This window comes from Pseudorca crassidens, chromosome 3 (genome assembly GCF_039906515.1).
Source record: "Pseudorca crassidens isolate mPseCra1 chromosome 3, mPseCra1.hap1, whole genome shotgun sequence".
NCBI classification, from domain to species: domain Eukaryota; kingdom Metazoa; phylum Chordata; class Mammalia; order Artiodactyla; family Delphinidae; genus Pseudorca; species Pseudorca crassidens.
The window spans coordinates 157,874,645-157,939,104 of NC_090298.1; the positions used below are offsets into that span (position 1 = coordinate 157,874,645).

The 64,460-nt window shown below is 40.1% G+C and overlaps 1 long non-coding RNA gene and 1 pseudogene across 1 annotated transcript in view; both read left to right on the top strand.

Annotated features, from left to right (window-relative positions):
- The window catches only part of LOC137220903 (uncharacterized), a 10,063-nt gene extending 1,603 nt beyond the window's left edge, over nucleotides 1-8,460 (top strand). The window contains exons 2-3 of the long non-coding RNA XR_010941842.1: nucleotides 88-155; nucleotides 8,344-8,460. This is a non-coding gene — a long non-coding RNA (uncharacterized lncRNA). The remainder of the gene's footprint in view (nucleotides 1-87; nucleotides 156-8,343) is intronic.
- Nucleotides 8,461-27,585: 19,125 nt separating this feature from the next.
- Nucleotides 27,586-40,928, top strand: LOC137222165 (UDP-N-acetylglucosamine--peptide N-acetylglucosaminyltransferase 110 kDa subunit pseudogene; annotated as a pseudogene).
- Nucleotides 40,929-64,460: the final 23,532 nt, after the last annotated feature.

Sequence of the window (64,460 nt, forward strand, 5' to 3'; positions counted from 1 at the left end):
CTCCGCACTGGCAACCATTAGTTTGTTCTCTATATCGGTGACTCTCCTTCTTTTTTGTTATATTTGTTCAATTGTTGTATGTTTTAGATTGCATTTATAGGTGATATCCTACAGTGTTTCAGAGTTCAAAAGACTCTCACGACAGAAGCCAAAAGGTAAGAGCCGTTTTACATTGATAAAAAGCATTTTAACTATGTAGAAGCAGAAAATGAAAAGAAAGAACTTTGCATTACATTTAATAACAGCTTAGGGAGATCTTTGTGGTATATTAGTGAACTTATTTGTGGAAATTTAGCCATGTACATTGTGTTGGAGAGGCACCAAGAGTTCAAGAACTCTCACAATTTGAGTACACAATTGCCTTACTTGTAGGCATGGTGGCAGCCATTTACATAACAATGATTTGGAGGATGTTGTGTTAGTCAGCTCTTGCTGTGATAATGCTTTGGAACAAATCGTCCCAAAACTCAGTTCCATAAAAAAGAATTTATTTTTCTTGGACCTATTGGCAAGCTGCAGTGGCTCTCTTTTAGACCTCTAGATGGCTGGTTTTGCTCCGTGTTTTGGGTCAGTTTGAGGTCTGTAACACACATCTTCCTCTGGAGCCCAACTGTGAGGCCACAGCTCCCAGGCCCTGTCTTCTCACAAAGTTCACTGAACCATAAGAGGTGAGCCCAACTGCACAAGCCCATTTAAGGCCTCTGCTGCTCATTGAAGGCCATCATGTCTGCTCACACTTCATTGGCCAAAATATGTCACAGATCTAAGCTGTATTTAGAATATGTGTATTTGTTTAAAGTTGGGTGCCCTCACAGAAGAATATTGCATTTTGGACAGTGTTACCTTAGCATTTTCATTGGCATTTGCAAACGTGATAAACGCCGTGTGCACTTTTTCACCTTTGAGAACTTTCTGAAATTGTGGGACCATTTCTATTGGAAAAGAGGAAGGTACACTTTAGAACTCAACTCTAGTTATGGCATTGTTGGGAGAAGAATTAATGAGATAAGCTCAATACAAGTGAAAGATTTGGGATCACATATTCATCATTAACATTAGCATTCTACAGAACATTCCTGGAGAATTGTGATGCTTGCTTTATGTGATTTCTATCCTAAATCATTAGAATTTGACCAAGACACTTCAGTGAAACAAACATCATTCAGCACATCGCATTTTAGTTTTTCCTACCATGCCACAACTTATCGTCAATACTTCACCATAACTCAGAAAGAGAAAAAGAAACTGAGTGAGTTCATTGTTAGCAGATGGGCTTCACAAGCAATACTACTGGAAGTTCTCAAATGATAGCAGACAGTAACTCAAGCCATAAAAACGAAACAAAGAATGTTGACTAGAGCAGTTGTGTAGGGAATTATAAAAGATACTGTAATTTCAAATTTCTTCTCCTTCCTTCTCTTAACTAATTTAAAAAGTAAGTGCCTAAACAATATGACTATATTTGGATTGTTCTCTATATAACATAAAAAAATATCATATATTTGATGATATGGCACAATGAAGGCAGTGAGAACAAAGCTGTGTTAGAATAAAAATGACAGTAGATCATAAGCTGAATCCGCAGGAAGAAAGGAAGAGAACCAGAAATGGTAAATAGATTAACCCGACAAAATCAAAAATATTTATTTGCTCAACTTTCTTCTCTAAGCTCTTTGAAAAAATAAGCTTGTGAGAAGTAATTATTATAATAATATGTTAAGTATGTAACATATATAAATGTAATAAAAACAAAAAAGATGGGAAAGCATACAGCTCTATAAAAGTACAATTTCTGTTTCTATCTGGAATGAACCTAGTAAAAATCTGAAGAGATTCTGAGATGTATTACATAAGCCCTAGTGCAGCCATTACTCAGACAATGTGGTTAAAAATCATTAAAGGAATTACATGTTACAGTAGAAAATATCTACTTACTGTAAAAGGAAAATGGAGGAACAACAACAGTAACAAAAAAGCAAAAACATGAGACATGTAGAAAACCAAAGGTAAAATGATAGACATATATAAATCCTACCATATCAATAATAAAAATTAAATGTAAATGAATTAATCAGTACAATCAAAAGGCAGATATTGTCGAACTGGGTATTAAAAAATGTTTTCCATAGGAGACACTGCTTGGATTCAAAAGTCTAATGTGTACAAAGTAAAAGGATGAAAAAATATATATCATGCAAATAGCAACCGTAAGCATTGCTGAAGTGGCTATGCTAATACCAGAAAAAATAGACTTTAAAACAAACAAAAAAGTTAGTAGATATGAAAAGGGACGTTTTATGATAAAGAAAGGGAAGATACAAAAATCTTTAACATATTTGCCCTGAATAAGGTAAAACCAAAATACACGAAGAAGAAAATACCAAAATCCATGAAGAATTGAAGGAAGAAATAGATAATTGCACAACATTAGGTAGAGGCTTCAGTACTCCACAGTCAATAATGGATAGAACAGTTAGGCAGAAGATCAACAACACTATAGAAGACTTGGACAAGACTATGAATTAACAAGACCTAATAAATGTTTACAGAACACTCAACCAAACAGTAAAATACTCATCCTGCTCAACTACATGTGAAACGTTTTCCAGCATAGATGACATGCTAGGCTGTAAGAGAAGAGATTGAAACCCACATACATTGCTGGTGGGAATGTAAAATGGTGCGGCCATTTTACAAAACAGCTTGAGAGTTCCTGCAAGTGTTAAACATAGAGTTACCCTATGACCCAGCAGTTCCACTACTAAATATATACCTAAGAGAAATAAAAACTTATGTCTGCTCGAAAGCCTGTACGTGAATGTTCATAGAAGCATATTTCTAAAAACAAAAGGTAGAAATAATTCAGATGACAACTGGATAAATGAATAAACAAAATGTGGAATATCCATACAATAGAATAGCATTCAGCTATAGAAAGGAATGATCTACTGATCCATTTTACAACATGGATGAACCATGAAAGCATTATGTAAAGTAAAAGCAGCCACTCACAAAAGATCACATATTGTACGGTCCCATTTATATGAAATGCCCAGAATAGCAAATCTGTAGAGACAGGAAGTAGATGAGTGGTTGCCTAGGGCTGAGAGGGCTGAGGAGATTGAAAAAAGCTTGTTAATGTGTAATGGGTTTTTTGTGGGGGGACAGAAATCTACAATTGGATTGTTGTGATGCTTACACACGTCTTTTAGTGGTTACACTGAGAACTACTGAATTGTATACATTAAAGTGTTGAAATTATGGTATGTAAATTACATCCCAATAAAGCTGTTTAAATTATGATAATTTTATATTTATAAATTTGAAAATTCATCGAAAATGACAAATTCTTTAAAAATGCAAGCTAACAAGACTAACTCAAGAAAGAAAACATATCTCAAAAACCTATATCTACTGCAAAAGTTGTTTGTATAATTAAGTACCTTTACAGAAAATGCTTTCCAGGGATAAATGGCTTTCCAAGTAAATTCTTCCAAATATTTAGGGAAGAAATATTGGTAATCTTACATAAAAATGTTCCAGGAAACAGAAAAGTATATATTGCTCAAAATATTTATAAGGCCAACATAAGCTTCAGATCAAAACTAAAAAGAATATTACAAGAATAGAATCACAGGCCAGTTTCTCTTTTGAACATGCATGCAAAATGTGTAAACAGAAGCACAAACTGTATCCATGGTATGTAAAACAATCATATATCACAATCAAAGTAGCTTTAGTGTAGTAATGCAAGGTTGGTTTAATGTTCAAACATGAAACTGATCCCAGGAATTAATTAGAGTGGGAAAAAAAGTCATTTAAAACAGAAGTCTTGGGACTTCCCTGGTGGTCCAGTGGTTAGAACTTGGCGCTTTCACTGCTGGGGCCCTGGGGTCCAATTCCCGGTCAGGGAACTAAGATCCTGCAAACCATGAGGCAGGTATCCCCCCCGCCAAAAAAAAAGGAAAAAAAGAAGACAACCAGGAGAAGCACAAGATCGAATAAACGTAACAGATAACACCTTATGAAAAGTAGGTGAAGATTATGGAATATTCTAAAATTTTAAAACAAAAAGAAACATTTAAAGATTCAAGAGGATGTGACAAATATTGTACATAGGCAAAAAATAAAATAAAATAAAATATACGGATGATGGGAGCCCAAAAATCCAGATGCCCATGTCCTGTCTCTGAAGATTCTCATTCAATGGGTTATGGATTTCCTCTATGTTTAAAAGCCTACAGGTGTTATAAAGCAGAAACTAACACACCATTGTAAAGCAATTATACTCCAATAAAGGTGTTAAAACACAACCAAACAAACCTACAGGTGATTCTGATATGATTCACAGACCATGTAAAGCTTCTGCTTTACAGGAAATAATACCAGATTATTTTGTTATTTTATAGTTATAGTAACAGGTTGTGCTATTGACCGGTAAGTCTGATGTCAAAATGCACTCCCCACTAGGGATATAAAAGGAACTAATAGTCTGTACGGCTGCTTGGTGGCAGCATGCATGTATTGCAAGGGCAATTATTGTAGGAATCCAAATGAGTGGAACATTTTAGAATTGGAAGACTACATACAGATCATCTAGTCAAGCTTCCAACTATTATAGTTGTGAAAACTAAGGCCCATATAAAAGAAATGATTTATCTCCAAAGAGCGTTAGTGAAAGAGTATGAAATTAAAAATATCTCTGAACTTTTAATTTAGTGCTGTTTTTATTAATCTCATGTATTAGCTTAAACTTCAGTGTGACAGATTTGGGATTGAATTCTTGCTCAGATTTACTGATTGCGTGCCTTTTAGTAAGTTACTAAAACACTTTTTAAAAAAAAATAGATTTATTTATTTATTTATTTTTGGCTGCGTTGTCTCTTCCTTGCTATGCGCGGGCTTTGTCTAGTTGCGGTGAGCGGGGGCTACTCTTTGTTACGGTGCGCGGGCTTCTCATTGTGGTGGCTTCTCTTTGTTGCTCAACACGGGGTCTAGGTGTGTGGGCTTCAGTAGTTGTGGTTCACGGGCTCTAGAGTGCAGGCTCAGTAGTTGTGGCACATGCTCTTAGTTGCTCCGTGGCATGTGGGAGCTTCCCGGACCAGTGCTCAAACCCGCGTCCCCTGCACTGGCAGGCAGATTCTTAACCACTGCACCACCAGGGAAGCCCTACTAAAACACTTTTAACTTCGCTTCTCACATATGTAAAATGGTGAGCCTTGGCTGATACAGAATATGAGATAACCTAGCACTGTTCTTAACACATACACGTAGTTAACATTTTTTGGCTCTCATCCCTCTTAAACAGCCTCTATCCTCTTAACAATGAAAGTGTGTTTCAGCTAGCAAAGCACCCCAGAGCTGACCACATTCTGGCAAGAGATATAGGATTCTTTTTCTTGCTGGTGGTTCTTTATACCTGATATTTGAACTGCACTGAAACATGAACATCTCTTGTTTATGCTGTATTAATGGATTGATGAATTTGATAGATGAATTTTAAAAAGTAATATGCAGGGAAAAAAAGTAATATGCAGGAATTGAGCTGCCTTACTCTCAAGAAATATAATTCGATAGTGGTGGCTAAAACGATAAACAGTGTTTGGACAGGGAGTCCATATTGGATGTGAACTACCTGTACTCCCATTCGTCTATTAAGAATAAATAGAATCCTTTCAAAATCTGTTTTAAAGTGCAGTTATTTCCTTCGGACTCCTTTAAGTTACCTGCAAGAAAAAGACAATCTCCTGAATCCTTGCTTAAAAGGCTTTTAATATAAAGCAGATAATTTTTTGCAACATTTCCCAAACTTTTCATTATCAAATTGGCTGAGGCTTCTCAACGATTATCATTTCACAACAATATCTCCCTTTTCACCTTTTTTAAAAGAGTTGGCCTCGTAGATGTGCCCTTAAAACAGAGCTTCACTCTCAACTTATTTTAAATTTTGTATTCAAACAGTATGAAGAAAACAGGATCAGGGAATTCAGCCATAAAAGTGAATGGATTACTGATACATGCTACATCATGGATGCAACTAAGTGAAAGAAGTCAGGCGCGAAAGGCTCTATATTGTATGGTTCCATTTATATGAAATGTCCAGCAGTGGCAAATCCATACACACGGAAAATATTATACATTAGTGGTTTCCAGGGGTTTGGAAGAGAGGGAAATAGGGAATGACTCCTCAAAATGGGTGTATGTTTCCTCTTGGGGTGATGAAGATGTTTTGTAGTTGGACAGTGGTGATAGTTGCACAACATTGTGACAGTAGTAAATTCCACTGAATGGTACAGTGAATTGTAAAATGATCAAAATGGTGAATTTTGTGTTATGTTCATTTTACTACAATAAAAAGGAGAAAGAATTAGGGAAAGACTTAGAGTTTGGGAAACTAAGGTGAACTGGTTAAGAAAAAGACAGCTCTGCTGTTCAGTGTTCTCTCAGCTCTCCCAGTGCATTAATCCTCAGCAAAAAGTAGCCTGAACTTGTCGATGATAGTCATTCAACACAGTCCAGGGAAAAGTAAATAAAATAAAACCCAACTCTTCTTCTTTAGCACATCTATGAAAGGTTAACTTGCTGCTCAGCCACGTGGACATTCATGAAATCGTTTCACTTTCGGTGTCCTCTACTTCAGTACTTTACTCACAGCTCATTCACACATGTAGGCAACAGCATTCCTTAATTGGATGGAATCTGCAGTGCTGGTTGTGATCGGTCTCATGAAAAGAAAAGGGAAGGAGGAAAAAGCCTCCACATTGACTTGGTGGTCTTGACGAAATGGATGCAGAAGACAGCTTGAGTGTCAAACTGGAAACTTATTTTCCTTTTCCTTTTCTTTTTATCTTTCCTATCAGGTCTTCTGCCCACTTCCCACCCCCTTCTCTCAAACAGGAAAGACACTAATTAGCTGCTTTTTTGTGTTTTTGGTAAAACACCTATTGTTTTGCGTTTCTTGTTGTTCGGTGAACATTATTGTTTTTACGGCCAAATGAGCTTCAGTGGTTGATGTAGGGGGTCTCTTGGGAACTTAACGTTTTCCAGTTTAAGTGGAAAAGCTTTTTTGTTTGAATTGGCTTTTACTGGGTGCTTCAAGGTTTGCTCTTGGCTCTTTGAAGGGAGACTGAATAGCACTGTGTTTCCATTGAGGTTCCAATGAAGAAAGGATCTTATGTCCTGGGCACTTTTTGTTGATTTTGCTGTGTGTCCTCTCTAATAGCCAGAGGCAGATTCCAGGAAAATGACATATAAATGAATATAAGTAATCTAATATTTTTACAATTTGCTTTGGCCATACTCCTGGTCTTATTCTACTTGTAGCAGATGGCTTTAAAGAGCATTAGCTATGTATATATTAAAAATAATATAAATATACCAATATTAAATATTATATTGATGTATAAATGTAATATACTAATATTTATATTAGTGTATAACAATTATGTATTATAGTAATATATATTTTTGCCTAGCATATATTATATACAAAATATATGAGTAATGAAATGTATTTCTATGGTTAATATGTTCATAATATTAATGATATATCCTGTAATATTGATTATAAAACAATTATATCATAATATATAAATATATAATTATTATTATCTGATATAATACACTATAGTTAATATATTCTATATAACACAATATATAATGTATTAGTATAATTGTATCATATAATATAAATATAATACATATATAAAACTATATATCTTTTAGTTATACATTACACATACGAGTATGTATAGCTATTTATAATTTTATTTACATAGGAATCTGGTCATCATAACAATTGATGTAAAAATATGCAATATTTTCAATCAAATGGGCCTTAACCTCACTACCTACACATAACTACTTTTAAAATCTTGAACCCTGTCTAACTCATGCTTCCATATCTCTCAACCCGCTTTTCTACACATGCACGTAGACACACATTTATACACGATATATATGTATACTACCAGTTTTCAGTTCAATGTATATAAATATATAATATATAATGATATTCCTGTGTATGTATACAAATATAAATCAAAGGTATGTGTATAGGTATGTATTTCATATGTTTATATAAATATATCATACAAATACTGTATGTGTATATAAATACATGACTGTATACATACATACACAGAAATACACTTATTTAAACAAAAGGGACCTAAATAAACATAGTTCTCTAAGAATAAAAGGTTATGTCTCACTCGTTCAGTAACAGTTTATAGTTTTCTACTGTATGTGCTTCTATAATTGTTATGAACATTTCCCATTTTTGTTGAATGTTAAGTTGTTTTAATTTTTTGTTTTTTGTTTGTTTGTTTGTTTGGTACGTAGGCCTCTCACTGTTGTGGCCTCTCCCGTTGCGGAGCACAGGCTCCGGACGCACAGGCTCAGCGGCTATGGCTCACGGGCCCAGCCACTCCACGGCATGTGGGACCTTCCCGGACCGGGCCACGAACCCATGTCCCCTGCATCGGCAGGCGGACTCTCAACCACTGCGCCACCAGGTAAGCCCAGTTTTTTGCCATTATTAATGAAGTTCTGAAGAATACGGTGGGCAAGATTACTTGAAAAACTCTCCTAAAAGAAAAGGGTTAGGTATGCTAGGTTAAATGTACACAACTTATTTTTAAGTGCGTGGTTGATTTTGGAAGTGTGCCATCGAAATTTCCAGGACCCATGAAGGAAGGGTGGTCCATGTGTGAGAGTTATAGCTCTATTAAGAGTGGATTGAAGATCTTGATAGCTTAGAACAGAAGCTGGAAATCCTGTTTTTATGGAGCCAAATGGCAAATATTTTAGGCTTTGTAGACCAAAGAGGCAAAATTGAGGATATTATTTAGGTACTTAGGTAACCATTTAAAATGTTACCAGTTAAAACGTGAAAATTATTCATAGCTCATAGGCCATAAAAAATAGGCAGCTGTCTGGATTTGGAATACAGGCCATAGTTGAATGACACACCTGGTATAGAGACTTGTTTTTAAATGACCATGACCACATGGGAGGCAGGAGGTAAGACTCCATCCCTACTAGATGGGAAGTTAGAACTAAAGCTATCTATCCCTGGCTTCACGTTTAATGAAACGGTGTGCCAGGAGAAAAACATATCTGCTGGCAAAGGGAGACTAAGACCAAATTCTCTTGGCCTCTGCTCTGGGTAGGAAACAGGTAGGAAATCTTGAGAATTCTGAACCGCAGATCTGTGTTCACAGTGTTTGGGTTGCAAATTTATTTGCGGTCTTGCAAACAGAAGCTAAGAAATGAACTTAAAATGCTCCCAAATCGGTGGTATTGCAAACACAAAACTAAACCCTTTCTGGAGAGGTAGACCTTCAACACAGGCCTATAGCGTTCCCACAGATAAAGTTTAGCTAACCGTGAGCTCATGATCTAAATTTACACAATAATGAAGAAATCAGCTACAAGTGGAGAGAATCAGCAAAAACAATCAATAGCAGAATTAGATTCGCAAGGCCATCCATCAGATGTTGGAATAATCAGGTGCCAGGCAGAAAATATACATAAAACTAGAACTGAAACATGGAGCAAGGATGTTTTAAAAGACTGGGTAGGATCTTTCAAACATTTTTAAAGTACATGTCATTGATAAAGCTAAAAACTCGAAGGTCGTGTAATACAGCAGATTAATCGTGGAGAAGAGTGAAATTATGCTGTTTTTAAAAATATGGCAGATCAGATTTCCTGCCTAATTACATAAGTTGATTTATCTTAAAAAATACACAGTATTTTAAAGACTTACTGGCTGTAAAATAAGTTAAGGGTATTTCAAAGGGCTTCTCTGCAAAGAGAAGTGAGAAGTAACAAAACACAGAAAGTCGAGGGGAAAAAATGTCAATATATACATGGCTATAGGGTGAACTAAGCCTTAGGCCAGCAACTATGAGGAGGAGCTGACCCTTAGATACGTACAACTAAGCTGGAACCTTCAAAAAGTTCAACTATTTATAAGTCAAAAGATTTATTAAAATTAATAACCAAGTGTTTTAATTGACATCAGAAGAGTAAAACAATAAACCCTGAGAACATAGAAAAATAGACAATAAAGATATGAGCAGAACTTAATAAAACAGAAAAAAGTATAAAATTGAGGTGATTTAGTAAGTCAAAAGAATATTCTTTGAAAAGATTTAAAAAAACAAACTTTGATTAAGCAAAACAAAAACGTAAGTAAACAATATACAGAAAGAATCAGGACAATGTTATAGCAGAGAGTACAAACAGAGAATATATGAAATGCCAGTAAATTTGAACATTTCTGTAAAGTGGACAATTTCCTAGCTCCTAAAGTTTACCAAAACTGACACAAGAGGAAATTTGTAGCTGGAGTTCTTGCACCAGTAAAGGAATTAAGTCAATAGTTTACAAGCTTTCACCAAGAAAATACCAGACCCGGCCAGATCATTTGGGAGGTGAATTCTATCCAACTTCTGTTAAACAGATAACATCAATATTAACAAAGAAAAACTTCTAGGGAGTAGCAAAGGAAGAATGCTCCTTTATTCATCTTATGAAGTCTATATAATCCTAATACTGAAAATAGATTAGGACTGTAAGGAAAAAGAAATTTACAGGTCAAATTTACTTGTAAATATAAAAGGAAAAATTTTAAACTATGATATTAGCTACCCAAGTTCACTAGAGTAAGAAAAAGCACGAGCAAGTTAGGTCATCCAATGTAGTTTAATGTCAAGAATATATATCAATAGATTGAAATCACCACATTTTATTTCTTTCATGTGTCTCTTTAAAAAATTGGTAAGTACTTATATTTATCTCTCTTGTACTAGGCACTGTGCCAAGTCACTTACATATTTACTCCTTTAAACCTTTTATCATCCCTGGGGGAAAGTTCTATTTTGCTTGCATTTCTTAGCTAAGACTCTAACCCCCAGGAAAGTAAAGCAACATTTGTAAGTTTTTGTGGATGGTCAGTGACGGGACCAGTACAGGAACATCCAATGTCTGTGCTTGGAAACAGTGCCCCATGTTGACACTCACATTACAGATGAAAGGAAAGGAACCATGCACTTACCATATAGATTAAATCTCACATTACAGGTTAAAGGAAAGGAACCATGCACTTACATTATAGATTAATACCCACATAACAGGTTAAAGGAAAAAGAAACATGTGCTTCTCTCAAAAGTTGTAAAGAAGGCATATCCCTTTCTAAACATATTTCCCAATTTCTTTTGCTTGTTTTCTGACCTTTGTAGTGCATTTTGCCATGAGGAAAATTTTAATTCTTATATAATTAAATGTATCCTTTTTTCTTTGTATCTTAGAAAGGTATTCATCATGAATAATTTATTTCAAGTCTCCCAGGTTTCTGATACTTTTACACTTTCATTATCTTTTAACTTTTAACTGGTTGCTGTATCTAGAATTTAGTAATTCTATGATAGCCATATTTTCCCACTTTTGTTGAATAATTTTTGCTGCTGATCCAAAACATGAATTTTATTTTGGTCTCAATTCCCTTATGCTCTTGCATCTAATTTTAAGATGCTTCCTATTCCACTGGTTGTTTTGTCTATCTAAAACAAAATGCTACCTTAAAACTAATGTAATTATAATATAATAAATGTCATTAGTAAACAGAATACAATATATAATAAATAGCATAATATAAAATAACAAAATATAATTTACCATATAACAAGGTCAAAAGAGAGCAAAAGTATACAATCACTTGAAATATCCCCCAAAAGATATTTTATAAAATTCAATATTCATTTGTAATTTAAAAGAAAGAGTAAAATAGGGATTGATGAATGCTTCCAAAATAAGAAGAAATTATATGTCTAAAAGAGAAAGAGGTAAGTGACAGACTTTAGTAACACTGGCAATAACTGCAGGACAAGATGAGGATGCCTGATATAATGTTAAAGAAAAAGTATTATGTAACATTGTGTTTGCAGCACTGATGAGTTCAGTGAAAAGAGAATCTCATAGAAAAGAGTATCTCGTTCTTCTTAATGTATGTACACTTGTCCATTGCATGAACATAACAGCTTATTTAACCAATATGTTACTGATCTGCATCTGGATTTCTAGGTTTTCATGGAATTGTATTATGCACAGTTGTTTCAAACACTAGGACTTCCTCTTATGTTTATATCTTTTGAAAGAAACAATATCTCCACAGATGATTTATCTGTGCTTGCTGCTAGCTGACTTTGGGTACTTCTCAGTTCTTCCCTTTACCTTCCTAGTCAATATGAAAACGGAAGGCAAGAAGGTCTCCTGTTTAGAGACTGTAAAGATAGGTCTTGGTGATAAAGTCTTGGTGGTAAAGGCTAAAAGTATTAACCCAGAACAAATGTTTTTCCAGCTGTAACTGTATGTGATTCCCTTGGCTTGGTTCCTTAGAGGATGTAAGACAAGACTGTAGAATCTGCCCTCAAAGTGCTTCCAGTAGGATGAGCTAAGTCAAGTATGGTGGCATATCTAATTCAAGACAAAATATAACATCTCCTTTTCTCTCCTGGCAAAACTTGGTGGCGTGAATGTAGAAGTCACTGTATGCTTTAAATTAAAGCAACACAATAAATCGTGTATTGGAAGGTGATTATTGTGGTCTCTTTCTGGAGACGAATTGGAAATTGTCTAGAAGAAGGAAAATTAGTTAACCAAAGTTAAACTCATAAAAAATTGAGCATTAATTAAATATCTGTGGTCTATGTTTCTCTTTGATCATAATTTCTCCCAATTTATAGACCTCTTTGATACCTGATTAACCCTTGTCAAAGATGCAGTTAACAATGATTATTACTGTGTATTAGGTTTTGCCTGGGCCCTGAAGAAACTATCCTAAATCACCAGCTATGATTGTCACTTGATTTCCTCACAGAGAACAATCAGAACTCCTTGTCTTAAGTGGCTTGGGATGAGAAACTAGTTAGTCTCTTAGATACTGTTAGAGGACCCTACAGAGCCCATTGGTGAAAGTTTGGAAAACACTGGGCTTCTTAAAATTGATTCTTGTAGTGCTTCAGGAAAGATCACTGAACCAAAAGGATAACGGTGTTTCTGGTTCTGTTGTTAGTGCTCTCCATGGAAACATTGCTGAAGCTTCTGGACTCAATTTCCTTCCCCATGTGTGAATGTCACTGAAAATATCCAACTCCATTCTATCCCCATGTAACTTCAGAAACTAAGCAAAATGAAGACTCAAAATTCATTTCAACTAATGAAATGAATATATAACATAGAATGGAACTGGGAAAATACCTGGTTTATATTCTGGAAAGTACCAACTATACAATTCTGGATAAGTTGCTTCATCTTGCTTAGTCTAATTTAATGCCCATCTCCCAGGATGTTATGATGATTAATTTAATATCTTTGTATAACGTACAGTGTTATGTAATTTCTTCTTGTTTTTCTTGAGTAAATTCATATCCTTAAGCAACTCACTGTAAACAATAGTTACTTACTTGCTTAAATTACTCTTATCTTCTATTATCAGCTGAATTGTGTCCTGCTCAAGTTAATATGTGGAAGTCTTAACCCCCAATACCTCGTAATATGACTGTATTTGGAGATAAGGCCCTTAAATAGGTAACTGAGGTCAAATGAGGTCAAATGGGTGGGCTCTAATCCAATATGACTGGTGTCCTTATAAAAAGAAAATAGTAGGACACAGACATGCACAGAGAGAAGACCATGTGAAGACAAAAGGAAAACATGGCATCTACAAACCAAGAAGAGATACTTGAGAAGAAATCAATCCTGCTGACACCTTATGTCAGATTTCTAGCCTCTAGACCTGTGAGTGAGTAAGTTTCTGTTGTTTAACCTCCTCAGTCTCTGGTACTTTGTCATGGCAGCTCTAGGAAACTCATACAACTTTTATGGCCTCCTTGTCTCAAGTTGAAAGTTCAATATTTGGCATCACAGCTAGGAAACAAAAATATCATCTACATTCCTTGTTGTAGTCTTTCTTCCCCATTCTCATTGCTAGCAATTTCCATATTTGGGTCTGTTTTCTGTGCCTTGTAAACAGAGCGTTACGCTCATTTCTGGTCTTACTGCTAATATACGGTAAATGTGCAGATACTGAATAGATTTTGGAGAAGTGCAACATATAGTTGGCACATGTGTGTATGTGTGTGTATTCATATAATTTATACTTTTTCTCTGTTTTCTTCCTTTGGTGAGCTAAGATTCTCTGCTTTTGTGACTAGTACTCCTGAATACTAATCCCTGAATTTAATTCACCAAAAATTGCCAAAAATAATAAAAATATGGGGAAAGAGAGAGTGATAGAGGGAGAAGAAGAAACAATCAGGCAAGGGCAGTACTGTGAATTATTAGGGTCTTATTAATAAGATTATGTTAGTCTAGAGGAAATGACCGTAAATATGATCAGTGAGCCCAGTTGGTCTTTACTGACTGCTAGACACATCCCTGAGTTCTGTTTTTAGTCTCCAACTGTGTGATTACTACTGTCTGGAAGTATTATTTGAACAACTAAAGTCACTTAATGGAAAAGGAATATGTCTTTAGAGAATCAACAGTAAGTTTTCTATCTGATTACAAAGGAATGTTGACTATCTGGAAACCTCAGTCCTATTTGTAAGCAGGAAAGCATTGGCTATTAAAAGTGGATGATGTAAAGAGATGAGCAGAAACTTTGGCGATAGGTATACCTGGATTTAATTCTCACTGCTACCGCTTGGCAGCTGGATCGCCTTAGGCAAGTTTCATACCTCCCTGAAATTCACTTAATTCAGTCTGTAAAATGGTGTAATAACTTATTATAGCATCCTTTTAGGAATTTTAAATCAGTTATTGAAATAAAAGTACACAATATATAGATAAGTATGGATTCCTCAATAAGTGTTTGACCTTTCATTTCTCCAGTATCCCACCCGCATCAAATAAAGAAAAATACTTTTTAAAATTTACGAATATTTCATTGTTCTAAAGTTAAAGCCATAAAAATAGAAATAATCAAATGGCCTACTATCATACCATTAGAAGAAAAAAAAAGTGTTCATGAGAGTTCCATATTAGAATACAAATTTTCCTTAGGCACCTGTTTATGTATGCTATTCTGCTCTTTACAATAAATAATTAAATTTAAAAGACTTAATTCCTCACTTTTAAGACCTTATTAGTTTACAAATTACATATTGACCTATGCTAAATTTTATACCGACCCATGCTAATGAATTCAGTACAGAAAACAAAAAACACTGCACTCAAGCAAACTACATATATATATATATATATATATATATATATATATATATATATATATATATTACTTAAATGCATTTATATCCTGCCATGTCTCATAAAGCATTGTGGTAACTCACCGGAATACAGACAATCAAATATAATGGCAAAAGCACTTAATATAAACAGGGCCAAGGAAACATAGACAGAAGATGAAGAAAAGATGAGGGAAATGTGAACAGGAGGAAGTGTAGTTAATCGAGTTGTATGTTTTGACCTTAAGATTCTCTGTGTGGGGACTTCCCTGGTGGCACAGTGGTTGGGAATCCTCCTGCCAGTGCAGGGGACATGGGTTCGGGCCCTCGTCTAGGAAGATCCCACATGCCACGGAGCAACTAAGCCCGTGCGCCACAACTACTGAGCCTGTGCTCTAGGGCCACTGAGCCACAACTACTGAAGCCCGTGTGCCACAATACTGAAACCCTAGCGCCTAGAGCCCGTGCTCTGCAACGAGAGAAGCCACAGCAATGAGGAGCCCGCACACCACAATGTAGAGTAGCCCCCACTCGCCCCAACTAGAGAAAACCCATGTGCAGCAACAAAGGCCCAACACAGCCAAAAATAAATAAATTTATTAAAAAAAAGATTCTCTGTGGATAAAACAACATGTAAATAATTGGTTACAAAGCCATATTATTTGAAGGTGCCAGACTGCACATTAACAGTCTGACACAAAGGGAGAGCACAGGAAAACTATTCAAAGATAAAGATTTTTAAATCTTTGCAGTTTGAAACCTTTTAGAGCAAGTATAATGAGCTCGACACACATTTCAACACTCCACATGTTAATCACATTTTCAAAGCATGTCTCAAAGTCATTGGAAATAGTTACTGTCTCTGTCTCTGATATGTAAAACAGACCTGTGATGTGTAAAACTCAGGAGGTATTGATATCCACTTTTTGGCATCTGAACAGGAAACAAAGTTGTTTCGCAGTGATAAGAAAGAATGAAGTAAATGCAACAGTCAAATAAAAGACAAAGTACTGGGCTTCCCTGGTGGAGCAGTGGTTGAGAGTCCGCTTGCCGATGCAGGGGACGCAGGTTCGTGCTCCAGTCCGGGAAGATCCCACATGCTGCGGAGCAGCTGGGCCTGTGAGCCATGGCCGCTGAGCCTGCGCGTCCGGAGCCTGTGCTCCGCAACGGGAGAGGCCATAGCAGTGAGAGGCCCGCGTACCGCAAAAAAAAAAAAAAAAAAAAGACAAAGTACTGAGGGAATGTATTAACAAAACGAATCCAACTAAATTCTGGTGACCTGGGGCCTACGATTGTACACACTGCATGGAAATACCCCAGCCTAAATACTGGCATAGGAGGAAGGGTACTGCTAAGCTCATCACAGTATAATCCTTTTAAATGTCCCTTTCAAAGTTGTCTCCACTCAACACTGAGTATAGGAAAACTTCCCATCAGGCAGAAACACTGGCTGCGCAATGATTGACCAAGAAATTAACACACTAATGAATAAATGATGCTAATTTATTTCTATCCCTGACAACGGGAAATAGCACACACTCTGTGTCAATGGTATGTCCTCTTTCCCACTTTTCTAAATGGTCAATTATGTTTTTCCCTTCATTGCTTTATGTCATGTGTGGCAGGCATGATGGGAAATGGCTACCAATGGTTCTGTTATTGATTTCTACCTTCATTTCACTGTGGCTAAAGAAGATACTTTGTATGATTTCAGTTTCTTAAAAATGTATTGGTACTTGTATTGTGGCGTAACATATGGTCTTTCCTGGAGAATGTTCCATGTGTACTTGAGAAAAATGTGTATTCTGCTGTTGTTGAGTGGAGTGATCTATATATGGCTGTTAGGTTTAGTTGGTTAAATGTGTTCTTCAGTCCCCCTACCTCTCTACTGATCTTCTGTCTAGATGTGTTATCCATTATTGAAAGCAAGGTATTGATCTCCAACTATTATTTTAGAACTATCTATTTCTTCCTTGAATTCTGTCAATGTCTGCTTCCCATATTTGGGGGATGTTTGGTACATACATGTTTATAGTTGTTATATCTTCTTGATAGATTGAACTTGTTATCAACATATAGTGGCCTCCTTTTCCTCTTGTGATAGTTTTTGATTTAAAGTTTATTTTGTGTGATACTAATGTAGCCATCCCAGATCTATCTTCCTTCCTTCCTTCCTTCCTTCCTTCCTTCCTTCCTTTTTCTTTCTCTCTCTTTCTTTCTTTTTGTTACTATTTGCATGGGATATTTTATTCTGTGCTTTAACTTTCAACCAACTTGTGTCTCTTGAAATCAAGTGAGTTTTTTGCCGACAGCATATACTTGGATTATGGATGTTTTTAAGGGCCATTCTGCCAATATTTATCTTTTTATTGGAGAGCTTAATCCACTTTTTCAAAAATTACTGATGAGGAAGAACTTAATTCTGTCTGTTTCCTGGCTGTTTTCTGTATGTCTTATGCATTTTTTGCCCCTCATTTACTCCATTACTGACTTCTTCTGTGCTTAGCCGATTTTGTTGTAGTGAACTCTTGATTCCTTTTTCATTTCTTTTTGCATATAGTCTATTGATATTTTCTTTGTGGTTATCAAGAAGATTACATTTACCCGTCTAAAGTTCAGCCAATATCATTTGAATTGTAACCAACTTCAATAGCACACAGAAACTCTGTTCCTCTACAGTTCTATTCCTCCTCCTTACATTATTGTTGTCACAAATTACACCTTTATACTTTGTGAGCCCAATAACATGGATTTATGATTATTTTATGCATTTGTTTTCAATCATGTAAGAAACAAAAAGTAGAGTTACAAGCCAGTAGCACAATACTGGCTTTAGTATCTGCCCATGTATTTATCTTTACTGGAGATTTCTATTTCTTTATACAGCTTCGAGTTGCTGTCTAGTGTCCTTTCATTTCAACCTGAAGGTTCAATTTAGCATTTGTCATAGGGCAGTGTTAGAAAGTTGTAAAACAAACGCCCTCAGCCTTTGTTCATCTGGGAATGTGTTAATTTCTCCCTAAGTTTTGAAACCTGTTTGGCCAAATATAGAATTCTTGGTGGACAGTTTTTTTCTTTCAGCACTCTAAATATGTCTGGCCTCTTGCTTCCGTGGTTTCAGATAGGAAATTAGCTATGAATCTTCTTGAGGATCCCTGCTTTGTAACAAATTTGTTTTTTCTTTCTCCTTTGGGAGTAAAGATTCTTTCTCTGTCTTTTGGCATCTGAGAGTCTGATTATACTGTTTCTTGTTGTGGCGTTCCTTGAGTTTCTCTTAGTCCTGAAATCAGGCAAAGATTTACAGCAACCAAACACATACTGAACCAGGGAAGAGGCAATTTGAAAATGGCAGGAAAGCTTTGTGGCATTTTTACTTGCCCTTGCCCCATCTACTGTTAGTGTAGTGATGGTCTTAAAGTGGTGGGGTCTTAACGCAGTGATAGTCTTAAAGTAGCAGCAGACCATTCGTAGTATGGGACCCTCAATCCTGCTTCAGGAGGGAGCAGAAGAGACCGTACTCTCGGATTATTATGTGTATCTGTTCTAACCTGTCTGGGAGCTACCTGAAGGACTGACACAAGATGCTTATCTCTGTCTTAGCTAACCTGGAACACAGTCTGGAAAAGCAGCAGTCATTGCTCAAAAAAAATGCAAGGTGAACTAACAAAGCACAGATGGCTGGGGCAGAAGACTGTGCATTGAAATACAATAGACCACATAAGATGCAGGAGCAAAAGTTGGGGGAGATTCTTTGGGAACTTAGAACATACAAAAAGTACACATGTGTCCAGAGAAATTAAGAAAGCCACATGCATACTCAAGATAAGATGCATGTTCTGAAAACACCAGAGGAGTCTCTAAGCTTTTACCATGGGCTGAGCCCTGAACTCAGTGCAGGTCAGCTAAATGTTGAAGGAGTGATCCAGCAATCTGCACAATGGGGAGAGGTGTGTGGTTTTGAGTGTGCATGTGGATGTGCTTGTGTATATTTGTTTTTGTTTGTCTTAGGTGCAGGAATTCAAGGACATCTCTGTCAAAACATTAGCTAAACATGAACTAAAGGAACAGAGACTTCAGTGCCTACATACGATAAGGAGTACAGTCATTGCAAAACTAGTTTGGAAAGGTCCCTAAACAAACAGACTACTACAGCCTTCAACAATCCAAAGCCCAGAAAACCCTGGGAAAGTGGGAGAATCTGATTTCCATAGACACCACATTATAATATTTGAAAGCCAAATGTTCAACCGAAAAACTCACAAGGTATACAAAGACATGGAAAAGTATGGTCCATTTAAGAAAACAAATTAATTGATGAAACCATCCCTAAGGAAGCCCAGACTTTTCTCCATTGCATATTCTTGCCTCCTTTGTCATAGATTCATTGACCATAAGTGCATGGGTTTCTTTCTGGGCTCTCTATTCTGTTCCAGTGATGGATGTTTTTGTGCCGGTACCATACTGTTTTGATTACTGGAGGTTAGTAGCACAGTCTGAAGCCAGGGAGCATGATTCCTCCAGTTGTGTTCTTCTTTCTCAAGACTGTTTTAGCTATTCAGGATCTTTTGTGTTTCCATACAAACTTTAAAATTATTTGTTCTAGGTCTGTGGAAAATGCCCTTGATATGTTGATACAGACTGCATTGAATCCGTAGATTTCCTTGGGTATGATGGGCATTTTAACACTATTAATTCTTCCAATCCGTGACCATGGTATATCTTTCCAGCTGTTTGTGTCATCTTTCATTTCTTTTATGAGTGTCATATAGTTTCCTGGGTAGAGGTCTTTTACCTCCTTAGGCAGGATTATTCTTATGTATTTTATTCTTTTTTATGCGATTGTAAATGGGATTGTTTCCTTAATTTCTCTTTCTGATAGTTCACTGTGAGTGTATAGAAATACAAAATTTATATATAGAAATCTATTGTATCCTGAAAATTTACCAAGTTCATGTTTGAGCTCGAATAGTTTTTTGATGGTGTCTTTCAGATTTTCTATGTATCATGCCATCTGCAAACGGTGACAGTTTTACTTTTTCCTTTCCATTTTGGAGTCCTTTTATTGATTTATTTTTTCTTGTCTGATTGCTGTGGCTAGGAGTTCCAAAACTCTGTTCAATAAAAGTGGTGAGAGTGGGCATCCTTGTCTTGTTCCTGATCTTAGGGGAAATGCTTTCAGCTTTTCACCATTGAGTATGTTAGCTATGGGCTTGTCATATGTGGCCTTTATTATGTTGAGGTATGTTCCCTGTATGCCCACTTTCTGGAGAGTTTTTACCATGAGTGGATATTGAATTTTTTCAAAAGCTTTTTCTGCATCTATTGAGATGATCGTATGGTTTTTAGTCTTCAATTTGTTATGATAAGAGACCTAAGACAGCTACAGAGGCTAAGTGTCCTTTCCTTCCCTGAATGGGTAGGTATCCTTGTTCTGCCTTCTAATTGAGTTAGTATCTGAGTAAAGAACTGCCAGGTGTCATTTAGTTCACAATACACTGCTGTGGCAATATAGAAATGAATTTGCCTAAGTCATTTGGCTTTTCTCAATTATAGTAAATGAATATACTGAATGAATACTTCAACGTAAGGAAATGTTCTTAAAAATATATTAATGTAGGCAACTTCAGTGGAGAACTGAAAACAAAACAAAACATTCAGGTAAAGGGCTGAAATAAAAGTACACTCAGTTGTATCCAGTTTCCTCTTGTAAATCTCTCTTTTTAATTTGAGTGGACAGTCACTTGAGAATATCTGACTTGGGCCTAAGGAAATCTAAGCCTTCTGGCCACACTGTATTCTCTTATGTCATTTAGTAAAGACACCAGGTGGGCTGCTGAAAAAAGAGTGGGAAAAACCAATCCCTCACATCCAAAGGACGGCTCTTGAAAATATGTGTGGTGTTGTAGTTATTTTGCTCTTCTGGCCTCAGAAGTTCTAATCTTAACCTTAGCCCCTCATGGAGAGAGCCTTTGTAAACCAATTCCCACATTACTCATTATGTTACCGTTGAAAAAGAGAAACCCAGCTCTTTTCCTGTGCTTTCAACCAGTTATCTTCTTCAAAAATCTGTTTGGATTGTTATACCTTAATCTTGCCTGGCAAGGGACTTATGGGAAGGTTCTTACTGTTTGAAAGTTTGGTGCCAGTATCTGCAAAGAAAGAAGAAAGATGTGTTTATGAAACATCCCAATAGTGAAGGTGTGTGAAAGCAACTTTTGAAAAAGTTAATCTGTCAGAGTTTAGCCGTATTATTACATTTTATTTTATTCATTGAAAATAAATAATTATCAATGAATCCTTTCCAGATTTTCTAGTTTCCCAAAGTTCCCTGTATTCACATTCTAAGAGGAAAAATGGTATTTTAAGTCACTGCTCTCCACCTTATATTATTTATAATCACTCCTCGTGACTTCTTCCTTCCAAGAAACGTGATCCTGAGAAGTGTCCTTTGTTTGTCTTTGTGGAATAAGTGATGAGGATGCATCCTGGAGACCTGTGAGGTGTTCAACTTGTAGCATAATGCAACTAGGATGGAGAGTTCTGGAAAGATCTGGAAAGGTGGGTGGTAAAGTGTGGCCAGATGTGGGAGAAGAGAGATGTACAGAGAGAGGGAGAGGAAATTTTCAGAGGGAGAAAATGAAACAAATACTTAAATAAGTTTTGTTGTGTGGTGTGGGATGCAAGCCTTCCTCTCCCTCTTTCCTTCACAATGTCTTTGTTAAAGACTGTGTTTTTCATTAGTTTTACTAAGATAGGATTTGCCGTTTTGTTTGGATACTGAGAATGGACCCATGGGAACAGTTACATTTGGGTTATCTCTTACTATCTTTAACGAAGAACATAAATATTGGCCACACTATCTATGCACATGCTATCACCATGCCTTTTTTGTTCTCTGTTCATATATCTAAGTCCTCTTCTTGCCTTAAGATCAATCTCAAATCTCATCTGAAATGTACATTTATTGATAGATTCAACCCATAATGAACTGTCCCTTCTTTGTCCTCCTTAGGCTCTGATTATTTATAAAAACTCATTTTTGAACTTAGAGACTGTCCAATATGATATATTAGTTATTTCACCAGCATATGTTATATCCTCAACACAATTATACGCTTTTGTGGGGCTGGGATCATACATTCTGTAGTTTTTCTCAGTACTTACACTTACTTTGATAAAAAGCGCATTCATTCATCTAAACATCATTTATTGGGTGTTAATTAAATATCTCAACTCAGTAAATATTGTTTGAATGAATGCATGCATGAATGAGGGAGTGTGCAATAGGTAGCCTAATGTACCGCCCAATGTGAGAAAACCAAAAACATAAACACAAAAGCAAGCCAAAAAGTGGACCAGGACTTTCTGTAAAATATCCTGCTTTTTGTTGGATGATGCCATGAAAATCAAGATGCTCCTGAAAGGTCTTAATAGCTGACCAAGAATAGTAAACAATTGAAATTCTCTCAGGCTTCTTCAACCCTATCTCTGGACACATTTATACCTCTCAGGCATGGTATTAAAAGAAGAGATTAATAAAGCTTTTATAGATGAGTTGATAAATCTCTAAAGATTTAAGTCTTCATTGCCTGCTAGGTTTTCTCTATTTTGGGTTTCCAAAAGATTTCAATAAACCACAGGATAATTAAAAATTAGACATTATCTTTCTTACCTTGACGTTTTTTGATGGTAAACACCTTTTTATTGTCTCCATAGTGCTGCCCAATTTTCACCAGTACAGTACTTAAGTGAATTTTGCTCTGGTTGGTGGGATATATAAGATGTAAATGAATTGTTTGTATATGTTTTCGAATTCTTCAGAAGGGCCTGGCCATGGAAATACATTGAATATTACTTAAATAACTAAAGTAACTTCCTGAGAATTATTATTCTATTCTGGTTAGGATATATCTGCTCTGGTTTGTTAAAATTTCCCTTTAGAGTGGTTTTAATTTTGTTTCTGATAGGGTCCTAGGATTTATTGCCACACCCATCCTGCATCTGTTTTTCTTTGAATTACTCTCCTTGCAGTTTCTGATTCATACAGGGCCTTACAGGTTAGTGACAACCTGGCCATCACAACGCTGGGAAGGAGAGGCCTACTTTTCAGAGGTGTTGATGTTTTCTGTACCTGAAGGTTTTCAAGAGATATCAATCTTCCTCACCACCGCCCTTGGCCCTCTTAATGGACTAAGCAGTTCCTCATGAAATTTCTGTGGGATATCTGTACCAACTTCTCAATATTGTTCCATCCTGAGTCTAAATTCCTGGCCTCAAGGTAATGTTAGATTTCTAGCTCCAGCCCCTATTTACGTAAGGCCTATACTAAGGAACGGAACCCACAGACATCAGTCCGCTCTTCTTTCTCTGGATTTAATTTCTCTGTTACTTTCTGAAACATGCAGGTGTTCCTTTCTTTCTTTTAATCTCAGCTATGTGCTTTTAACTTTTTCAAAATTGACCCAGAATGTACATGTGTCTCCAGTAAGAGTACATTAAATTGAGCTTAGTCTGCTATTCTACTGGCATATTTGAGATCCAGATAATTTGCTAGTTAACTGGATTCAATGACCTGTATATTTCAGGCATCTAAAACTCACTGTTTTAGCTGTTCCAAATTTCCCTCCTTATAGTTAGTAATTTTCTTGGGAATCTGGATGAGATTAAATGGAATAAAGTTAGTGAGTGGCCCAGGAATGCCTGAAAGTTTGTTTGTCAGAGTGACCAGGGAAAGTTAAGCAAGGAAGAAAAGCAAATGCAAAACAGAATCCCATTATTATGGCTGAGTTTACTCCCAGGATTCCATGCAGAGCTCTCTGTAGAGCTGGGTTGGGTTATAACTTATGCCAGAGCTCTACGTGGGGCTGACACCATCTCATGCCAAGCTCTCAGTTCTGGACTCACGTCATCTCTGGTCCACTCTGTGGAGTGGAAACTTTGGAGGAATGGCCAATGTGTTCCACGGTGTAGGAAGAGGGAAATTGTGAATGTGACTTTCTAAATTGTGGAGGAACTAACCACTGTAAATGTGCCTTGAACTATGTTGTTTAATTTGACCAGTGAGATCAGTGACATTCCCCTTGAATGAAATGCTGCTATGTATATGAGCAGAAAAACAAAACTGGTGTAAGGAATAGATAGCTAGTGGGAAGCAGCCGCATAGCACAGGGAGATGCGCTCGGTGCGTGACCACCTAGAGGGGTGGGATAGGGAGGGTGGGAGGGAGGGAGATGCAAGAGGGAGGAGATATGGGGACATATGTATAACTGATTTACTTTGTTATAAAGCAGAAACTAACACACCATTGTAAAGCAATTATACTCCAATAAAGATGTTAAAAAAAAACTGGTATAAGGAGATGGAGAGACTGGGAGTCTTATTTTCCCACCAATTAACTTTGCCTCTGACCATGACCTTCCCTTTGAGTCTCCTAGACCTTGGGGATGCTCGCAACCCCTTGGGTTGGGTGACGGCAACCCCATCTTCACTAGAACTTCTATAGTGAACTTTTGATTTTTCCCACTCCGTCTCTCCATCGCATGTATGCAGTCAGACATTTGATCTTGGACTTTTCCTGACAAAATGTGCTTGAATGTAACCATTTCTTTTCATTCCCACTGCTACTATTGTCACTGCCTTAACTAGGGCTTTATCTTTAAGTTTTATATAAATATATAAATATCTATATATAAATATAATATACAAATAAAGAAAATATAATATTAATTCTGATGATTTTAACGTCTTTTCTTAAGACTTTTCCTGATAAAGATACACAATATCTTATATAAATATTTTTGTATTATCTGTTCTTTTCTTAGAATTTTAGTCATATGATTCTATCTCTTAGTTTGTCTAGAATTTTTGATTGAATACTGGCTACTTTATTTGGCTTTTTTTGTTTTTCTCAGTGGAAACGTTGTTTTGCTTCAAAATATTTTATTCTAGCTGGAAGTAGCAAATCTTCAAATTACAATTTTTTAAATGCTTTCAAATATCAATACCATGGGTGTCACAAAATCTAGGAAAATGACATTTAAGAATGAACTACTGCCAGCTGTGTCTCTATAAAACTTTTCCCCCACTCTTTTAGCTATATATTCTTTAACTGCCTCCTCATACGACAGTTTATGTATTTTCGAAATCAAATTTTAAGAAATAAACTTTGTAGTTTATAGACATAGATTTCTTGTACCATGGTTGATTAGAATTTGCTTCTAGTTATTAATAGTTTAGAAAAGTTTATTTCAGCTTCACAATTTATTATTGATAATGTCACATTAATTTTCATTGTTAACTTTGAGAAAAGCTCTATGGATTACTTCCTCATAAATATTTACTATTATAAATGCATTACTGATTTCAGTACTGCTATAGGTTTGTGCATTACAGGGATTCTGATAAAATACTCATTCACACCATTCCATTACACACATTGTTGATGGAGTATATTCTTTTATTCATTTATTTATTTATTTATTTATGGCTATGTTGGTCCTCGTTGCTGTGCGCAGGCTTTCTCTACTTGCAGGGAGTGGGGGCTACTCTTTGTTGCGGTGCACAGGCTTCTCATTGCGGTGGCTTCTCTTGTTGCAGAGCACGAGCGCTAGGCACGCAGGCTTCAGTAGTTGTGGCTCGCAGGCTCAGTAGTCGTGGCTCACGGGCTCTAGAGCGCAGGCTCCGTAGTTGTGGCACACCGGCTTAGTTGCTCTGTGGCATGTGGGATCTTCCCGGACCAGGGCTCGAACCCTTGTCCCCTGCATTGGCAGGTGGCTTCTTAACCACTGTGCCATCAGGGAAGCCCCTGGAGTATATTCTTGACAGAAGAAAATTTCCGTTTTGACTAAGCATTGATGAGAACTGAATCTTTGACTTATCTTTCACATGCCTGATGATTGAAATAATTTTCCACAGAATAGCTTCTGGTTTTGTACTTTTCAGTTCTTTTTTTCTTCTTCAAACGCACATGCTTTGAGAGCTGTGAAGTGCAAGACATGGCTATATTGTAAGGTGGTTTTTGTCCTTATGCTTCTGTGTCTTGTGCTAGTTAAGTCAGTAGAATAGTCAGTATGAGTACTGGAAGTTATTCCTGTAATGGGATAGTATATAGTCAATTACATATGGTGATGTCTGAAAATCACATAATAGCCTCACTTAAAACATCTCCTTAGGGCTTCCCTGGTGACGCAGTGGTTGAAAGTCCACCTGCCGATGCAGGGGACATGGGTTCGTGCCCCGGTCCGGGAAGATCCCACATGCCGCGGAGCGGCTAGGCCCGTGAGCCATGGCCGCTGAACCTGTACGTCCAGAGCCTGTGCTCCACAACGGGAGAGGCCACGACAGTGAGAGGTCCACGTACCACAGAACAAAAGAAAATCTCCTTAGCCAGATTTCAAAAAAGCCTGTGGCCATTCCAATATGATCCAACATAGCAGAATATGATAGAAGGAAAATTGGCAAAGAAAGAGACGCTGGTCTTACCTGATGGAAGTTAAAATATCTCACTTTTGACAATTTTGCAAAAACCTATAATTACATGAATTAATTTCTAGGGTTCTTCATAAGACCTCAAAAGGAACCCATAGAGTTGTGGAACAACAATAGAAGCTGCTGTGATGAGAAGCCCAGGCACCGCAACAAAGAGTAGCCCCCGCTCGCCGCAACTGGAGAAAGTCTGCACGCAGCATTGAAGACCCAACGCAGCCAAAATAAAAATAAATAAATAAAAATAAATAAATTTATTTTTAAAAAAGTAATACTCAGGTTTGAGGCATGAGAAATATGATGAGGAGAAATTAGCTAATCCTTTCAGAACTTTCAAAATATCAAACTCAGTCTCTAAGATTTTAGCATTATATACAACATCGGTTACTTATTAGTGGTTTGGGAAGGCCAATTTAAAATTTTCTGATCTTACTGTATTGAAATTCACGGCCCTAATGTTTTCCACATTGACTCTATGAATGATGAAGTAAAGTCAATCATGTATTTCCTTTCCAACTGGGCAGAAAACAAAATTTTGAAAAGTGTTTGGACTACTGACTTTTGATTTCTTCTAAGGCAAGTGTATAGGTAATTTTTATTCCCTGATTAGGAGAAAAATGGTGGAAGAGGGCAGGGTTAAGAATGAAGATTTCAAGAGCGTGAGAGTTAGACGACCAACCAGAGTTCCTAAGGTTCGGTGCCTGTAACTGTCGCCGCCGCTTAAGCCTGCCAAAGCAGTGGTACGGCTGCTGCCCTCGTATTTGCTACCTCTGGAAACATTCTTGCCAGTAGTGGCGGCAGTGGGACTCAATTACCCCCTTTTATCATTCTCTCCAGAAGCTCCAGATGGCGTCTTCTGTGGGCAATGTGGCCGACAGCACAGAACCAACGAAACGTATGCTTTCCTTCCAAGGGTTAGCTGAGTTGGCACATCGAGAATATCAGGCAGGAGATTTTGAGGCAGCTGAGAGACACTGCATGCAGCTGTGGAGACAAGAGCCAGACAATACTGGAGTACTTTTATTACTTTCATCTCTACACTTCCAGTGTCGAAGGCTGGACGGATCTGCCCACTTTAGTACTCTGGCAATTAAACAGAACCCTCTTCTGGCAGAAGCCTATTCGAATTTGGGGAATGTGTACAAGGAAAGAGGGCAGTTGCAGGAAGCAATTGAGCATTACCGGCATGCATTGCATCTCAAGCCAGATTTCATCGATGGTTATATTAACCTGGCAGCCGCTTTGGTAGCAGCAGGCGACATGGAAGGGGCAGTACAAGCTTACGTCTCTGCTCTTCAGTGCAATCCTGATTTGTACTGTGTTCGTAGTGACCTGGGGAACCTGCTGAAAGCCCTGGGTCGCTTGGAAGGAGCCAAGACATGTTATTTGAAAGCAATGGAGACGCAACCGAACTTTGCAGTAGCTTGGAGTAATCGTGGCTGTGTTTTCAATGCACAAGGGGAGATTTGGCTTGCAATTCATCACTTTGAAAAGGCTGTCACCCTTGACCCCAATTTTCTGGATGCTTATATCAATTTAGGAAACGTCTTGCAAGAGGCACGGATTTTTGACAGAGCTGTGGCAGCTTACCTTTGTGCCCTAAGCTTGAGCCCAAATCATGCAGTGGTACATGCCAACCTGGCTTGTGTATACTATGAGCAAGGCCTGATCGATCTGGCAATAGACACCTACAGGCGAGCTATTGAATTGCAACAACACTTCCCTGATGCTTACTGCAACCTAGCCAACGCTCTGGAAGAGAAGGGCAGTGTTGCCGAAGCAGAAGATTGTTATAATACAGCTCTGCGGCTGTGTCCCACCCATGCAGACTCTCTGAATAACCTAGCCAATATCAAAGGAGACCAGGGGAACATTGAAGAGGCAGTTCTCTTGTATTGTAAAGCATTAGAAGTCTTCCCAGAGTTTGCTGTTGCCCATTCAAATTTAGCAAGTGTATTGCAGCAGCAGGGAAAACTGCAGGAAGCTCTGATGCATTATAAGGAGGCTGTTCGAATCAGTCCTACCTTTGCTGATGCCTACTGTAACATGGGAAACACTCTAAAGGAGATGCAGGATGTTCAGGGAGCCTTGCAGTGTTATACTCGTGCCATTCAGATTAACCCTGCCCTTGCGGATGCCCACAGCAATCTGGCTTCCATTCACAAGTATTCAGGGAATATTCCAGAAGCAATTGCTTCTTATCGCACTGCTCTGAAGCTTGAACCTGATTTTCCTGACGCTTATTGTGATTTGGCTCATTGCCTGCAGATTGTCTGTGATTGGACAGACTATGATGAGCGAATGAAGAAGTTGGTCAGCATTGTGGCTGACCAGCTGGAGAAGAATAGGTTGCCTTCTGTGCAGCCTCATCATAGGATGCTCTGTCCTCTTTCTCATGGCTTCAGGAAGGCTATTGCTGAGAGCCATGGGAACCTCTGCTTGGATGAGATCAGTGTCCTTCATAAACCACCGTACGAACATGCAAAAGACTTGAAGCTCAGTGATGGTCGACTGCGTGTAGGGTACGTGAGTTCTGACTTTGGGAATCATCCTACTTCTCATCTTATGCAGTCTATTCCAGGCATGCACAATCCTGATAAATTTGAGGTATTCTGTTATGCCCTGAGCCCAGATGATGGCACAAACTTCCGAGCGAAGGTGATGGCAGAAGCCCATCATTTCATTGATCTTTCTCAGATTCCATGCAATGGGAAAGCAGCTGATCGCATCCATCAAGATGGTATACACATCCTTGTAAATATGAATGGTTATACCAGGGGTGCTCGAAATGAACTCTTTGCTCTCAGGCCAGCTCCTATTCAGGCAATGTGGCTGGGCTACCCTGGGACCAGTGGCGTGCTTTTCATGGATTATATCATCACTGATCAGGAAACTTCACCTGCTGAAGTTGCTGAGCAGTATTCTGAGAAACTGGCTTATATGCCCCATGCTTTCTTTATTGGTGATCATGCTAATATGTTCCCTCACCTGAAGAAGAAAGCAGTCATCGATTTTAAGTCCAATGGGCACATTTATGACCATCGGATTGTGCTGAATGGCATCGACCTCAAAGCATTTCTTGATAGTCTCCCAGATGTGCAGATTGTCAAGATGAAATGTCCTGATGGAGGAGACAACGCAGACAGCAGTAATACAGCTCTTAATATGCCTGTCATTCCTATGAATACTATTGCAGAGGCAGTTATTGAAATGATTAACAGAGGACAAATTCAGATAACAATTAATGGATTCAGTCTTAGCAATGGACTGGCAACTACCCAGATCAACATTAAGGCTGCCACTGGAGAGGAGGTTCCCCGTACCATTATTGTAACCACACGTTCTCAGTACGGGTTACCGGAAGATGCCATTGTGTACTGTAACTTCAATCAGTTATATAACATTGACCCATCTACTTTGCAGATGTGGGCAAATATTCTGAAGCGTGTTCCCAATAGTGTACTGTGGCTGTTGCGTTTTCCAGCAGTAGGAGAACCTAATATTCAACAGTATGCACAAAAGATGGGCCTTCCCCAGAAGCGTATCATTTTTTCACCTGTTGCTCCTAAAGAGGAACATGTTCGGAGAGGCCAGCTGGCTGATGTCTGCTTGGACACTCCACTCTGTAATGGACACACCACAAGGATGGATGTCCTTTGGTCAGGGACACCCGTGGTGACTATGCCAGGAGAGACTCTTGCTTCCCGAGTTGCAGCTTCCCAGCTCACTTGTTTAGGCTGTCTTGAGCTTATTGCTCAAAATAGACAAGAATATGAAGACATAGCTGTGAAACTGGGAACTGATCTAGAATACCTGAAGAAACTTCGTGGCAAAGTCTGGAAGCAGAGAACATCTAGCCCTCTGTTCAACACCAAACAATACACAATGGACCTAGAGCGGCTCTATCTACAGATGTGGGAGCATTACGCAGCTGGCAACAAACCTGATCACATGATTAAGCCTGTTGAAGTCACTGAGTCGGCCTAAATAATGACTGTGTGCACAGGAGAATTACCCTGTACCTGAGCCTCAACCTTCTGGGGGAAAGGGAACTACTTTTTCCTTATCTGTACAATACCATGCTGCAGATGGGTGACAGACAATGATAAGAAATAGCACAGCCAGACTTGCTTCCTGCATGATCGTGATCACGATAGGGAGAGACACAAGAGATGGGAAACTGCTGTTCCACAAGGAGTCTCCATAGAATTTTGCAGCAGCCAGGTGTCTGGAAGGTCTGGAAGGTAAGTCTGGAAGGTCTGATCTCCCTTGGTCTTCCATGGGATGAATGGTTAGTGTGGAAGGGAGATAGAGATTGCCCAGCCATTTTGTGATTATCATGGATTGATTGAGTCTTCTGAATTAATATTTTTCTTTATATTTTGGGTATTGGAGCTTTTAAAAATGTTTGGTTTCAGGTATTTTTATTCATGTGAAGTGTGGATGATTCTCTTGAGATAAGGTTTTAAGCTAAAATATTCCTTGTTTTAGCTTCTGAACTCTACAGATAAATGGGGACTTTGCTGGTATAGTCTTTTTATAGGTTTTATAAACCACTTGAGCCTATATCAGTCATTTTAGTGTCTGACATAATGTTTGGAACTATCAGTGCTCTGTTGGTTTATAGATGATGGCTTAAATTCTTTTCCTGGTCCATTTCCTTCTTCCTTCCCCCCACTTCAAAAATTCTCCTGTAACTTGGCTAACAAAAAACCAAGTCTGATTCAAAACCTCCCAGAGTGTTTCTCTTAACCGCATCATCTGGTGCCAAATGAAGATTCTTAGGAGTGATTATTAATTCTGAAGGGCACAGTTGTGGTACTGTCACTGATGATAATAATAATGGATGTTTGGCCGAGAGTTTTGACCTATTTCACCAGTGTTTTACCGTTGACTGCCCCTCTATGCTGCTTCCAAAAGTGATAGTGTGTGTTAAGATTTTTACTTTCATTTCTAAAGTTTGTTTTTTTTTCAGTGAGTCCTGTTCTTCCTTTTTCTTTCAGCAGAAATGAAATCCCAGGTAAGTATAAGTACTCAAATATTTGATCAGTAAGTCACAGTTATCTCCAGTACATTAAATAACTTTCATCAAAAAACATGTTATAGGTAAAAAGCTCTGAAGGACCAGCTATGTATATGATAATTATGTTTCAGACCTTCTAGGGTATTATATATAATAACTTGTCTTCTGGACGTGGTCTTGAAGTCTTTATGGATCCAGCCTCAGTAGTAGTGAACTGCACTGCTACTTGGTTTGGAGTACAAATTAGACCTTAGCCCTCCTGGAGGTTGAGTTTTTGGTATTGAAAACCATAGGAATGAAATTATTGTATTTCAACAAAGGATCGAGGGCTTGAGGCTTAAACAAGGCAACGTACGTGTGCGAAGCAGTCAGCCTTGAGGGCAGGTAAGGACATGCCAGGCATGCCGCCGCTGCTCGAAGGGACTGTCCCTACTTGTTCCCCTCCTTGTTCCATTCCATGGGAGATAAATCACCAGGGCCCAGAGATCAGAAAGAATGTAAAATGAGACAAGCAAAGCTGTCTCCCCCCTGCACATGCAGGTTGTTTTTGATGCTTCTGGGTTTATGGGTTTCCTCCCAGGGAAGTTAACCTTGAGCCGAGACAGTCTGTAGATAATGTAAACCACCATCTGGCAACCTTCCTTTTTCTAGTCTAGATAATCTGCAACTGTAGCATAATAAAATTTGCCTTGCAACCATCAGTTGTCTTGGTCCTTCTGACCCCATCCGTCGGTGCTACTTCAGTTCCTTACCCCTTCCCTTCTGACCCTGGGCGCTGAGATCCTCTTTCTCCGGCTGGTCCGCGGCAAGTGGCACTCGAACAGGGACCTGAAGCGTGAAGGCAGTTAAAAGAGAAAGAAAGTGCAGGTAAGAGAACCCTTATGCAAAATATGTGTGGCCACCAGTAAAAGTGAAACTAATAGAGGCATAAGGCAATAGTCATAAGTAAAAGAAGATGGGGCAAAAGGGCTCAAAGGAGTGTGAATTATTTGCTCAGGTTTTACTTTCGATGCTTAAAGCTCGGGGTAATAAAGTTTCTACCTCACAGTTGACTGAATTTTTACAGCATATCCATGGTGTATCTCCCTGGTTTCCTGATGGCGGCTCTGTTGACATAGAAATCTGGCAGAAAGTTCGAGAAGATTTAAAAAATTATTATGAGTCTCGAGGGCCTACTCATACTCCTGTTGTTACATATAGTTTGTGGAATCTGATAAAAATATGTTTAGATGCTTCTCATGATAGTGTTGATTTGAATGTAAAGTCAGAAAAACATAAGCCTCTGACAGAAGGAGAGACTGTATTATCAGCTACTGTGTCGCCACTTCCTAAACCGAAAGAGCTAATTAATTTAAATATTTTAGATGAAGAGGAACATTTTGACTTAACAGATGAGGCTTGTAAACATAAAAGAGAGAACTATCCTGAGGATGATTTTCTAATGGCTGTGACAGATAAGTCAGTGAACAAGCTGCAGGTTAATAAGGACTGTCTTGCTCAAAAATCTACATCTGTAAAAATGCTCAGTCCCTTGCAGCGCGCTGTACAAGGAGCAATAAAACGAGAAGATCCTATTTTCTGTTGTCCCGTCATAGAAAGACCTGGTCCTAATAATCCTCAACAAGCTACTAGGGAGCATCAGGCTCTCCCTTTGAAAGTTTTGAAAGATTGAAAATCTGCCTGTGCTCAATATGGGCCCACTGCTCCTTTTACTGCTGCTATGGTTGACAGGAGAAGCTCTTCCCCCCGCTGATTGGAAGTCTATTGCACGAGCTTGTTTAAATGGTGGAGATTATTTAATATGGAAGTTTGATTTTTATGAACGGGCTGCTGAACAAGCAGAAAAGAATGCTGCCCATAATATTCCAGTTGATTATCATATGCTGACTGGGGAAGCACAATATCTTTCTTTACAAGATCAATTAACTTATCCCTTTGTTGCTTATCCTCAAATAAATCATTTGGCATTACAAGCCTGGAGGAAATGTCCTTCTACACACAAAACTGAGGATCTTTCAACAATTAGACAGGGACCTGATGAAGCATATGCTGATTTTGTAGATAGATTGTCACAGGCGGTGGGGAGACTCATTGTGGACGGACTCACTGGTACAATTGTAGTTAAGCAGCTTGCTGTTGAAAATGCTAATAATGCATGTCAGGCTGCGATTCGACCTTGGAGAAAACGGGGAACATTGGAGGATTATATTCACCTTTGTGCAGACACTGGGCCTACTTATATACAGGGTGCTGCTGTGGCTGCAGCATTAACTAAAGTGGGGTTCAAAAACAATCAAAAGAAAACGAAGACTTGTTTTAAATGCGGAAAGGCAGATCATTTTGCTAGAGAATGTAGATCTTTTAATTCTAACCCTAGTCCTTCCTTCCCTACTCAGAAACCTCCAGGTGGTCAGAAAATCCCTGGTTTATGCCCTAAATGCAATAGGGGAAAACATTGGGCACAAGATTGTTGCTCAGTGGCCCACAAGGATGGGCCACCACTGTCGGGAAACTCCTCCCGGGGCCTTCCCCGGCCCCAACAAATAATAAGGGCAATGTCTGTGTATCCTCCTCAAATTATCAATCAGACATTAACCAAAAACAAAAACATACAATATCCTCGCTCTCCAGAGCAACACCAGGAAGCGCAGGACTGGAGCTCAGCACCTCCGTCCGATATGTATTAACTCCTGAAATGGGTCCTCAGGCCCTCTCTACGGGCATCTGTGGACCTTTACCCAAGGGTTTGATGGGACTATTATTGGGAAGAAGTAGTGTCACCATGAAAGGTTTAACTATTATGCCAGGAGTCACAGATTCTGACTACGAAGGAGAAATAAAAGTCATGGCACAAACTATTAAAAATATAATAACTATTTCTCCTGGTGATAAAATTGCACAATTGCTACTTTTGCCCTTTGTACCTCATGGACACATTTTACAACATCAAAAGAGAGAAACAAAGGCTTTTGGATCGTCTAATGCTGCCTACCGGATTCAGAAGATAGGGAAAGAACGTCCAGAAATGAAATGAACCATTAATGGAAAGGTTTTTTCAGGTTTGTTAGACACTGGAGCTGATGTCTCTGTTATGACGCAGATACACTGGCCTAAACGTTGGCCCATTAGTCCTACTATTACAGAACTTCACAGAATAGGACAAAGTTCTTCTCCTATGCAAAGTAGTCAGTTTTTTTTATGGCAAGATAGTGAGGGCCATTCAGGATATTTCCAGCCTTATGTTTTGCCTGGGCTGCCTTTAAACCTCTGGGGCCGAGATATATTAAAAGAAATGGGAGTATTACTTTATAGTCCAAACTCTCAAGTCTCTAATATGATGTTGGATCAAGGATTTCTTCCCACAAAAGGGCTGGGAACAAATCAACAAGGAACTGTCTCTCCTATTGATGTGAAAATAAAAAATGATAGACAAGCTTTGGGTTTTTCTTAGGGGCCTTGGATTCTCCTCCACTCACTGCTGATCCAATTACTTGGCTGACTGATGACCCTGTATGGGTGGACCAATGGCCCCTCACAAAGGAGAAATGAGAAGCTGCAGAACAATTAGTACTGGAACAATTAGGGCATTTAGAAATTTCCAGTAGTCCTTGGAATACTCCTATTTTTATTACCAAGAAAAAATCTGGAAAATATAGGTTATTACAGGATCTAAGAGCTGTTAATAAAACTGTGCTAATAATGGGAGCTCTTCAACCAGGCCTACCCTCTCCAACAGCCATACCACACAATTATCATCTTTTAGTTATGGATCTAAAAGATTGTTTTTTCACTATTCCTTTGTTTCCTGAAGATAGAAAACATTTTGCTTTTAGCTTGCCTGCCTTAAATTTTAAGGAACCTATGAGGAGATTTCAATGGAAAGTATTGCCTCAGGGCATGGCAAATAGTCCTACATTATGCCAAAAATATGTGGCTCAGGCCTTGACTCCTGTGAGAAAAAGGTTTCCATCGTTATATCTCATACATTATATGGATGATATACTTTTAGCCACTGATAATATTTCTTTATTAGAGACTGCTTTTCAATTTTTACAACAGTCCTTACAATCATTTGGCTTGGTCATTGCCTCAACAAAATTCAAAGACAATCTCCATTTTTATATTTGGGAAAATATATTGATAACACTACTATTAGGCCTCAAAAACTGCAAATTCGAGTTGATAATTTAAAAACATTAAATGCTTTTCAAAAATTACTTGGAGATATTAATTGGCTAAGGCCTTCCCTAAAACTTACTACTGCTCAATTACAGCCTTTGTTTGATATTCTTAAAGGTGACTCAGATCCTTCTTCTTCACGCTCTATGACTCCAGAAGGATTTCAAGCTTTACAAATAGTCAATAGATCTATCAGTTCTACACAATTAACTAGAATTCATACTCACCTTCCAATTTTCTTAATAATTTGTCCAACTCCTCATGTGCCTACTGCCGTCTTATGGCAAACTGTTGGAATTATTGAATAGATTCATATGAAAACTACACCCTCTAAAGTTATTAACCCTTATTATGAACTTACTAGTAATTTAATAATGCAAGGTAGAACTAGATGCTTACAACCTGTAAGTATAGAACCTTCTCAAATTATTATCCCTTATTCAGTTAGTCAACAAAATTGGCTTTTTCAACATAGTAATGAATGGGGTCTTGCTCTTGCAGGATTTTCAGGTACCTTGGAATGCCATTACCCTGCTGATAAATTGATCCAATTCAGCAAACTTAACTCATATCTTTCCTTCTATAATCAGGCAACAGCCTGTTCCTCATGTACCTTTGGTTTTTACGGACGGTTCTTCTTCAGGAGTGGCTACTGTAATCATTGACGACGGAACAAACCTCATTAAAGAAACTTCCTTGACTTCAGCTCAACGTGTTGAACTGTATGCTGTCATTATGTCTTTTAAACATTTGCCTTCTATATCTTTTAATTTGTTTTCTGATAGTAAATATCTTATTAGCTTGTGATTTCTTCTGGAGACTGCGACCATAGGACATACTAATGACCCTGAATTATCATCCTCTTTCCGTTTGCTTCAACAGCTTATTCGTTCCCATGATGGTCCTGTTGCAGGTCTGTATATCCGTGCTCATTCTAACTTGCCTGGTCCATTGACTAAACTTAATGCGACTGCAGATGTTTTAACTCGATCTAAACGTGATCTTTATCCTGTACATTTTCCTCCCAAGAATAGAGTTGAAGTTACTCCTCCTCCTCAATCTCTTTTCCCTAAAGCAGGACATGTCCCAATTTACCGTACTCCTCCTTTCCGTTCATCATGCGGTCAAGAATGGCTAATATACTGCATTCATTATCTTCATACTCTTGATACTCATGGTCCATGTCCTGGACACCCTCATATTATGGTAAGTTATGATCAAACTGCTTCACAAGCAGCACAGCCGTTGCACGCTTTACACCGTCAGTCGGCGGCTACATTACACACACAATTTTCCCTTACTGGTGAAGCCGCCCGTCAAATTGTTAAGCAGTACCCAGAATGCTTACCTCACCTTCCTGTTCCACATTATGTTGTTAATCCTCGTGGATTATTACCTAGACATTTATGGCAAATGGATGTTACTCATATCCCGTCTTTTGGGAAATTACAGTTTGTTCACGTCACTATCGATACTTATTCTGGTTTCCTCTGTGCTACAGCACAGACCGGAGAAGCTACTAAACATGTTATCACTCATTTATTACACTGTTTTGCTTTCATGAACCTTCCCAAAATTATTAAAACAGATAATGGGCCCGCTGCTTTTGCAACATTTTGTAATTCATTACAAAATTACCCGTATTACAGGCATTCCATATAACCCTCAAGGACAAGGTATTATAGAACGTGCAAATAGATCTTTAAAGCTAACTATTGAAAAAATAAAAAGGGGGGAATTGTATAGAACAACGCCACATAACCTTATAAATCATGCTCTGTTTATTTTAAATGTTCTCACTGTTGACAAATTTGGCTGCTCTGCAGGGGGAAGGTTGGTGGCTGAGCCAAGATTGGCCTCTCAGTCTCCGGAGGTCCTCTGGAAAGATCCGTTAACCAGCACTTGGCGTGGTCCTGATCCTGTGTTGATTTGGGGACGTGGTCACGTGTGTATCTTTCCCAGATCAGCGCCTGGACCTTGCTGGCTTCCTGAGCACTTAGTCAAGCAAATAGATGGCTCGCCACAGCTCACAACTAGTTCAGAAGATGAAGAAGCTCTGCACCTCTCCGGAAAATTTGACAGTGTTGATTCAGAAGGAGAAGAGGAAGAGAAGACCACTTGCCAGGACGACTCAAAGGAGTGATGTTCCAACTTGGGGACAAATTAAACAACTGGTTTCACGAGCTCAAGAGTCAGTGAAACAACAGAATAATCCTGTTACACCTGTAACTTTATTTTTGGCTATGTTGGCAACCATTTCATGTGTTCCCTCTGTTAATGCAGCAACTTACTGGGCCTATGTACCTGATCCTCCACTATTACAACCCATATCTTGGTCTGAAGCAGAGTTTCCTGTATTTTACAATGATAACTGTTTATGGGCCTCTTATTGGGAATATAAAACAATATGTCTGTAAATTATACTAACTGGTTTAGTACCCATCCTGTCTGTCTTAGCCCATTGAATCTGGAAACTGGATGTGTAAAGGCTATTAGTTATGAGCATACAGATGTTTATGAGGGAACGGATCAATCAATTAGTTTGTCAGGCTCTCCAGGCATCCTTCGTTTTACAGGAACCAACATTACTCTTACATGCCCGGCTACCAGCTGACGAGAGGATCTTAAGAATACCATTATTTGGTATAAAATGGGCAACCTCTTAGTATTAGAGGTCAAATCTCATACGCCTCACCACTTAGGGATTCCGCTATTACTATAGCCAAGGTTACAGGTGAAGAGTCAGGAAATTATTTCTGTATGAAGCGTTTACTTGGAGGACAAGGGATATTTATAGCTGGGCATAAGGTTACTATGCTTAACAGAAAATCAAAAAATCAATTTCCTCCTTTTATGACCGTTAACTTTCCTGGATCCACTTTTGAACGTTGCAATGCATCTTGGAATAATAACCAAATATGGTGTACTATAGATTATACCAAGGTGTCAATTCTTATCTCTTCTATTCCCATCATAGATAGGTTTATCACATTTCAAAAGATCGGGGATATATGGAAACTAGCTCTAACTTATTCCAATACACCTGTTATAACTTGTGTTACTCCTCCATATACACGTTTGTGTGGTTCTATTAACATTGGTAATTCTTCCAAAGGAGGATATAATATTAGCTGTGTTAATTGTATTTTTAGCAGTTGTATGTTCCCTTCTGCAGGAACGCAATCTGTGCTTATACTAAAGCAACCCATATATGTTATGGTGCCTGTACATCTGAGAGAACCTTGGTATGAAGATACTGGAGTACAGGCATGGGTGGAACTCTCTAAAGCCTTGCAGAGAAGGAGACGCTTTCTTGGGTGGCTAATAGTAAGTTTACCTGCCTCGGCTGCTCTGTCTGCTACCGCAGCTACTGCCGGTCTTGCTCTTTCACAGAGTATTCATCATGCTCACTTTGCTAATCAGTTATCTCAACATACCAGTCTTGCTTTATCTTTACAAAGTCACATAGATTTACAGATTAATAACAAGTTAGATGAATTTAAAAACGCAATTTTGGGGATTGGAGATCAGATGGCAGCATTAAAATTGAGGATGCGTTTAGCTTGTCATGCAAAGTATACATGGATGTGTGTTACTCCTTAAAAGTACAATGACTGTATTTGGGAATGGGAAAAAGTAAAAATGCATCTGCTGAGTGTTTGGTCAGATAAATATTAGTCTTGATCTTAAGAAATTAAATGCTGAAATTCAGGATATACAAAATGCACATCTTGATGATATTTCGCCAGAAGATGTAATTCAGACTTTACTGGACCATTTAAAGTGGTTAAATCCTCAGTCTTGGATTACCGGAAGGTTGTCAGGATTTATTACCCTGGCCATAATTTGCCTATTATTGATATTAATCTTCTCATGTCTGTTTCGTATCCTCATGCAACAGTATACTACTCTGGGCACTAAACTTCATGGAATTATTTTGCAGCAAAAGTTAAAAAATAAAAAAGGGGGACCTGTGGGAAGCAGTCAGCCTTGAGAGCAGGCTACGGACATGCCAGGCATGCCGCCGCTGCTCGAAGGGACTGTCCCTACTTCTTCCCCTCCTTGTTCCATTCCATGGGAGATAAATCACCAGGGCCCAGAGATCAGAAAGAATGTAAAATGAGACAAGCAAAGCTGTCTCCCCCCTGCACATGCAGGTTGTTTTTGATGCTTCTGGGTTTATGGGTTTCCTCCCAGGGAAGTTAACCTTGAGCCGAGACAGTCTGTAGATAATGTAAACCACCATCTGGCAGCCTTCCGATTTCTAGTCTATATAATCTGCAACTGTAGCATAATAAAATTTGCCTTGCAACCATCAGTTGTCTTGGTCCTTCTGACCCCATCCGTCGGTGCTACTTCAGTTCCTTACCCCTTCCCTTCTGACCCTGGGCGGTGAAATCCTCTTTCTCCGGCTGGTCCGCGGCACACATGAATATATGTTTTTGTCTTGCTGTACTGCACCTGTGCTGTCTAGTAACAGATATTTTGTCTGCTAGTAGTGTTCTAGATTATGTCTTTCCAAAGCGCTGAGGCAGTGCACCTATTCTGTAGTTGCAGCTGATGCCTGAATGTATCCTAGCTGACAAATTATTGATTAATAAGAACTTGAATTTCTGAAAGATTTGTACTATTAACCAAAATCTGAGCAAGGAGTCTCAAATGTAATTCTTAGCCAGAATTACATGTTAATGAACCATTTAACAGTGTGAATCAAGGAACATCAGTGTAAGGATTTCTTTTAATTTATTTTTTACCTGCTTGAAATATCAGTTAAAGTTTGCCAGCTTGGTTGCAGATGAACGGACGTTGGAAGTTCACCAAACTACTTAATGTGGGACAGGATAATAGACTTCCAGCGCCCTCAAGGCTGTGACCTTGCAGCCATTTTACATAGCACATCCTCCTCCTATAGGGATGAACCTTTCCCTGGCCCGAAAAGTGGCAGCTCTGTTGAAGCTTTGCTTATTGTAACAGGCTTTTGTTTCCAGGTTACATGTCTGTGGAAGACTTAATTCTGAATAGAGATATCGATATTACCGGAAACTAATTGTTTTTTCTATTATACTCTGATTTATCAAAAAAGTAAAACATTTAAATTGTGCTACAGAAATTCAGAAGTTGTCTTGCAATCTTTAAACAATAAATGAATGAGTTGCCCTTAAAAAAAAAAAGAATTAAGCAGTTAGGCTTTGTGGGCCATATACAGTTTCTGTAACTTCTCCTACCCTTTTATCTTCAACAACGTTTCTAGACATGAGACATTATTAGCTCACAGTCCCACAGATCCAGGCTGAGAGCCTGATTTGATTTGTGGCCATTATTTGCCGATTCCTGCTCTGCGTCCTTACCGAGGAGGGGGACCATGTTTGAGTAATCACTTCTTTGAATCAACTATTGGTCTTCTGGGGCTTGTCCTTACTCTCCTACAGTCTCTAATCAACATGGCATCCAGAGAGATCTTGTTAAAACATAAGCGAGATCATGGCACTTAAGTCTCTTCAATGGCTCCTTCACAGGAAAAGCAAAGTTCTCAAAGTGCGTCCACAGCCCTAGAAATGTGGGCCTCTGTTTCCTGTCTGACTGTTTCCTTCTCCTCTCCACTTTGCTCCCTCTGTTTTCCACACACTGACATCCTTTCTGCTCCTTGGATACTCCAAGCCCACTCTTGCCTCATTGCCTTTCCATCTGACTGTTCCCTCTGCTTGTACTATTCACTTCCCAGATATGCACCTTGCTCCCTCTCACAACCTTAAGTTCCCTCTTATATTTTATCTTCCCCAGAAAGCCCTCATCGATCACTTAGTTTCAGATCGCAGCCTCCTCCTACCAGCTAACAATCTCCATCTCCCTTCCCCGCTTGCTGTTTTTCTCCAACACTTATCTGATATACTATTCTATCCATTTATTTAATTTTTATTTACATATTTATACTTATGATTTTTTTTTTTTTTTTTTGCAGTACGCAGGCCTCTCATTGTTGTGGCTCTCCCATTGTGGAGCACAGGCTCCGGACGCACAGGCTCAGCGGCCATGGCTCACGGGGCTAACCGCTCTGCAGCATGTGGGATCTACCAGGACCAGGGCACGAACCCGTGTCCCCTGCATAGGCACGGGGACTTTCAACCACTGCGCCACCAGGGAAGCCCTATACTTATGATTTTATATTTGCTTATTTACTTTTGTCTCCCCTCTCAGCTCAAGAGAGACTATATTCATCTGTGTTAATCACTACTGTGTTTCCTGAACATGCCTATACATCATACTGAAGAATGGTGCCTGAAATTTGCTAACGGATCAATCAATTTTCTTGGCTGGATGAAGAAATGTGTTCATAAATTAATGAACAGATCTTCGGGGCTTCTGACTTGAGGACTAATGGGAAGAGGATGGCAAATGGTTGGGACAGGGTACTGCAAGAAGTAGTATTTGGAGTACTCTGATAGCTATCCTAACAGATAAGATTGTGTTCATTTAAGTAGTTCTAATGAGAGAGCTGGGAACTAGGGACACACAGCATTAAGGTTTCTATAATGCATTCTGTAGAGTTCTTTTTAAGTCTGTACAAATATCATTGAAAATATATGCATACATATACACCTCTGTTACTTTAATTAGTGCCTTACGAGAGCCCCGCAAGGAAAGAGTAGTAGCAACTCTCAGTATCCTTCCTTTATGATGAACTTAATTTATTCAAAGTTACATCATAATTTATTTGTAACTGTGAAACTAGACTTAGTTATTGAATAGACCCTCCCTAGGAACGTATGACATTAATAAAACCAACAAAACTTTGTTCAGTTTCCAATGATAGACACACTACAGACTCAATTATGGGCCATCCAGTTTAATGAAGGGAAGAAGTGATTGAACAAATATAGAGCAAACAGAATATGAAGTTTTATCCTCCATTAATATCAGTAACGGATAGTGTGGGCTCCAATGCCTTCAAGATAGCTTGAGACCATCATCTCTGTGTCATGGGCAGGGGGATGTTCAGCCAGGATGCCTTTCACTGTCACTGAGAAAAATTTCCATAATATATAATGATACCTACTGAAACTGATATGGGGCATTTGGGTAATAAGGAATCCATTAGCATATTTTTCCGGAAGCCTTGACTACAAAATGAAGACAGTAGATTTGGACACTTTCAGCCATGAAGAAGTTGTTTGGATGTTCATCTTTATGCCTAATGAAATAAGCTCATTTCATCTCTGCAGCTTCCCATATACCATTTTCCCACCTCTGTTTTATGTTTGGAAAGACTTTTAGAAATTGAAAGTCAAGTTAAAAAGTGAGTGACAACTTAAATGATATATGGAATATTTTGCTGACTTACAAGAGCATGCAGAATTAAATATGACCCAGTTCAAATGTTTATTTTAACGTGTATGTTGAGGTGGCGTTTTCAAGGTGCCAGAAAATGAGAATTCACCTTCCAGTGTGTGTTACCAGTTCTGTTCATTGCACAGAATCATCTTCATAAAACATACTGTTTTCTATGTACCTGGTATATATCTCAATTAGTTTGAAGAATTTCTCAGATACCTCCTAATATGTAGTGCTCCAATTCCAATCTTGCCATGTCCTGTACCAGTGACGCAGCACACAGGAGTTTTATTTCTCTTTATTTCTCTGGGTTGTTCAGAACCCAATGAAAGAACAATGGAATGGGATCCAAGAGATCAGGGTTCTTGTCCCAGATTTACCATAAAATAATTGTGTCCTCTTGGGAAAATTATAGTCATTCTAGGTCCCTTTTCTTTACTTTGACAGACCTGCACTAGATGACCCCAAATAATATAGCACTCTTTCAGTAGTCGCTTAGATGTTATTGGTATTCTGAAACAAATGAAGACAATGACACATGGAGCTGTGCAACATCTCTGTAACTCTGTTGTCTTAGAGTTGCCTCCATTTTACAGATGATACGATGACTGTGCATAGAAGTAGATGTTTGGAACCAGCGGTTCCAAAGTAAGTGGAGGTAAACCGCAAATTTCCTTCCTTCCTGAAGCTCACTTAGCCAAAACATAGGCTTCTGAATATTAAGCTGTAAAGCATATTATCAGTACACTTTAAAAGAAGCTATTCTTCTAGGATTTCCAATTAATAGCAGGAGGTTTTGAAATTCTTAAAAGATCATCTAATTTTGTGAGATTTGCAGCTCTATTTTCCTGTCAAGCAAGTTGTATTAGTGCCAGACAATCATCTGAGCTTCTGGATGCTTCTCTGAACCTCTTGAAGTTTTCTTCTTGCTATCTGAAATTCATGCCAGATAAGCCTTTTTCTAGAGCGTATGTACAGACTTGTGTATTTTTATATAGGAAAACGATGCAGTGAGTCAAGTCGGGGGTTAAGCCCTCATTCTCAGAGTGGTATTGAGCTCCTGGTGAAATATAATCATCATTTCCTCAGAATCGAAAAGCAGTTATCTCAGGTGTATAATCCCATTAACTATTTATACATTTACGTATGATACATGTATTCATTGTACCTACGAGGTGTGTTCTCTTTGGGAAGTACAAAGCTCTTAGAGACATAGGTTGTTCATTTTTTTGTTTTCCCACAAATACTGTGACCCTTTGAGCAGGAAGGTCTATATTTTACTAACATCTAGAACCAGCAGTTAACACGGTGTCTAAGATGTAGTCAATAAATATGAAATAGATAAATGAACACATTTTTATGTAAGGGCCAGGACATGGACAAATAGAAATTTTTCATTTTCAGTCACAAAGCAACAACAGACATAAAAATGATACAGACAACAAGTGCTACGGTCATTCAAAGAAGGCATAGAATAGATAGAAGGATCTCCTCTATGGCACAGGGAACTATACTCAATATTTTGTAATAACATCTGTATGGGACACCTGCTCCACACCAGGCCCTATGACAGGTGCTTACATACTTTCCCTCTCCCCATCCTATGGGGAAAGTACCTCTGCTATGGATTTAACATTTGCCTCCCCCATTAATAACTGTTTTAAACCTTATTCACATTGCATCAAAGGGATGCTTTGATGCACTGCTGAGGTCTTCTCAGCAAAGCTCATGGGAATTTGGTATATGAGGATCCACAATAGCGATCCATTTCATCGGTGTCAATCTTTCTGGACAGTTTGGGTGGAAAGGACAATTCCTGAAGGTGCAATACCTTCACCGCATGTACTAGCATTGGGTCTTGCTTGTGTGTGTGTCACCGACTTCAGCCTTGCTGTAGCAATAATAGCTAAGATACTGTAGAGCTGAGAGGCTATTTAAGTATTTATAGATATATACATAAGATAAAAGCACCTAACTTTTTTCTACCTATTGCTTACTTTCCACAGTGGTGTACACACCACACTTTAGGAAACAGTGATGTTGTCCAATTTGTCTTCTCATTTGAAGATGAGAAATGAAGGTCTGGAGACCTTTCATTGCTCAAGGTCATTCGAGTGTTTAAGGGCAGGATGCTGGGGTTCCTGACTTCCAGGGAACCTAACTTTTCTCTGAAATTATACTGCCCCTTAATCTCTTAGCAGTACATAAAACAAATATTGGTGACCTCGTGACATGCCAGCCCTTGGGTGAAATGGAGATCTGTGACTGGCTCTCAAACTTTTAAGAAATGGGAGTCTAGAAAAAAACACCCAAAACAGTCATGCAAAGACTCACTGGGCTGGAAGGGGAGCCCGTGATCGTCTAGCTCAGTGCTGGGCTGAACCCTGGATCATCCGAGAGGGTCTTGGAGGCCTCTCTGCAGGCCAAGTAGTCAAGGCATAAGGGGGAATCAGGCAGGTTTGGTTCTGTTTCTTCATGTTATTTTCATGTAAGATAGCACTGAAAACTTCAAAAGTAATACTGGAAATGTGCTGTGCTTGTCCATTTTCATCTTATAGGTAATGACTTGAAGGCTCAAAGGGGGATCATGTTTTTCTAGTTAATAACAGACAACATTCCTCATCCAGCATTCCTATAGCTTAAAAAAGCAATAGAGGCAAGTGGGTCCATGAACGTGGGTTTTGTGGTCACGCAGATTTGAACTTGCATCCCAGCAGGGCTTGAATGGAGTTTTTCTCTCCAAATTAGGCAAATTGTTTCTCCAAGGCTCATGGGGTGGTCAGTGTTGTTATAGGGGAGTGAGGTAAAAGCATTTTCTTCACCATATCCTGCCCCAGACATGTTATCTGAAAGGAAGGAAGGAAGGAAAAATGGGAGGGATATATGGAGAAAGAGGGAGGAAACTAAGGTGGCAGAGAACATTCCTAAAAGTCCTCCATGTTACTTCTGCTGTGCTTCCACACACTCCTTGGGACCTCGCTTGCCAACAGAAATGTTGATTAAGCACTCTGGTTCTTATGTACTTTCTGCATTGGGAACACTTATAGTTAGGTTTCAGGGCTCTGAACTCCCCAAACTGGGGAACTTGTCATTAAAAGGTCCTTTTAAAAAGCACAAGTGCCCCAAAGTTTAATGGCATTAGATTTTGGCAATGATTTCTTGAATATGACACCAAAGGCACAGGCAACAAAAGGAAAATAGAGAAATTGGACTTCATGAAAATTTTTAAAACTCTGTGCATCAAGACCCTATCAACAGAGGAAAAGGGCAATCACAGAATGAGAGGAGATGTTTGGAAATCATATATCTGATAAGGGATTAATATCTAGAGTGTACAGAGAACTCCTAAAACTCAACCACAAAGCAAACAACCTGGCTAAAAAATGGGCAAAGGACTTGATTAGACATTTCTGCTAAGAAGATACATAAATGGCCCATAAACACCTCAGAAGATGCTCAGCATCACTGATCATTAGGAAACTGCAAGTCAAGACTACAGTGAGACACCACCTTACACACATTAGGGTGGCTACTGTGAAAACAAAAAATAACAAGCAATGAGGATGTAGGAAATTGGAGCCCTGTGCACTACTGGTGAGAATGTAAAATGGTACAGCCATTGTGCAAAATATCATGCTGGTTCCTCAAAATTAAAAGTAGGATTACCATATGGTCCAGTTCCACTTCTGGGTGTATACCCAACATAACTGAAAGCAGGTTTTGCAAGATACTTTGTATACCTATGTTCATAGCAGCATTGTTCACAATAACTAAACTGTGGAAGCAACCCAACTGCCCACTGACAGATGAATAGATAAGCAAAACGGGGTGTATACACAACAGAATATTATTCAGCCTTAAAGAGGAAGTTCTGACACAGGCTACAACATGGATGAATCTTGAGGACATGATGCTAACCTACAAGTCACAAAAAGACAAATGCTCTCGATTCCACTTGTATGAGGCGCCTAGAGTGGTCAAGTTCATACAGACAGAAAGTCGAATGGTGGGTGCCAGGGGCTGGGGGTAGCGGTTGCTGGAGGGCAGAGAGTTCCAGTTTTTCCAGAAGAAAAGAGTTCTGGAGATTGGCTGCCGCACAACGTGAATCTCCTGAACGTTTCTAAACTCTACACTCATAAGTGATACGATGATACAATTTTATGTGCATTTCACTACAATTAAAAACCAAACATGGACTTCCCTGGTGGCACAGTGGTTAAGAATCCGCCTGCCAATGCAGGAGACACAGGTTCGAGCCCTTGTCCGGGAAGATCCCACACGTCGCGGAACAACTAAGCCCGTGCACCACAACTACTGAGCCTGCACTCTAGAGCCTGCGAGCCACAGCTACTGAAGCCCGTGTGCCACAACTACTGAAGTGCATGCACCTAGAGCCCGTGCTCCGCAACAAGAGAAGCCACCACAGTGAGAAGCCCACACACCGCAACGCGTAGTAGACCCCGCTCGCCGCAACTAGAGAAAGCCCGCGCACAGCAACGAAGACCCAACGCAGCCAAAAATAAATTAATTAATTAATTTAAAAATTAATTTTAAAAACTATTTAAAAAAATAAAACACCAAACACAATTGGCCCTCGGAGACACAGTGAATATTTTTGTCATTCACAGTTTAGAGCTGCCTCATTGTCAGGGTGCTAGTCTTCAGTCAACTAGCTGAGAACTGGTACGGAGGGCATGGGAACTTCCATGAAAGAGCTTCTGAAGCTAAGTAGCCTGGTCCATTTCCTAATTTCTTTAGCGAATATCTGAGTGCTTGCTGGAGCCAGTCACTGTACTTGGTCCTCGAGATAGACAGCTGTGAAAACATTATACAGAGAGCCTTGCAATCTGGGAGTGAGAGGTGGGGTAGGGAAGGACCCGCAAATGAAAGCATGGAAGTTTTTAGCATGTTACCAGATGATGTAGGTGACGGGAACAATAAAGCATCAAAGGGAAAGAGGGCTACCCTAATTTGAAGGGGACATGTGGACTGACCGGAGAGAGCAGCCCCTGTAGTTATGGAGAGAAAGAACATTCTAGGCAGAGGGAATAGTAAGTGCAGCAGGCTATGGGGAGGGAGCTGCTAGGAACAGCCAGGGACAGCGTGCCAGTGTGTCTGGAAGGGCTTGAGGGAAGGGGAGGGACGGTGTGTGTGTGTGTGTGTGCGCGCGCGCGTTCGTGCGTGTGTGTGTGTGTGTGTGTGTGTGTGAGAGAGAGAGAGAGAGAGAGAGAGAGACAGAGTGGGGGGATGGGGAGGGGGAGAGAGGGAGAAGACTGCTTTTATTCGAAACCAGATGGGAGCCTCTGAAGGGTTTTGAGACTTGGGACTTACCAGAATCACCGTGACCACCGTACCTAGAACGGATTGAATGGGAGGGGGCAAAGCAGAGAAACGCATTTGAAAGGGGTGCACAGAAGGGGAGAGCAGGGCTGGTGGGACCTGAGGGGAGAGGTTTTCTGTCCCTTGCAGTGTGCCGGCTAGGGTTTAGTCTGGGTGTGGCCGCCCCGCTCCCCGTCTGCAGCACTCTGCCCTCCTCACCTCCTGTAAACGGAGGCTAAGTGCATCCTTGAGGCTCTCCCAGAGAGTTGATGGCCTGCCTGGGACAGTCCTGAGTCACAGCCCCTTGGCTGTCACCAGCTCCAGGGATGCTCCTGTCCTGAGCATTAACCTCCCTCAGGGGGAGTCCTCATTCTCCAGGGAGGAAATGGATATCTCACTGCTGCGGGCTCTTAACTCCTGGAAAGCTGCAGGACAAATGACTTCGCTGAATATGCTTCATGCAGGGAAGAATGGGTAATCTCAGAGAAGGGAATAAAACTTCTCAAAACTCCAAACCGGGGGATTGCAGAGAAGCTCGCTGTCTTCTCTCTTGGGTGCCTGTGTGTGAATCGGGGAAGGAGAGGGCGGGCACCGACTTGGGTCTCGGTTCGCCACCGCGGACCATCCTTCCAGGGCAAGTTTTTCTTAGTGTCACTCGATTACCTGAAGTGGGAGAATGAATACCCAGTGTAGCAAAGGGGGAAGAAAAGCGTGTTAGTTAGCATGAAATATGGTCATCTGACGACTTGTCCATTATGTATTTGAGGAAGCGGAGATTCTGAAGACCTTCACCTACTCAAGGAGAGGAAATTGCCTCTGTCTAGACCAGGACCTCTTACTTTTGCCACTGGTGACATTTTGTGTCCGATAATTCTTTGCTGTGGGCTGTCCTGGGCATTGTGGGGTACTCCTACAGTATCCCTGGCCTCCGCCCAGCGGACGCCAGCAGTCCTTCCCCAGCTGTGACAGCAGAAATGGCTCCTGAACTTGTCAGTTGTCCGGGGGGCAGGGAGCTGGGGGGAAGGGGGCAGAGTTGCTCTGGGTTGAGAGCCCCTGACCCAGGCTCAGCAGGCACATGGGTGAAGTCAGGACTGTGTATGTCATGTCCTCTCTGGCTTACAATAATCGATGGAGTTAAAACTAATAGTGGCTTCTGCTTGGTCACTGGGACAGCAGAGCATTCACTGTTCTGCCTTGAGAGAACAATCTTCCTGTGTTTTAACTAATAAGGCCCTTGTGATGGCTGGATTCTGGGCACCCCAACTAATAAGCGTGCCTACAAGGCAAAGAAACCAAAACCAACGTCCTCCCTGATTGCCAGGGAGGGGGCATGTTTTCTTTCCCCTCCCTCTCCTGGATCCATGCAGTAATTAGCCAAAGTAAAATGAATATTAGCTCATGCTTAATTGCCTTTACAGTTGTACTCGCCAGCACTGATGCAGTAGTGCTAAAGCAATGTATTTTAATAAATTTTTTTAAATTTATGTTTATTTTTGGCTACCTTACGTCTTTGTTGCTGTGCGTGGGCTTTCTCTAGTTGTGGTGAGCAGGGGCTACTCTTCATTGCGCTTCACGGGCTTCTCACTGGGTGACTTCTCTTGTTGCAGAACACGGGCTTTAGGCGCGTGGGCTTCAGTAGTTGTGACACGCAGGCTCCGTAGCTGTGGCACATGGGCTTAGTTGCCCCACGGCATGTGGGATCTTCCCGGACCAGGGCTCAAACCTGTGTTCCCTGCACTGGCAGGAAGATTCTTAACCACTGCGCCAGCAGGGAAGTCCCTAAAGCAATTATTTTTTTAACTTTATGGCTTTAAATAATTCTTGGCTCTGAAATTCCCTGTACCCCTCAGCTATGTAACCACAGGCCCCTCTGCCCTAAATCCTTTTCTTATACTTTGTAGCTTTTTAAGCAAGACCCCTCTTTAGGAAGACATAATCCCTTCTCTGTAGAAAACATGAAAGACCTGAACAAATCAAGATTTCTCCATGGAGAATTCAGCTAGTCCTGTGCTTAGCTCCGAACAAGGAAATCCATCTCTCTACCAAGCATGCCATTACCCGGACTAATGCCTGACTTGAATAACAAGCAAATTGTTGTGCTTTTAATTGTACCCTGCTTGGTCACATAGCACGTGTGAGAGAGGAATGTGCCCAGCTTCTCCAGGAGAAACAGGTCAGGCCTCTAATCCTCCTTTTCTGTCACCTTCCCCTCCCCCTTTCCAATCCTTTCTCTTCTCAGCAGAGCAGAGGGACAAAAAAGAGACAGCTAAATTATGTTTAAAATGGAAGAGTCTAAAAGAAGAAAAACGGCGGTCAGTACTGACTTGGGAGAGGATGCATTATCTATCCACAGCCTCTGCAGTGTGGGCCATTTGAGGACAATCAGTGTTCTCACCGGCTTGCTGGAGGGTGATATCTGCGAGCCTAAACCAGGCTTTCTCAGCCTCAGCACGACTGCTGGGTGGGGTTGGATGCTTCTTTGCTGTGGGCCTGTCCTGTGATGGAAGGACATTTAGCCTCGCGTAAGCTGTGACCATCCAAAGTGTCCCAAGACACTTTCAAATGTCTCCTGGGTGCAAAATTGCCCCTGGTGGAGAACCACGGCCCCAAGCCCTTCCATATTGGGATGTACTTGCTCTCTCTCCCATTCTCTCCCCCCCCATACACAAAACCCAAGAAAATCATGGTTCCTGTGTTAAAACTGGGGAGATCAACGTGCTCTTCATGTAGGTAGAATAAGTGGAAAGGAAAAAGACACTGACTTGTGTGTAGTCAGAGGACAGAGTGGGAACCCCTCAACGCCAAGACTGAAAAGAGTCTTAGGATGTGGGTGTGTTTCTGGCTCCCTCTGGGAGGTGGTAATGCCCCTGGTTGAACAAGCCAACTTTCGAACGCCTCTACCCTGTGCACGTTGGAATCGGGGTTGCTGTGGGCGAGATGAGGAGTGATGGCGAGGCTGCAGAGATGAAGGCGTCTGTGAAGGTGCTGACTGTCTCCTCCCACACTACTTGGGACAGGGGAGAACTTCCCAGCTTCAGAGAGATACCCATTGCTCAGACAATGAGGATCCTGTCTTGGACCTAAACATCGGGATGAAAGAGGGCTACTGACAAGACAGACGTTGTACAGCATGGGGTTGCACTTTCATTACAGACATTGAGGCAAACATTTCACTCCTGGTGATATAAGACCTCCCCTATTTTTAGGAACTTACAAGAAGCATTATTGCTTGTTCTTACTGGTCAGAAGGAAAGGCGGGAGAACGAGCACACTGCAGTGAGCCCCCATCTCCACTAGATAGCGGTGTACATCTTCCTCAGAAGCCAGGCGGGCAGCGCTCTGGGCAGCTCGTTGGCCTAAGCAAGACAAGGGCCACTCTTCTTTCGGGAGACAGGCGTCTCTTCTCATTGTCGGCACAAACAGCCCCAAACAATTGCACTGACCACACAGCTCTAAGCCACGTTCCAGGGCACTGCCGTCTGTTCAGGAGTGAATGCTGGGAAAATGAACCACGCTGCTAATTTGCTTGATTGGGGGGAAAATAAGATCTCAAGTGACAGTGGTTGTAATTTATTTTTCCAACAAGAATAGGGGCAAAGACATTTCATCCCCCCCCGCCCCAACTGCTACCATAAATGAAAGCAATCACCTAATTAGTCCTGAATTACTAACTGGCAGGGTAAAGATCTGCTGGAGGTCAAGCTGAAGTGGGGAGTCTGGAGAAAGGGATGTGATTTCTGCAGGGGAGGAGGGGAGGGGTACACGGGGTGGGAGGGGCGGGAGGGGAGGGGAAGGCCTGAAGCCCATTGTGAGGTCCTGCGCCTCTGTGGTCTGGGGGCCGTGCTGGCCCTGACCCTGGGAGAAAAAGAGGCTCAGTGATGTCTTCAGGCCGTTCATTTTGTGCAGGAGAATGACTTCATAAAGTGAAGGAAAAAGAACCTGTTGGAGAAAACCTATCCGAGAGTTTCTCTGAAAATGCTACAGATGATGAACTGGCTTGGGAAGGAGAGCACAGCCCTGTGGCGCCTGGCCACCCCGCTGCTGGTGGACCTCCAGGAAGGTTCTGTCACGGAAACGACAGGCAGATCTGAAACCAAGTTGGGCTTTACGTCATTAAGAAATCCCCCAAAGGAATGGAATAAAGGCCTCCTTTCACACTTTGGGTTTTGCATGTGTCCTGAGGAAGCGCCTCTTCCCCAGCTGAGACAGCGCGCTGTCCCCGCGACCCAGTGAGCGGCCCTCGTCCTGCGGGGAAAGCAAAACAGCAGGGGGTGGGTGCGCGCCCAGAGCTGCCCCTCTCGCAATTGATTTGTTCAGGGATGACTTCTTGCGTCCTAGTTAGATGTGACTTTCATCCAAGTGCTTTCCTAAGGCGATTTATCACAACTGTGAACCGTCAGTTTGCACAGCTGCTGCTCTTTTAGGGAAACGCACAGGCTCGGGAGGCGGAGGGGCCGGCGCGGGCTCCCCTCTTTCCCACGGACCGGCCCGCGGGCCCCTCGCCCACCAGAAACATGTGCGCCGCGTCCTCAGAGGCCGCCGCTTCTGTGCTCGAGCTCCTCTGCTGTTTCTGGCTGCTGAACAGCCATCTCCTCTCTCCTGGGAGGGGCAGCTGGTTTCCTTTTGGGGCACTCCCCTTCTCCCCGTCTCAGCTCCTGCAGCGGAGACGAGGCTGCCCCTCTCTCCCTGCACGCTGTGGGCTGGGTGTGCAACCCGGCTCGGGCCACAGTCCCCCACCGTCCCCGCCGACCCCGCTCGGCGCCCACCACAGCCGGCAAAGCCCACACGGGGCGCCCAGTTAAAGCTGAACCTCAGATGAAAACCACGACTTTTACTAGGAAGCCCGTTCATGGGCGGAGACTGCGGGTGGCGGAGGGGGGAAGCTTCGCAGCCGCGGAGGAGAGCAGAGCCACAGGGGTGCGGAGGGCAAAGCGGAGAGATTGCCGCACGGAGGATCACCAGCCCGAGAGGCTTGTCTGCTCATCCGCCGGGGCGGGCGGGGCTGGGAGCTGAGGCTCGGGCTTCGGGTCGGAGCGCAGGGAGAGGACTGGCGGCATGAACACAGCCTGAAGGGGTTAGTGCGCCACGGCTAGCTGGGAGGAAGACGGGGAAAAAGTCTGGACCTGCTGAAGAGGCAAGAGAAATTTTCATCCCTCTTTGTTGCCTGGTGTGCAAGGAGAAGGGATTAAGAGCGCTGCTTAAAGGAGCTCCAGAGACGGGCGCGAGCAGCGGCTAAAAGCGCGGATGAGACGCTAGGGCTGCTGCTGCCGCCACCAAGAAGCCTGTGTGCGAGCACAGGTCACTATCCACACCTCCCCGCCCGGGAGCCTCTGCAGCCCACCACTGCCAGGGTCCCGTGATCCAGGGACAACTTCCCCGGGAGAACGCACAGCACGCCTCAGGCTGGTGCAACGTCAAGCCGGCCTCTGCCACAGCAGGCTCGCCCTGCATCCATACCCCTCCCTCCCCCGGCCTGAGTGAGCCAGAGCCCCCGAATCAGCGGCTCCTTTAACCCTGTCCTGTCTGAGCGAAGAACAGACGCCCTCAGGCGACCTACACGCAGAGGCGGGACCAAATCCAAAGCTGAACCCCCGGAGCTGTGCGAAGAAGGAAGAGAAAGGGAAATCTCTCCCAGCAGCCTCAGGAGCAGAGGATTAAATCTCCACAATCAACTTGATGTACCCTGCATCTGTGGAATACCTGAATAGACAACGAATCATCCCAAATTGAGGAGGTGGACTTTGAGAGCGAGATTTATTATTTTTTCCCCTTTTCCTCCTTTTGTGAGTGTGTATGTTTCTGTGTGAGATTTTGTCTGTATAGCTTTGCTTTCACCATTTGTCCTAGGGTTCTGTCCATCAGTTTTTTGGTGCTTTTTTTACTTTTTAAAAAAAATGTTCTTAATAATTATTTTTTATTTTAATAACTTTATTTTATCTTACTTTCTTTTATTTTATCCTCTTTCTTTCTTTTTCTTTATTTCTCTCTCTTCCTTCCTTCCTTCCTTCCTTCCTTCCTTCCTTCTTCTCCCTTTTATTCTGAGCTGTGTGGATGAAAGGCTCTTGGTGCTCCAGCCAGGAGTCAGTGCTGTGCCTCTGAGGTGGGAGAGCCAACTTCAGACACTGGTCCACAAGAGACCTCCCAGCTCCACATAATATCAAATGGCAAAAATCTCCCAGAAATCTCCATCTCAACACCAAGACCCAGCTTCAGTCAACGACCAGCAAGCTACAGTTCTGGAAACCCTATGCCAAACAACTAGCAAGACAGGAACACAACCCCACCCATTAGCAGAGAGGCTGCCTAAAATCATAATAAGGCCACAGACACCCCAAAACACACCACCAGACGTGGACCTGTCCACCAGAAAGACAAGATCCAAACTCATCCACCAGAACACAGGCACTAGTCCCCTCCACCAGGAAGCCTACAAAACCCACTGAACCAACTTTAGCCACTGGGGACAGACACCTAAAACAACGAGAACTATGAACCTGCAGCCTGCAAAAAGGAGACCCCAAACACAGTAAGTTAAGCAAAATGAGAAGACAGAAAAACACACAGCAGATGAAGGAGCAAGATAAAAACCCACCAGACCTAACAAATGAAGAGGAAATAGGCAGTCTACCTGAAAAAGAATTCAGAATAATGATAGTAAAGATGATCCAAAATCTTGGAAATAGAATAGAGAAAATGCAAGAAACATTTAACAAGGACCTAGAAGAACTAAAGATGAAACAGCAATGATGAACAACACAATAAATGAAATTAAAAATACTCTAGAAGGGATCAATAGCAATAAGGAAAATACTAACAGCTATAAAAGGGGAAATCGACAGTAACACATTCATAGTAGGGGACTTTAACACCCCACTTTCACCAATGGACAGATCATCCAAAATGAAAATAAATAAGGAAACACAAGCTTTAAATGATACATGAAACAAGATGGACTTAATTGATACTTATAGGACATTCCATCCAAAAACAACAGAATACACATTTTTCTCAAGTGCTCATGGAACATTCTCCAGGATAGATCATATCTTGCGTCACAAATCAAGCCTTGGTAAATTTAAGAAAATTGAAATTGTATCAAGTATCTTTTCCGACCACAATGCTTTGAGACTAGATATCAATTACAGGAAAAGATCTGTAAAAAATACAAACACATGGGGCTTCCCTGGTAGTGCAGTGGTTGAGAGTCCACCTGCCAATGCAGGGGACACGGGTTCGTGCCCCAGTCCAGGAAGATCCCACATGCCGTGGAGCGGCTGGGCCCGTGAGCCATGGCCACTGAGCCTGCGCATCCGGAGCCTGTGCTCCGCAAACGGAGAGGCCACAACAGTGAGAGGCCCGCGTACCACAAAAACAAACAAACAAACAAACAAAAAACCAAACACATGGAGGCTAAACAATACACTATTAATAACAAAGTGATCACTGAAGAAATCGAAGAGGAAATAAAAAAATACCTAGAAACAAATGACAATGGAGACACGATGACCCAAAACCTATGGGATGCAGCAAAAGCAGTTCTAAGAGGGAAGTTTATAGCAATACAATCCTACCTTAAGAAACAGGAAACATCTCGAATAAACAACCTAAACTTGCACCTAAAGCAATTAGAGAAAGAAGAACAAAAAAACCCAAGGTTAGCAGAAGGAAAGAAATCATAAAGATCAGATCAGAAATAAATGAAAAAGAAATGAAGGAAATGATAGCAAAGATCAATAAAACTAAAAGCTGGTTCTTTGAAAAGATAAACAAAATTGATAAACCATTAGCCAGCCTCATCTAGAAAAAAAGGTAGAAGACTCAAATCAATAGAATTAGAAATGAAAAAAGAGAAGTAACAACTGACACTGCAGAAATCCAAAAGATCATGAGAGATTACTACAAGCAACTTTATGCCAATAAAATGGACAACCTGGAAGAAATGGACAAATTCTTAGAAATGCACAACCTGCAAAGACTGAATCAGGAAGAAATGGAAAATATGAACAGACCAATCACAAGCACTGAAGTTGAAACTGTAATTAAAAATCTTCCAGCAAACAAAAGCCCAGGACCAGATGGCTTCACAGGTGAATTCTATCAAACAGTTAGAGAAGAGCTAACACCTATCTTTCTCAAACTCTTCCAAAATATAGCAGAGGGAGGAACTCTCCCAAACTCATTCTACAAGGCCACCATCACCCTGATACCAAAACCAGACAAGGACGTCACAAAGAAAGAAAACTACAGGCCAATATCACTGATGAACATAGATGCAAAAATCCTCAACAAAATACTAGCAAACAGAATCTAACAGCACATTAAAAGGATCATACACCATGAGCAAGTGGGGTTTATTCCAGGAATGCCAGAATTCTTCAATATATGCCAATCAATCAATGTGATACACCATATTAACAAATTGAAGGAAAAAAGCCATATGATCATCTCAATAGATGCAGAGAAAGCTTTCGACAAAATTCAACACCCATTTATGATAAAACCCTGCAGAAAGTAGGCATAGAGGGAAATTTCCTCAATATAATAAAGGTCATATATGACAAACCCACAGCCAACATACTCCTCAATCGTGAAAAACTGAAAGTATTTCCACTAAGATCAGGAACAAGACAAGGTTGCCCACTCTCACCACTCTTAATCAACATAGTTTTGGAAGTTTTAGCCACAGCAATCAGAGAAGAAAAGGAAATAAATGGAATCCAAATCGGAAAAGAAGAAGTAAAGCTGTCACTGTTTGCAGATGACATGATCCTATACATAGAGAATCCTAAAGATGCTACCAGAAAACTACTAGAGCTAATCAATGAATTTGGTAAAGTGGCAGGATACAAAATTAATGCACAGAAATCTCTGGCATTCCTATACCCTAATGGTGAAAAATCTGAAAGTGAAATCAAGAAAACACTCCCATTTACCATTGCAACAAAAAGAATAAAATATCTAGGAATAAACCTACCTAAGGAGACAAAAGACCTGTATGCAGAAAATTATAAGACACTGATGAAAGAAATTAAAGATGATACAAATAGATGGAGAGATATACCATGTTCTTGGATTGGAAGAATCAACATTGTGAAAATGACTCTACTACCCAAAGCACTCTACAGATTCAATGCAATCCCTATCAAATTACCACTGGCATTTTTCACAGAACTAGAACAAAAAATTTCACAATTTGTATGGAAACGCAAAAGACCCTGAATAGCCAAAGCAATCTTGAGAACGAAAAACAGAGCTGGAGGAATCAGGCTACCTGACTTCAGACTATACTACAAAGCTATGGTACTGGCATAAAAATAGACACATAGATCAATGGAACAGGATAGAAAGCCCAGAGATAAACCCACGCACTTATGGTCACCTTATCTTTGATAAAGGAGGCAGGAATGTACAGTGGAGAAAGGACAGCCTCTTCAATAAGTGGTGCTGGGAAAACTGGACAGGTACATGTAAAAGTATGGGATTAGATCACTCCCTAACACCATACACAAAAATAAGCTCAAAATGGATTAAAGACCTAAATGTAAGGCCAGAAACTATCAAACTCTTAGAGGAAAACATAGGCAGAACACTCTATGATGTAAATCACAGCAAGATCCTTTTTGACCCACCTCCTAGAGAAATGGAAATAAAAACAAAAATAAACAAATGAGACCTAATGAAACTTCAAAGCTTTTGCACAGCAAAGGAAACCATAAACAAGACCAAAAGACAACCCTCAGAATGGGAGAAAATAGTTGCAAATGAAGCAATTGACAAAGGATTAATCTCCAAAATTTACAAGCAGCTCATGCAGCTCAATAGCAAAAAAACAAACAACCCAATCCAAAAATGGGCAGAAGACCTAAATAGACATTTCTCCAAAGAAGATATACAGATTGTCAACAAGCACATAGAACAATGCTCAACATCATTAATCATTAGAGAAATGCAAATCAAAACTACAATGAGATATCATCTCACACCAGTCAGAATGGCCATCATCAAAAAATCTACAAACAATAAATGCTAGAGAGGGTGTGGAGAAAAGGGAACACTCTTGCACTGTTGGTGGGAATGTGAATTGGTACAGCCACTATGGAGAACAGTATGGAGGTTCCTTAAAAAACTACAAATAGAACTATCATATGACCCAGCAATCCCACTACTGGGCATATACCCTGAGAAAACCATAATTCAAAAAGAGTCATGTACCAAAATGTTTATTGAAGCTCTATTTACAATAGCCCGGAGATGGAAACAACCTAAGTGTCCATCATCGGATGAATGGATAAAGAAGATGTGGCACTTATATGCAATGGAATATTAGCCATAAAATGAAACGAAATTGAGCTATTTGTAATGAGGTGGATGGACCTAGAGTCTGTCATACATAGTGAAGTAAGTCAGAAAGAGAAAGATAAATACTGTATGCTAACACATACATATGGAATTTAAGAAAAAAAAAATGTCATGAAGAACCTAGGGGTAAGACAGGAATAAAGACACAGACCTACTAGAGAATGCACTTGAGGATATGGGGAGGGAGAAGGGTAAGCTGTGACAAAGTGAGAGAGTGGCATGGACATATATACACTACCAAACGTAAAACAGATAGCTAGTGGGAAGCAGCCACATAGCACAGGGAGATCAGCTCGGTGCTTTGTGACTACTTAGTAGGGTGGGATATGGAGGGTGGGACGGAAGGAGACGCAAGAGGGAAGAGATAATGGGAACATATGTATATGTATAACTGATTCACTTTGTTATAAAGCAGAAAGTAACACACCATTGTAAAGTAATTATACTCCAATAAAGATGTAAAAAAAAAAGATGTAGGAGAAAGAGAAAGGAAGGATCAGAATTATTATTATTTGAAGGTGATATCTACATAGAAAAAGCAAGAAAATTCATTAGACAAACCACTAGAATATTCAATCTAATTGTTTTGCTATAGATAAATATTTATTTATATACAGCAATTTCACAATCCAACACTGACATTATAAAATGCAATAGAAATGCAACCCCATTTGTAAAGGCCACAAAGATATTAGAGTATATAGGAATAAAGTTAATTTTTAAAACTGAGGGAGATACATATTGAAAAAATAACTAAACATTACTGAAAGATAGAAAAGGAGAATAATGGGGTAGATATACAATGTTTACAGATGGCATGACATATCACAAAACTGTGATTCTTTCCCAAATTAAACTTAAGTTCAACAGAAATGCATGCATGCTTTTATGCAAGGGGTGTGTGTGTGTGTGTGTGTGTTGTGTAGTTTAAGCTACAGGATCAAGAATGTGACTGACAACTGTTTGCTAAAGGGATTAGGCATGTGACTCATGGATCCAATCAACTATCTCAGTAGAAACCAGGAATAAAGTTGTCATTGTCCAGGAAAGATGTATAAAGGTCCCTCTTGTTTGATGATTTGGACTCCTATGAATTTCATAGGAAACCAACAAGATTTTTGTGAATGTTTTGTGAATGTTCTATTCACAAGATTTTTGTGAATGTTGTGAATGTTCTATCAGAAATACTGACAGATTGGACTAAAGGAGACAGAAACAGGATAAAATAAAGAAGACTGTCAGATTTCTAGGATTCCAGAGGCAAGAAATGGGCCAACAGAGCTATCTGTCTAGGAATACATGTTATCCTACAAGAAAATGGAAGACTGATCGTATTGGTGGTTCAGAATTTGACAAGCTGCCATTGCCACCAGGGTCCAGAGAGCACAGGCCCAGGGGGTGAGGTAATCTACTTTTCTGTGACCAGGAGGGCAGTACATAATCAGAGCAGGTTATTCTCAAGACTTAAAATCTAATGGAATTTGTTCTGTCAGGTTTCATACTTGCTTGGGACAAGTGATTATTTGTTTCCGTCTGATTTTTCTCCTTTTGAATGGGAATGTCTATCCTATGCCTGTCCCACCATTATATTTTGGAAGTACATAACCTGATGTTCAGTTTCACATGTTCACAGCTGGACAGGAATTTTGCCTCAAGATGAATTATTCCTCAAGTCTCACCCATACCTGATTTAGATGATGTATTTTTTTTGTCCGTACCGCACAGCTTGCAGGATCTTAGTTTCCCGACCAGGGATTGAACACGGGCCTTTGACAGTGAAAGCCCAGAGTCCTAACCTCTGGACTGCCAGGGAATTCTAGATGATAATCAGATGAGCTTGGATAGTGGAATGGGTGAAGACCTTTAGGGAGGTTGGGATACAGTGAATGTATTTTACATGTGAAAAGAACATGAATTTGGAGAGCCAGAGAGAGCACGCTTATGAGTTTGTGTCCCCCAAAATTTATATATTGAAGACCTATCTCCCAGTACCCCAGAATGTGACCTTATTTGGAAATAGCATTATTGCAGTTGTAATTAGTTAAGATGAGGACATACGGGAGTAGGGTGAGCCTCCTCCATTTCTACAAATATTCCTATAAAGTTTCATCACTGGAAAAGCTCCACTGGCTGCTAGTGACACATCAGTTCTGAGAGTGAGTGTTACCATTTGAACCTGACTAAACGTTTTGCTATTACAAATTGTATTAGTTTACTAGTACTGCCATAACAAAGTGTCACAAACGGCGTGGTTTAAATAGTAAAAATGCACTATCTCACAGTTCTGGAGGTTAGACATCTGAGACCGGGATGTCAGCCAGGTTGATTCCTTCTGAGAGCTATGAGGAAGAATCTGCTCCATGTCTCTGTCTCTGTCTCTGCCTGTCTCTCAGGTGGTTTGCTGAAAATCCTTGGCGTTCCTCGGTTTGTAGAGTTCTGTCTTCATCTGCACATGATGTTTTCCCTGTGTTTATGTCTGTGTCTAAATTTTACCCTTTTACAAGGATACCAGACATATTGAATTAGGGCCCATCCTACTCCAGCATGTTCCCACCTTAACTAATTACATCTATAAAGATCCTCTTTCCAAATAGGGTCACATTCTGAGTTACTGAAGGTTGGGGTTTCAACATATGAATTGAGACAGGTTGTGGGTCGAGGGAACACAATGTAACTGCAAACTAAAGAATGTCACTCGCCACTGGTTCTACAAGAATTAAGTCATTAGCCACTGTAGTGGCTGACCTTCAATACAACTTGAAAGCAATTCAGGGCAGAGATCAGGAGTGAGGCACTCTGGGAAAACTGGCAGAACAAGCCTTCAGATAGTTAGGTATTTTCAGGAGAAAATTTTATGAACCCAAATTCTTGCATCTTCCCATACTTAGAAAAACACTAAAACCACTAAGATATTTGTTCTCGGCAACTAGCAACAATCTTCTACTGAGATGTGTGATTGATTACAAGTACCCTTTAGCAAAATCATATGTATGTGGGCCTCCCCCGTTACCTCTTCAGAACAGTTTCTCAGAGCGATCTTAGAGGCTCTCTCCCAGGCTATAGACCTCAGTAAGGCACTGAATAAATTACGCTCACAGTTGTTGCGTTGCGCATTTTCATTCAAGTCGACATAATCCATAACAGAAGGAAAGCAAACACAAGGGAGGTGTAATAAGCTGGCCCCTGCAGTAAGTTACAGGGTCTCAGTCCTAGCAAGGCCTTCTGAAAAGCATGTAGAATGTATCACTGAAAGGAAGAGGAAACCTTCATAGTGGTCTCCACCCCTGTTGCTCAAGGGCATTAGCTTTGCTGTATTGGCAGGCTGGGCAGCATGGGGTTGTTCAGCAAATGTCCCATGGAGTATCAGAGAAGCCTCATGGCTGAAAGGCAAAGAAAGATAGGTGATACCTCTGACTTGACATACTACCATATTGCATCTGTGTGCAGCCGGTGAGCACAACAATGGCTGGAGTGAAATGTGACCCAGAACTGGGCACAAGAGGTTTCAAGCTGGAGCTAATATTTTATCTTTACGACAATGCTCAAAAGTTTTACATTTTATAGTTTATCAACCTTTCCTTTATACTTTGTGTATTTTATATTTATTTCAAGAAGCACATTACCTAAACTTACACGTTTTGCTCTATTTTCTTCTAAAGTGTTTATACTTTTTTCCCTGAAGAAAACAATGTGCTTTTATTGTGACTGCATTCTGTGAATTTAATGATCTGTGTCAATGTGCTTATGTCATGTAATGCACTTTCCTGTCATTCTGTCCTCCTCCAGCTTCATTGAGTTATAACTGACAAAAATTAGATAGATATGTAGAAAACAATGTGATGTTTTGGTATAAGTATACACTGTGAAACAATCATCTCAATCAAGCTAATTAACATATCTATTGTCTCACATAGCTGCACTTTTCCTTTTGTGTGTGTGTGTGGTGAGAAGACTTAAGATCTACCCACTTAGCAAACTTCAATTATACAATACAGTATTGTTAACTATAGTCACATTGTTGTACATGTAGCTTTACTTTTAAAATGTGTCTTCTGGGTTCGAGCCCTGGTCTGGGAAGATCCCACATGCCGCGGAGCAACTAAGCCTGTGAGCCACAACTACTGAGCCTGTGCGTCTGGAGCCTGTGCTCCGCAACAGGAGAGGCCGTGACAGTGAGAGGCCCGCGCACCGCGATGAAGAGTGGCCCCCGGTCGCCACAACAGGAGAAAGCCCTCGCACAGAAACGAAGACCCAACACAGCCAAAAATAAATAAATAAATAAAATTAAAACCTTTAAAAAAAAAATGTGTCTTCATTACTTTTGGAATTTATTTGTATGATATAAGGCAGAAATACAATGTTACCATGTGCATGGCTGTTTGTCCCAGCCAGGTTGACTAGTTCTTCCTTTCCTCAACATTTTCAACATCACAAATTACATTTCCATGCATGCCTATGCCTGTGCATGAACTCTATCCTGCCTATACTACATCAATCAGTTTTATAGCTTTTTAATATCTAGTGTGGCAAGCTTCCTACGTTGTCAAATTTTGCTGGATATTTTTTGATCCCTATTTTTCTTATACATTTAAGAAATTATCTTACTCAGTTCTGTGAAAATTCCTGTCAGTATATTAATGACAATTGCATTGAATTTTAGTTTGAGAGGAGGAATAGATAGCATTGTCATGCCTTTGAAATTTCCCATCTGTGAATATGACATATATCTCCATCTCTCCATTCATTCAGGTCCTCTTTTGTATGGTTTTTTACAACTTTTAATTTTTAAGAGATTCACTCCAGGTAAATATTGACTGAAAGAAAAACACACAAGTTAAATTTTATTCAGGGTCTTACTGAAGACTATAGCCCAGGAGACAGCCTCTCAGATAGTTCTGAGGAACTGCTCCAAAGAAGTAGGGGAAGAAGCCAGTATATATGTGATTTTTTTTTTTTTTTTTTTTTTGGCTAGGGAATGCATGTAGTCAAGTATACATCTTGGTAAAAGATTACTGCTAGTCATAAAGAACAGATATCTCAAGTTAATGATTAACGTGCTTTTCTTTCTATGAGAAGATGAAAGAAACTGGGTTTATTAAAACTCTTCCTGAGCTACATCTAACTATCTAAGGAACCTGTTTGTCCAAAGCACAGAGCATCCTGTTGTCATCTTTAATTTCCTCTGTCTGAAACACAGAGTGCACTGTTGGTCAGTGACTGTAGCGGGTAAATCTTTGTAGACTTGGATGGTGAGAAAAATGCTCTTTGCTCTTCTTTTGTTTGCATACTTAATAACTCTTATTGCTACGATTAATGGGATTTTAAAAAATAAATTTATTCATTTATTTTTGGCTACGTTGGGTCTTCGTTGCTGTGCATGGGCTTTCTCTAGCTGTGACGAGCAGGGGCTACTCTTCGTTGCAGTGTGTGAGCTTCTCATTGTGGTGGCTTCTCTTGTTGCAGAGCACAGGCTCTAGGTGCACGGGCTTCAGTAGTTGTGGTGCATGGGCTT